This window comes from Maylandia zebra, linkage group LG23 (assembly GCF_041146795.1).
Source record: "Maylandia zebra isolate NMK-2024a linkage group LG23, Mzebra_GT3a, whole genome shotgun sequence".
Classification (NCBI taxonomy): domain Eukaryota; kingdom Metazoa; phylum Chordata; class Actinopteri; order Cichliformes; family Cichlidae; genus Maylandia; species Maylandia zebra.
Window position 1 is genome coordinate 1,157,345 of NC_135188.1, and position 66,074 is coordinate 1,223,418.

A 66,074-nucleotide genomic window follows, 5' to 3' on the forward strand; every position below is an offset into this window, starting at 1 on the left:
GCACAGCAATGAAATCAGCTTACAAGAAAAGGGCTAAAGCTGCGGGCCACAAAGTGTCAGCTCTTGACTCTGGCATGCTTTTGCTGAGCGCTGTCTGTTAAAGTCATGCCGTCACTTTGGATCAGGAAGCCAGTGACAACGGACAGCGACAGCGCCGTTCACCGGCGGTCTGTCAGTCATTCTGATGGCGACAACCTGCACTCACAAGACAGCCTGAAACACACAGATATCCGGCTCTGTCTCACTCTGTCAAAACCTGAAGCTCTCTCAAGACTCTAAAGGCAACCAATCTCCCTCTGCAGTTTTCAAAGTTTAACTTAAATGTATTTTTGCCAGGAGGGAGAAGAGAAATATGACAATTCGATGACAATATCTACGACACAGTGGCCACCACTCTCCTCTAAAGTAAGGGTGGAATAAGCAGGTGTTTGAGCTGGCCTCTGAAAGTCGGGAAACACCAGCAAATTGTCAGAAAAGCCTTCCAGCAGTAGCAAAGGTTTCCTGCACGTTAGCAACTGCAACTCCTCTGATCTGGTTAATGCAATATTTCTTTTATGTAGCAAACAATCATTAATGTTCAATCAATGGATCAATGAGTTCTGCAGTGTTTCTTTAGCACAGGTGTTTATGAGAAAGAGGCAGGATGACAGAAAGAGACGCTAACAGACACATCACTCCAAAAATACAGATCGCTATTACCCAGACCGCTGATTAATACACATTAATGCTCGCTCGCTCGCTCTCCTATTATTCCGTGGCGTCCTCATCACGTCTCATTTTCATTTCCCTTCTCACTTGTTCTCTCAATTAGTGCTTAATAAGGAGAAAATGAGGGGATCGCTCTGTTGCTTGCAAGGACTCGACTTTTCTAAACAGATCGAGACAAACACTGTGTGTGTGTGTGTGTGTGTGTGTGTGTGTGTGTGTGTGTGTGTGTGTGTGTGTGTGTGTGTGTGTGTGTGTCTCACACTCACAGTTTAATTAGTGCAGCAGGACACTGACACTGACACCGCGGACTTTTCTTTTACTTTATTACCTCGTCTCCTCGTCCGGTTCTCCGGTCCGGAGACGAGCGTGGTTGACAGGTGTGACACGCAGACGCACGCACCGTAGCTTTGCCTCATTAAACAAACGTAAGGCCAGAATTTTAGTGTTTGTAACGCACCAAAACTCGACAGGAGCAAAGCCTGCCACTCTTATTTAAAACAGGAAAGAAAGATTAACTCGATTTGAACTGTTGCATGAAGCACGCTGTGGAAACGCAGACGAGGTCCACAGATGGTGCTGAGAGGCTACAGAGAAGCTGTTGGAGTATAATAAAAACAGAGATAACATGAGCTCTGCTGTTACGACTGATTGGACAAAAAGGAGAAAAAATGAAGATTTTGCTTCTACAGCTTCTTTAAAACACTGCTCTCTGAGAAGGAAACAGACCGGCTGAGAAGGAAGCATTTTTTATAAAACTGATCGCATGGATCAGCATCATTATCATCATCATCACTCTTCATCAATCAGCCTTAAGAAGGCTGCTCTTAAATTACCTGAACTAACTGAATTCAAGCATTTTTCTTGTGATTTTTCTGTTTGTTCTCCTGTACTCGCTTCATTTGTTTAAAAGTGGAAACATACAGCATGAAGACTGGCAGGAAAAAAGGGGCAATTAAAATATGCTCCGATTAAAAGGAGAAAGATGAGCTCATAAAGAAAGAACAGAATTCATCTGGTTAGCCAGAGAGGAAATGATCGCACATTTAGTAACAACAGTCAGAGAAATAATAACTTACTGTCTTTGAGGTGATTAATACTAAAAACTCCTGAACGTGAGGAAATCGCACAGTTTGCTCAAAACCAACAAAAACCCTGCAGATGCTGTTTCAAAGAATCTGTTTTCATTCTGAAACGACTGCAGTCGTGCACGCCAGCGTTTGCCAAGAAAAAAGCCTGATCAGTCTGATCCACAGCTGTTACTGTGCCGTCTTTTTACACTGGATTGTTGCTTTAGCCAAGTCATTTTGACACAAACAAGCGCATACGCTGCCCAACTCGCTCCCACCTGTTTTCCCATCACACACCTGTCCCACATGCACTTTGTGCAGCGCAGGTGAGCAGTGGAAACCTCACCCATCAGGCAACAGCACTCTAGAGAGACTTAACTAGTAGCACACTTCAAACAAAGTCTGAATGGTTTGTTTTTTCCAGGCAATGTGTAGCCGGAAAAAAGGACCCCGCATCGGGCCTGAAAGCAGTGTGAGCGGACAGCATCCTACTTTGGCTTCGTCCGTGAGCATCGCTGCAGATAAGACCTATCGCTCTCATCTCTCTCCTCGAGATAAGATCTGATACTGTCAGAAACGCCGCGCGACTGCTGCTGGTACGAGAGCACCACGAGCACCTGGTGTGTGATACACCTGTGTTTGGGTTAGTCACACTTCCTGAGGATGTTATTGTGTCTGCCTGGAGGAGCAAACAATTACAGCAGATGACGATGGTTTTATCTTCAAATGCTGGAAAGATACAGATGATTGAGCAGCTTCTCTTCAGTGACCCGCAGACACAAAGGCGAGGTTTTTAAGCGCTGATCGTGATAACTCATCGTGTACAAAGCGCCAAATTCTAAAGAAATCCACGAGGACGACGTATTCTTCAAGGAAGGAAAGCACTTGCTGATGTTCGTCGTTCTTGTTTTAGCGTTCACGCTTTTATAGGTGAAAATAAAGTTTTACATTTCAGTCCATGTAGAAGTAAGAAAACAAGAGACAAATTACAACAGGACAAACAAGCAAAGTGAGAACAACTGCCTTAGAGGTGAGTCGTTGCATCAATCAGCCACTACAGTGCAAACAAAGGTGAGCCGTATATAATGCTGCTGTTTTCTTTTGTGGCAAAAGGGCGCAACAGCTCAGCTTGCAGTGTGAGGCACCCCGGCACAGACGGGCGCCTCTCCCGAATTAGATGCCTTGTTAGGAAAAAGATATAGTGAGCTTTAATACAAGGCTCTGAGCAGAGGGGACAAGCTGGAAAGGCTTTTGCTGTTTTTGTGTGCGACTGGTAAGAAATGTGTCTGCAAACACACATCTCAGTGTGTGTGTCATTTACACTCACTGCCGTGTAGCCGTGGTGAGCGCAGCGCCGTGTGAGCCCCCCGTCAGCAAACACAGGAGAACAAAGAGGCCGGTGGCAGCGCCAGCGGGTGTAGATCTTCTCCGCTGTGTTGTCACTCCGCGAGGTCACACAGGCGCCGCTCACAGTTCACTCTCCTCCACATGACTGATCAGGAGACTGGACTGAACCGGGCAACACGCACCAAGGTCGGCTCAGAAGCAGCTCTAACCCTCAGCTGATGTGATAATGATCCAACATCAGTCTGATTTATTTATTTAATGCAGCAGCAGCTGCCTCGAAGCACTTTATACGGAGCCCGGCGCTAACACGAGCAAACTTAGAAGAGCTGCTTAGTGTTCTTGTTTGATTCCATGGTGAGCATTCAGGGCAATCCTGAAAGGATCTCATAATGTTTCGAGTAAGCAAACACAGATTTCTGGCACTTTGAACTTCCTGTTTCCTTACACGACAATCTTTTTTTTTCTAATAACAATATAATTACGCCTTCTTTTGAAACCTGTTCAAATAAAACTCCTGGGGATTCACAGCTGGCACAATTGCACTGCACATCTGCGTGCGGATCTCATTTTTCAGATGTCGGCGGGATTATTACAGAAGCGCTTTGACAGCGTTATGTAAGATCAGCCTCTGTGAGTCTCAGGATGGCAGCATTTGCATTGAAACAATCCACAGCATGTATCCCATAATCATTCAGCGATTGATTTGTGATTGGGCTAATAGGGTCGTGACCGAGACAATAGGACGTATAAAGAGTCTCTGCTCTCACTCGGCTTCACAGACTCGCAGCCGGCCTGCCGAGCGCTGCCTGTGTGGTCTGCGGGGACAATTAGCACAATCTCCATACTAATGGCAGTTTGTAATGGACACTGCTGAGCCTGCCAGCCGCTGCGTGCACGCCGGTTTCCTTGCATATGCATGTGTGTGTAAGGGAATGTTTGAATATGCGCATATCCTTCCTCCCTGTGTGCAGCTTGGCATCTCCTCAAGACGAGGTACAGATGATGCACTGAGCTTCTGTGCTGATGTATTTTTATGTGCGTGAGTGTAAGTCGCCCGTGTTTTACTGAGGCGAACCTCGTCTCCTCCCCTTTTGCTTGCAGCTCTAACCCTGCTCCACGGCCACTCATTAGCACCATAATAAAGACCTGAGACGACACGTAAAAGGTTATATACTGCTGGACTGCTGCTTTCCTACCAATTATCAGAGCTGTGATTTATGGCTGAGACCCAATGCAGCTCTCTGTGGAGAACTGGGGGAGTGTTTACACCTCTACACAGCGGGGTGAGGGGTCAGTCCTGCTAAACTTTGACCTTTCAGGCAGAGGTGCATAGCAGAGAGTTGGGCAAACAGTTAAGCACCGCTGGAAGCGACTTGATCGATCAGAGGGTCTTTAGGATGCACGTGGAAGTAATCTGTGCCGTTTCCTGTGCAGGAACGTGGTTATATAATTATTTAACCCCCCCACCCTAACTTTCAGTGTGTAAAATCACTCCCTGTTTGCTGAGTTGTTTGAGTTTCCCAACTCGGAGTGTGAAATTTATGCACTACACAACGCCGTCAAGAAATTCCCACACTGGAAGGCAGAGACAGGAGCCCGTGGTGTATAAACCACTTTGCGCTAACAGTCCCACAGTGCATAACGCTGCATTTTATAGCAGGAGAATTTACCATCCTACTGGGCAAAATGACAATTATTCATAAAAGTTCAAACTCTCAATTTGTTGCTCACTGGAGTAAACTGCTGGTGTCTCTTATATGGATACGCTGACATTTTCCAGGCCCCTGAAGTCATTTTCCTTTTATTCATTTTTTATTTTGTGAATCACCCCAAAAAATGCGCACTTGTTAATCAACAAAAAGTGCCAATCCTGCTCCCTGAGCCACTGAGTGATGTCAGGAAGTCGTGTATCTGGGAGGTGAAACTACCACGCCTGGCGTGCCTTTCACTTATTGGCTTTTGTCGAGCTCCTCCACAGCTGGGAGACTTGCAACAAGCACAATTGACATGCTGTAATGAGGTCTGTGTGTGTCACTGGCAGACAAGCGCTTACACACACACACGTATAGTTTCCATCATATATATGTGTTGGTTGCTGGCTGTTATCCAAGCATGCAGGATTGGTGGGGTCTTGCTGTCTGTCTCCTCAGCGGCATGTGTTTAACCCCAGAATTTGGCCTTCATGCCCTCCCTATCTGCCTCGCTGATTTGTTAAGCTCCAGGGACAGGACGAAGGACGTGTGTGTGTGTGTGTGTGTGTGTGTGTGTGTGTGTGTGTGTGTGTGTGTGTGTGTGTGTGTGTGTGTGTGCTACTTCTTACCAACACGGATTCAATCTAGCGAAACAGCATCTTTACCCTGAGCGTTTCCTATGCGCACACACACGTACGAAGGCTTTGATGTGAGATCACAGGCAGCAGGTCGATCAGCTGCACGTATAGAAAAGCAGAAACGGAGCAAAGAAAAGATGGAAAGAAGGCGTTCGTTTCAACGAGGAGGCTGTGTTAACAACCTCTGAGCCCCGCGCTCGTTACAACTCGCGCTCTTTACCTCGATGTCTCACACTCGAGCCTTCCACTCTGCAGCCACACCAGCTCGTGTGGGACGATCACGGCAGGAGACGGAGGCAGAGGCATCAACTACAAGATGTGTTATGACTCATGTTCTGTTGACCGTCTAACAGGTGCTGATGGTCACTGCAAAAAAAGACCCCCTCCTCCCCCCTCCTCCGCCCCTGCTACTGTAAAATCTGCTTCCAGACCCACAGAAGTCTCGTCTGTCTGTGACGAGCAGTGTGGTCCACAGCCTCCTGAAGACGCTGGCATGTGTAGAGAACGCCTACACACACACACAAATGCTGCACACTCCATTCGCACATGCACAAACATATATGGGACCACACAGCGCACTTCTACACCAAGACAAGCTCCCTGCTTCCAGCCTTCATACGACGGAGAGAAGGAGGTAGAACAAAAAAAGCTGAGAAGACTTTCCCCTCCTGCCAGGATGAAAGCCTCCTTTAGTTGGGAGAACATTAGGAGGACAAACCACCATCACAACAGGAGGGGGAACAGCCAACCACGACGTGCTCTCACATCAAACGCAGCCACCATTAATATTGTAATGCTTCCTCCCCGAGCGCCGAAAACTAGGAACAAGACTGCAGTGTGGTCAGCGTACGAAGTGCTTACACCATGCAACTTTAAACAGACTCAGCATCGCCTCTCTGTGTGTGAAGCTGCCCGGTGACATTTCAGATCCTTTTTTATTTTCAGTCGGGAGAAAATGATGCTACACTTTTTTTCTACACCGTACTTTCCAATAAATGTGGTCTTATTTCCTTTAGTTCTTCATTTCCTGCCTCCTATTTTTACAAAACGTCACTTTTTGCAATGAACTTTTCTCACAGCACAGAAAAACAAAATCATAGCAAAGAACAAACCCTGCCCTGACGCATAAGGTTAGCGTGACTGTTGATGCATGCAGTCCATATGCTAGTCTGCCAGATAAGGAGTGTACACATAGGGAATTATAGCAGGTACTATATGTGTATGCATGAGCATTGAGTGGCTGCTATTGATCTCCTGTGGTCTGCTGGGGGATGTAAACACTGCGTCTTTCAACGAGAAGCTCAGCTCGATATGAACAGCCTTCAACGACAGCTGCACACAAAACACGGCAGGCGAGTCCTTCTTATCAAATCAGCAGAAACAACTGCAGTACGAGAGAGGCAGAGGTGTGAACGTGTAAGACAAGTTACAAGCACAATAAGTACATTTTTTAAAATGTGCGTTCGTGGTGGCTGCAGAAGCTGACAATATTCATATTTTCATGACCGAAGCAACACCAGCAGTCCTTAATTCACTTCCTAAGAAATGATAAATAAACTCATGTTCACCCAAACTCACAGCAGATAAGCTTAGTTTGGAATGAGCTCAAACCCATCATGTGCCACGCGCCACGTCTAAGGCGAATATCGATTCTGCTCGAGCCGCACGGCGTGCCAACAACCCGTGAGTAACCAACCGTGGAGGACACTTGCACACTGAGCGCATCTGGTGGAGACTCCTCCGAGTGTGTCATGCTTAAATGTTTCCCCGCTGATACCTTCCCGCGGGACGTCGTTTCACGCAGGTGAGACTCTCGGAGCCTTCTCTTCCGAGTGAGGGTAACGCCTCCAGCGGCTCATTCAAAGGCCGAGTGTGGCGCTTCTTGCGTGCAGGCTCGGCACTCGCTCAGGAGATCGTTTAGGCTTTCATTCATCATTTTTTCCAACCTGACACAAGTAAACATGTAGTATAAAGTACAGTCACGTTTTGGAGAGGCCGTTTGTGAAATACACCAAACAGTGCTAAAGATTTACAACTGACAAGGACGTTTTTTATTTACCAAAGAAAAGTTCAATTAAAAGTTTTGTTATCTGCTGTTTTTAATATTCCGTTTGCCTTCGCATGATTTCTGCAGGTGAAGGTGTTCTGGCAGCTGAATCCGCCGTTTAAGTGCTGCATCACAACACTAGTGCTCTCAAACATCTGGCTCCCATTATCACAGCTGTCACTTAGCTTTGCCACCACTGTGAGACGCACACACATGCACGTACGCACACACATGCACGTACGCACACACATGCACGTACGCACACACATGCACGTACGCACACGCAGCATCTGGCCCTGGCATGTTTTTTGCCACTCTACTCCTCCGGTTTCCCAAACTCGTGTTTCTGGTAAAGGAGCATTTTAGTTCCAGCTCAGTCCTGCAGTGGGAAGCGTCTCCCTGAGGAAAATAAGCATGACTCGCTCCAGTGAAGACATCTGCCCTTTGAAAGCGAGCGTGGCTGTTTGAACAGCTGTCAGTGCACACCGTGCATCTCAGACCTTCCCTGATAAAACGGCGGCGAGCCTGGGAGGGGAAATTGACACGAGGAAGACACTAAATGGACAGAAAAGGTGGCCGATGGCAATGACAGGCGACGCAGGTGGGGAGAGGTACGGTGTACCCGCTTGCTTGTCTGGACTGACAAAGAAACATGAGAGGAAACAAAACGCGTGGTCACCTGTGCGCACTGCTGGAGACAAAAACTCCTGCAGATCTTTCTGCTGATGGAAAACACCGAGGAGGAAGCTCACACAGGGAAAAGCCATTAGTTACTGTGTGTTCTGACAATGTAAATGTTTTGTATGTTTACAGGACCCGGTTTAAATATTCAGGTGTGCTGCGGAGCCACAGAGGGTCTCAGTACAAAGGGCCGAAAATGTTAAATGAAGATTTAAAAAGAAGCAAAACTCTGCACTGATGAAAAAACTAAAGGTAGGATTTTATGGTCAGCTTCGTACTTCCGCGAGAGCGCCTGCTGCCGCTGTGTGCGAGCAGCAGGCGCTCTCACACCCAAAGAAGATTTCAAGCTTAACACTTAAGACTTTTGGTCCTGAAGTGACTGTCTGTTACCCAGTCAAGAGGAACAAGTGTATGTCAGACTTAGGAAAGTGCTGGGAGCTCAATTGCATTAAGGCTCTTAGTTTGCCCGAGCTGCAATCTAATTGGATAAAGCTGGAAAAGCAGCTTCCAATGTGCATGAATCCATTTTTCCTTTGGCACAGAGATGCTCCCCATGTTCCAGTCGACCCCGTCTTTTGTCCTTGTCAACATTCCCCAAATGAGATTCCCAAAATCAGGAGGTAAGCGCGCACGCACGAGCGCGCCGAGCAAACACTGTCAGGCAGACACACCTCTCACACCAGCGCGCCGGCTGGCATCTCGTCTTTCCCTGTCCTTATTAAAATTCCATATTGAGATTCCTCGCTGCCACTCCGCCTCCCTGGCCCTGTCACTCAGCTACCAGCCGACGACAAAATCAGCAAGTTTGCACAAAGACGAGCACATATGCATAGAGACACACACACGGCGCACAATCCAAACTTTTCTTAAGACGACTCGTCCCTGCTGCCGCCCTTTATGTGTGGGATGAAAGTTTCCTTTAGGTGAAATGTACGAGAGCGCGTATCTCCCCCCCCCGCCTTTGCCCCCTCTCCATCTCACCCCCACCCCCAGCTCCCTCTCATTGTCATTATTTTCGATGGTGTCCCCCTCTGATCTGCTCTCTCCTCTCTCTCCTCCCTGGTCCCTTTCATCTGTCAGGCGCTCCCCTTTGGCGACCGCCACTGAGGGGGTTTGATTTCCCATCATGCCTAGCATCGCCTCCCCGACTCTGGCTCCTTCACTCCCTCCCCGCTGCCTCTGAGGCGAGTGTTGTGCCCCCGCGTCGTTGGGCAATTATCCCTGGGAGTAATGAGGAGCGTCTCTCCCTCTGCGGCACGCTGACTGACACCTCTCCCACTCATTTGTCAACAAATCAGACGGCTGGTGTGGGCGGCCATATTGAGCTGAGGGTTGTCGTAGGGAAGCTCAGGCTGAGGCGCATCGCCACGTCTCCCTCTCTCTTTTTCTGTATCCTCCTCCATCCCTTCCTCTCTATCTCTGCCACCTCGTTATCTCTGACAGGGTGTCATTCGTTCCAACTCTCACTCCTCCCGTGTTAACCCTCCACACGCTCCCATGTATTTGTGTTCCTCAGCCACCAAGAGAAATCTGACTTCCAACAGCCCTAATGGTCATATGTGGCTAATGATCACTGAGCTGAATAAGTGACAGCGTTCAATTTATTTGTGTGGAAGCCGCTCACAGCCTGCCTCTGTAAACACTTTGCCCGACTACATGCTGACGACTAAAGTGCAGAAGGGGGAAATGTTTGCAGATATGCCTTTACTCACAAAAGCTCCTTTCAATTTGTCACCTTTAGTGGATGCAGCTGCAGAGGATATGTTACCCTCATTGGCCCTGTCATGTCAGGGGCGAGCAAAGCCTTTGATGTGCTGGTTAAACGCTGCATACTTTAAAGAAGCCCGATGAGTGACTGCGCTTTCTCTTTAGATACGAGCTGGGAGAATTGTGCAAACATAACAGCGCGTCGTGTGCGTCTCACTCACTGTGCTCTTTGCGCTCCTCGGGGCTCGATGAAGCCTCTCCATCAGACAGCAGGCCGGACATGGAGAACAGCTTCCTCCCCGACTCCTCCCCAGCTTTGAGGGAGCCTCCGAGGGAGCCAAAGTCAAACTCCTTCCCCTCCACCTCTGGAAAGCAGCTTTTCAGCCTCTTGGCGGGGGTGAAAGCAGATTGGTAACCCCCGGACTCCCTCTCATCTTGAGGCGAGGAGAAAGGCCGGAAGGCGCCCACACCGCTGTGGTTGAGCATGCCCAGGGTGGAGCAGTCCAGGTTTGGTGGGGTGAACTGTGGGTGCAGGTGGAGCAGGGAGGCCGGGAAGTCTCGGGACGAAAAGGTGCCTGACATGGGGCCCTGGCGCTGATACATGGAGGTAAACGTGTAGGAGGCTGAAGGGAAGGGGAGGTGGAGGTCCTTCTCCACAGAGACGGGGACGCCGAAGGGCCTCGGCGCTTGGCAGGGGACAGAGGCGTCTCGGCCAGACTCTGCAGTGGAAGCTAGGACCATCAGGGCAGGGGACGCCAGTGGAGCCGGTAGGTAGGAGGGGCTGTCCATCTTGAAGGGGCGGTGGAGGTCCATTCACCTCCTTTATGCTGGTTCTGAGAAGACGAGGAGACAAACGAGAGGAGAGAGAAAAGTGTTTGGATGAGACACAAGAAGAAATGATTCTCAGTGACTGTTGTTAGGCAGACAGGAAATGATTTCATTTTGTCAAATTTACAGGAAATTGTTTGATGTCCTCTTTAACGACAAGATCTTGATTTCTTCATTTTGTGAAATACACCCAGCTGCTTTTGTGAGGCATTTTTACAATTACAGGTTTCGACTAATTTCAGCAGAAAAATGGGTTTGAGGAGGCCTACTGCGCCTGTAAATAATTACGACGGGAATAAATTGCCAATAAAACACACACGTAGCTGGAGCCTGCAAAGGATCGTTTTGATAGCGAAGTCTAAGCGATTAAATTGGGGAAATCATGCAAACGCATTTGGGAAAGACGACGATTCTTTTTTTCTCCTTCTTCTTTCAGACTTGAAAAGAGAATAAATCAAGACAAATGTGTCCGGTAAAATTAAATTCTAGGAATATTTTTGTTGTTGTTTTTATTCTTTTTTGTTCTAAGGCACAAAAGTAATCTGTGCTGACGCGCAAAAGACTGATCCGCTTTAGTTATTGAGAAGTTTGAAAAAGTGCGCTTCATATGAAATGATGAGAGGCCTCAAACAGGGAAAAAGGTTTGGGCCCACACAACCACTTTTTTTTTCTTACATCAGAAGCAAAACTATTCAGGAAATTTACCAAAAACAAAATAAAAGTTGGGACTCTTAAGAGGGACAAAAACGACTTAATTTTTTTAAAACAAAAAAAGCCCCTAAATGAACAAACTGGCAAAATACAGACGAAACGTTGCAAATTACTGACAGTTTTTCAGCGCCTCGTACTTTCTGCTCGCGTCCAAGAGCGCAAATGTGACCCCGGTTTATCCCAGGAATTAGCCTCCCACCGTTTTTCCAAGTCTTTCCACGAGTGTGTTATAAAAGTGGGGGCTTTTTTCTCAGTAAGCTCACAAGTTCCCTAACTTTAGGAAAACACACGCAACAAAACCTCACACCAGAACACATGGCAATCAAAAAGCCAATTAAACCAATTAAACCAAATGAAGGCGTAATCACTGGAATTATCGCGAAGCATCAGTCGGCACTTACCGTGATGAAGTCTCGAAGCGAGATTTATTTCGCCGCCAACTCTCTCTCTTTCTCACTTTGCCTTTCTTCCAAGTTACAGTTAATTTCAAGGACGCGGCACTTTCTCCCGGTTACGCAGGAATGAGAGAGGGGAAAAGACCTGCAGCTGCGGGCAGCGTCGGCTTTTTCGGTCCTCCTCCAGATGTTGTGAGTGTTTACGAGTTAAGGCTGAGATGAGGCGCGTAGCTGCTGTGTTCCTGCGCAGGATCGAGGCATCAGTGAGTGGACTGGCTGCGGGTCGGTCTGTCTCTGTTGGTCTGTGCGCTCTGTGTGACAATCCCCCCTCCACCCCTCTCTTTCCACTTTACCCTGCCCTCTTTCTCTGTAGCCTCGTCCCCCCCACCCCTCTCTCCTCCGCGCTCTCCCCCTGAGACACGCCGCGTGCGATGGACACATTCAATTTCTCGTCCTCGTTTAAGGTGAGTTACAGTGAAATTGAGTCAAAAGAAAAATGCACTTATCAGCTGCCCACAGAGTAGGGGTGGGTGTGGATAAGAAGAGAACTTGAGGGATTAAAAGTGTCAGATTATATCTGCGAATATAGAATCAAACGTGGTAACTTTCACTGAAAACTCGTGAATATCCGGTTATTGTCACCTGCGCTTCTTAACTCGCAGAGTCGAATCCACCACATCAGTCTGAGTTTATGAAGGACATGCATGCACCAAAATTAAACCTTTCAGCTGCTTTCAGTGCATTAGTGCTATATACTAAGTTCACCAACTCATCGCTTTCTGTGCGCACGCGCACGCGCGAGCGAGCGCGTGTGGCGCCGCTGCTTTGAATGGCAGGTAAATGAGTTATCTGCTCCTCCGTGGCTCACTGAGCATGTACAGTCGCCAGCCTGTGTGATTGACACTTGGGAATATTCCCTTTTGATGAGACACAGTGCAAACCAATGGTATTATTTGTCACAGATAATCTGCTTTCAAGTCCAACACATTACGCGCGGCGTAATATCTACATTATTCATATCTGATTTCCAGCACATTGTCAGAAAGAACAGCTCAGAGCGCCACAAATCAGCCCAAATCACTCTTAATTTGTTTTTATCGGTATTGGTATTGCTTAAAGACTTTTTGAAATAATGTAATTGAAATAATTCCTTATTCCCTCGAGCCAATCCAGAGGCTTTACACTGCTAATCTAATGTGACACGCAATTTCCGTCTCTCAGACGATTGCTTCCCCTCAGGTCCCTGTCTTTAATGAACAGCCATTTGGCTGTGAGCCTGTGTGCCTGCATTTGTACGTGTGTGTGTAATCAGAGAGCGAGACACAGTCCTGAGATAGGAAATGAGTGAAATGGGAATATCCCGGCCAAGAAGACACAAGGAAGAGGGTTGTGGGGAAACATAGCTTGAGATCAGTGGCTTCGCTGTACTAAATCAGCCTGAAAACACACCACATAATTGAGATGTAAAAATAAACACTGACTCTCTCGATGGCATTAGCCAAGAGTGAAGAGGGCCACCGTTTAGCCTGGACAGTTCAGCTGTCTCCCGCATCCTTAAAATGCTCCCAGAGATGAAGCTTGCCATGTGCACCACTTCCTTTCACACCCAGCCGCTGGTGGAGAGGTGGAGGGCCAGACAGCAGATGCAGACCTTTAAAGGGACACATAAACCAGACCGACTCTGTCGCCGTGTTGCCCTCGGACCAGTACGGGAGCGTGCAACACATGTGTCCCTCGTGACAAAGCAAGGTCACTGCTCCGCTTAGAGAGCTCCCTCTCATTCAGTCCTTGTTGTTTTGAGGTCACACATACCGTCACACACCCGCACACGCCAGGGGTAAAGGCGAGGATTAAACGCAGAGGATTCCCAAACTGAATGACCTCCATTTAATTGCAAATGTGTAATCAAAAGTCATCTTTTTTGGAAACCCCTCCTCTGTTGTTTGGCTAAGAAACACCAAAAATATCCTAATTTGCCAACTGATCAGTGAACACCCGCTCCCCACGAGTGGCTGCATTGACATTACGATTATTATATCTTCCCCGTTCCTCCAATTTGCCCCGTGTGCTAGTGGCCGTGGGGGGTGCGCAGTGGATGATGGGTGTGTGTCCTGCAGGCCCAGTGAAGTGTTAATGATGTCCCCGCTGCCTCAGCCAGGTTACGGCACAGGGACCGTTAGCCGCCCAGGGTAACTGCACGGCTCCCAGAATAAATTGCCACCCGAAGCCACGCAGGCTGGTCAGCCAGCCAATTACAGGCCTGCCCGCTCAGCTGAGGATGATGGGATGCGATGTTAATTGTAAGCTTTCATTTTCTGGCAGGAGGTGAGTCACTTGGCTGTCTTCTTGACTGCCGTACACACGCAGAGCATAACATCTTAATGCACGCAGTTTATGCTTAGAGTGTGTGTGTGTGTGTGTGTGTGTGTGTGTGTCTTTTTGGTTCTGGTTTATGTGGTCATATTCATCTGCCCCATCTCGCTCCGTTTTTTTCTTCCTTTAAAAGAAAATTGAGTTTTGAATCATTTACAAGCAGTTTTAATGGTATTTAAATGTTACAGCTTAGTTTCTGTGGTCTTCAGTGTAATTCCCAGCAAGTAAGAGATGAGATGAGGGGAATTAAATCAACATGATGAGAGTTCTTCACTTCTTTTATTAGGATGCCAGAGGTCATCTGTAGAGTCTTTTAACTTTCTCAATTGGAGTAGTGAACAGTAAATCGTCAAGTTTTATTTTTTTTACTCTGCCTTTCATATCAGTTGTTGTTGCTTTTTTTCTGGGGCACTGGATAAACTAAGTTACTGCTGTAATCATTCCCACAGACCAATTAGAGATAATTACTTTTTGCTGTGAGACTCACAATGTCCAATTACAGCAAAATGGCTTCAAAATTCATACAATGTTGCCAAATTAAAAGCAAAATGATATAAAAACGGGCCGAATGATTATTGTTTTGTTTTGGTGGGTGTACCTGCTGGTGAAGTTAAAGGAGAGCCGGGCACAATTCAAAGTCTCACCGACGGTGACGGGAAGAGCCCCGGCAGCATCAGCAGTGAAGATGAAGAGCGCTCAGTTCTCTGGAGTCAGTCGGGTAGTAGTTGTGCAGCCGAGTGCCACACTCTTCTCAGTATATCAACATAGAGACTGTCTGGTAGCAGTGCTATGGAGAGAGAGGTTAGCTACTATATTAACATACAGAGAGACAGCGCCAGAGCAGAGCAGTCTGCCAAAGACTCAGCAGTGGAAGTGAGACACAGAGAGGCCATCGACCAGACAGCTGCAAGATGGAGTGGAAGAGAACGTGTGAGAGATGAGCTGTCGAACATGTGACAGGTCCCCAAAGCAGCGTGTGAGCGTGAATGTGAGCAAGAATACAGAGAGGTGCATTATGGTCTCAATCATTGATCGCTTCCTCCCGAGGGGGCGGGCGTCTGCCCTCCGCCACACGTGTAAACACACTCGGCTGTGTGTGTTCACATTCACAGCACACTGTTGTGTTTCCTCAACTTTTGTCGCTACTCTGCCGCCAAATGTGTGACGGTTTAAGAATCCCACAACTTCTTCAGCACTTTCAGGAATGTGTCTCAGACACATGACGGCTTTTACTCGAGCCTAGTTTTAGGAAACGTGACGGTGATAAACTGAAGGAACGTGTTACCTGTGCGATGCATCGCTGATAGGTGTGGTGGGATACCAGGTGATGTAGGACTCATGAGTGACAGGAAGGACGAAAGGATTAGAAAAGAAAGACAAAGTGACGCGGTGGTTAAAGGTCACGGTCCAGTAGAGGCTGCAGATGCAAACAGCAATAAGAAATCATACTGTACACCAACACGGTTATTTACATCGTGCTTTCAAAGACACGGGGACATTTGTTTTTGTTACCTCCTGCAAAAAAATAACCATTATCACCATTATAACCATTATAACCACATACAATGCTGATCATTGTTTGTTGTTTGCAGTGCCAGAGGGAAATATATGTAACGCATTATTCAGAATAATGTATTTGACTAAATGCATTTAGGTCTTAATAAGCAGAATTAAAACAGCTGATTTTCCATCTTCTGTCTCATAATTCTGAAACAAGTCGTCTAAGTTCCCACATCTAAAAAAAGAAATATTAATAAACCCAGCAGAGTTAAACAGGCTGTTGTTTCATCGAGAGAAATATTTAAATATCGCAGAAAGAATAAAATACAGATCGTCTGTTGGAGGTAAACAGGCCTGAAAACAGTCCAACTAAATTTGCCAAAACAATTACAGCAGCTAAATTCAGAGTTTATTAAATACAATAAAAAATTTATTTTATATATTTATTATTATTATTCTTACTATTAATTAATGATGATTTTACCCTAATTATTATCAACATATAGCCAGCACAATATTTGTGTCGAACAACACCAAACATCTTATTTCTAATGTCTTATTTGTCAATATACCAAAATCTGCTGACCTGTTGTTCGTCCAGAGACTCGGCCTGTGCGTCTGCACACAGCTGACAGGCGAGCAGAAAGTTACACGTGCAGCACGTTCAGTGTTTCAGAAATAAACAACACAGATTTGAGCCAATAATGACGAATTTATTCTTCAGGTTTTCACCACGTTACAGGAATGACACGTCACTAAAGTGAAGTACAACAGCCAGTGAATCCAAATGACTCAAACTGGGCTCTGAAAATATCATTTTTATAACGACCGCCGGCTCCAGCGCTCCGCTCACCCAGCTGATGGTTTAAAATAGGCAGCCTTGTAATCGCGCACTTACACTCTTTACATCTGGAGGTTAAATAAATGGATTACTCATCGTGTGTGCATTATTCATGACCTGCTGCCCAGCTGTCAACACTGTAGTTAAGTTGCTGAGCAGGTCTCTTTAACAAACGAACTAAGCTGAGACGGGCAAATTTACCAGTAACAAGATGTGTTATTCTCAACGATAAATATCAGGGAATGTTTTCAGTCCCACCCGGGAATCATAATCCGTTGATGTGGAAGCTGCTTGCCTGCTGTGTGCGTTTCCTATCTTCTGGTCATCTTTACCTAAACGCTTGTTTATCCTCCTGACTTTGGAAAAACAGAGGTCAAGAAAAAAAATGGGCGTTTGTCACAGTCAGAGGGATTTCTGGGGTCTACTTTGGGTGGCACTAATTTAACAAACATGGACGACGAAGACTCTGAAAGGCAGCTGGTCCTGCTTTCTGCTTTTCATGTCTTTAGCCGGCTGGACAACAGAACACCTTTGAACACTTGTTCAAACCCGTCTCGAGTGGCTGCGCCTGGATTTTCTGCCCATTTTTTGGTCGTAATCTTTCCACCTTTTTAATGTTTGGATTTTAAAGCCATGTTACCTGTAATCCAGGTGAGACTCGAAGGGGAAAAGATGGAAACGTGTAAAAGCTTTTGCAAACAGCGCTGTCAGCCGGTGTCCTCAGCCCACCATGCAGTCTGCACACATAAATACAACACTGCCCACCACCAAACATCACACCCTTTCCCCTCCCCTCACTCTGCGCCGAGGCCCCGTCCTCGCTCCTCTCTCACCGCCATGAGGCTGACACTAATGTGACACTCTAGAAAATAATTACCAACAAACGCACTGCTGACTGCAAACAGCTCGCTCCCCTCAGTGGACTGTCACTAGTCATTAGTCTGAACCCTGGGTGAGGACAGGACCACAGAAATGGGGGTTGGGGGGTGGGTGGGGGGTTAGGCGATGAGGAGGAACATCCACGTGAAGAAGAAGAAGGAAATAAAGAGGAAGAAGGGAGATCCGACAGGTAAGATGGAAACAATCTGCTTTGCAGGTGTAAAACCTGATAAACAGAGTTGTGAGATAAGATAAGATAGAACTTTATTAATCCCTCGGGTGGGTTCCTCTGGGAAATTCGACTTCCAAAAAGCACAGCAACGACCAAAGTTACAGTTACAGAATATTATATATATATATACACACACACACACACACACACACACACACACACACACACACACACATATAAATACAGAGACAATATAAATAAAATATACGAAGGGGATAAATAGAATAAATAGGAATAAAAATAAAAATACAAGTGAATTGCACATTTCAAGTATTGAGTCTATTGCACTGTTGACTATTTACAAAAAGTATTGCACAAGGTATTGTACAGTGAGGTGCAGAGGCACTACAGCTTAGTTGTTCCCCCCTCCTTTGTCCTCCTGTTTCCCCTCCCTCTCCCCTCCAGAGAGGAGTTAAACAGTCTGATGGCGTGTGGGACAAAGGAGTTTTTAAGTCTGTTAGTTCTTGTCTTGGGGAGAAGCAACCTGTCACTGAACAGACTCTTCTGATTGTTTATGGCCGTGTGCAGAGGATGCCCAGCATTGTCCATAATGTCCATCAGTTTCTTTAATGTCCTTTTCTCTGCCACTGTCACCAGAGTGTCCAGCTTCATGCCGACCACAGAGCTAGCCCTCCTGATCAGTTTCTCCAGCCTGGATGAGTCCTTCTTTGTTGTGCTGCTCCCCCAGCACACCACAGCATAGAAAAGTACTCCAGCAACCACCGACTGGTAAAACATCCTCAGGAGCTTCCTGCAGATGTTAAAAGACCTCAGCCTCCTGAGGAAGTACAGTCGGCTTTGGCCTTTTTTATACAGGTGCTCTGTGTTGCATGAGTTTGAGCGTCCTGTTGTTTCGGCCCAGTCTTCATCATTTGCCCCCTCTGCTGGTTTATATTATATTAACTGGGGCCCAGTAAAAACACCTGCCCCAGTTTGCCCTTTAAACTGAGTGCTCAGTATGCTGGCTCTATAGTGCTGAACCCTGATTTTCTGTGGTTTCAAACAAAGCAGGTTGTTGTCGTTGTTGCTTCACGCGTCCCCGTGACAGGAGCTGGTTACACGGTGCAAAGGAAGAGTGCGGCAGCACTGGAGAGGCTCGTTTCTAACAGGGAAGGAGCCGACACAGTCAGAGGCACCACAGCGCCCGTGAGAGGTGGGCGGATCGACAGTGTCGATGCTGGTATTGGTATCGGATCGACGCTAACGTGACAGGATCGATTCTTTGTCTTTAAGTTCAGTGGATAATAATAAGTCAACGTGCAGACGGCACGTTTAAACTCCAGTGTCCAGAAAACGTTGTTGAAAGAAGCTGAAAGGTTGTTGTGTTATTTAATTATTTAATTACTGTGGAACGAATTGCAGAAGTGATGACACGCTGCTCGCTGTAAGGCCAAAGTGTCAGTGCTGGAAACTGCGGCCCAACGTGCAGTATCACAGAGCACTAATGACTATCGTGCTTTCATAGAACAATTATTTTCATACAGTGATTCTAATTTGGATTCATGTCGATGAAAATGCACAGAACCGTGAAATATTCAATATAATAATTATTGTATTTCTATATGAATCATTTAATATGTTGTTTTGCTCTCATTGTGACGGTTTGACTTTGTTGCTCAGATTTGGATATAAAGTGATGCATTTTCACTGAGCTGTCCACGTTTATTTATCCTGCATGAAAGAGCGCAGCAGAGACACCTTTGCATTATTATGTGTAAGCGTACCTGGATGATCTCAGCGGCTCGACATCTTTTCTGGAGAAAGTGAAGATTTCAACACTTGCAGTTAGAAAACAGAGAAATCTGTGGTCCAGGTAAGCAAATAGTTTAAAGAAAGAAAAGCTGCTCAGCCTGAAAACTGTTCAAGGTGGCAGCAATTCCAACACAATTATCCAAATGCCACAGGGTACATCAATTCTTTGAACACCGACCCCCCTCCTGAAGACTGTTATTTGAGTTGCCTTAGGGGGCAACCGTGCCAGAGAGAGATTAAAATTTTTTACAGCTTCCACAATGGCCAATATTAAAATGTCTCGATACATCTGCCTGGCTATTTTGATTGGTAACTTAACCCCTGACTCCTGAGCAAAAAAAGAGCCATTCTCCGTGCTACTGTCGCCAGGCTGCAGTCTAATTCTTGTATGATTCAGGCTAATGAGGCAGTAATAGGTCCTGTGTGTGTGTGTGTGTGTGTGTGTGTGTGTGTGTGTGTGTGTGGATGAGAAGGTTATTACAGTGTATTGGAGACGTGAGCAGGAGGAGGGCCTCTCTGAAGTAGGGATGAAGGGTTCTTATTGTACAATAATTGGAGGGTGGGTTTAATCTGTGAGCAAGAAATGGTTTGCCCTCTTTAAAATATAGCGAAGCTGCTCGTTGTTAGTCTTCTTCTATAAAAACAGGCACACTGGACTGAAGCAAGCGCCCCTGTTTCAGTTCGGTTTCAGTCGCAGAAAGCAGGAGACGAGGAGTTGAAGGAAAGTGAAAGTGTGTCTGTCTCTGTGTCATCAAGCCAATGGCTTCATCCAGCCTTATCCTGAACCATGAAACCATAGTGCATGACACCCTTCTATGCTCTGCACAGATATGGCTATTCACTGTTAGCACAGAGATTTGACAAGCCAGACTGATCTCACTCAACAGCCTGGGTCAAATGGATGACTGTCACAGTCTTTTTGTATCCGTCTCTCTTTCTCCTCCCCCCATCCTCTGTTCCACTTTGCACACCCTCATCTTTACTCCTCACTTGCTGCCAATCTCCCAACTTTGCCTGTTCAAATTGACAAATTCAACCAGCTACAAGAGAATAAATGGAATAGAGAGAAGAGACCCCTGAAGGGGATAATCTTTCCAGAGGAAAAGATGTGGTTGGCTGGGAGGCAGGTGAGCGTGTTCATCTGTTATTCGCAGTGTAAACAGTCAGATGTAAATGTTTCTCACAACAGTACAAACACTGTGAAACATAAATCTCCCCAATGTAACAGGATATGTTCGTGTTTTTAAAGAAAGGTGGTCCGAACTCTTCTGTCCTCTCAGAGCAGCTGTTTGTTTCAGTCTTCAGCAGAGATGGGCAGTAATAAAGTAATCTGATTACTTTTTCAAGTAACGAGTAATGTAAGGGATTACTATTGCAAAAAGTAATTAGATTACCGTTACTTTCCCATTAGCACGCTGCGTTACTGCGTTACTAAACCGTCGTGATGAGTCTCATGACAGTGACGTGCGAGCGTGCGGCGTCCGTGGTAACAGACGTGTGCAGATCAACAATGGATAACATGGAGCGATGGAGAGAGTACGACCGTGCAGCGTTTACAGCGTGGAAGTAATCACATTACTTTGAGTTTAATTCTGTAAAAAGTGACACAAACATCAGCGTCAGCTGCTCACTCTGCGTGGGAGGGAAACTTGTTTCTACAGTGAAAAATTAAACTTAAATCTGAGCGCGCAGCGAGCGCGCTGCCACGGGAACGTGACGCTCACAGAGAAACCCCCGCATCCTCCCACTGACATGACCGCTGTGGGCAAACCTCCACCCGCCCCACTCCTGCGAAACAGCTGACAATAGATTTAAGAGCTGCTGAGTCTTTGATTTTATTTATTTTTACTGTGTTTTACTTGCATCTATTTGAAAGAGTGAACACAAAACGTGATTTGATTTTATCTGCTGGAACATGCAGACAATAGGTTTCAATGTTAAACACATCTCTTCAAGTCAAAGACTTGCATATAATTACATCTTTGCTTAATGCAAGGTGCAGAAAATTAAAAAATTAAAACTAATAAAACAATTTTTAAAAAAGAGATTTTCCATTGGATTCAATTTTATATGATGGATTATGCAGAAAAATTGAATTGGGCTGTGTGACAACAGAGCAGTTGCAGTGCTCTGCATGTGTCCCATATGTGTTGACCTTTTTTTTGCACATTATTCTGTTTCTGTGTATTTGCTATGATTTGCTATTTGTCACATTGCTGCACTCACTATCTCGGGTTTGTTTGTGGAAGCGTTCTGTTGCCTTCAAATCAAACATTCTGCAAATTACACTGAATACTCAGTTACACGTTTCTTTATATTTTATTATGTTACAGATTAAGTCATTTGTTCATACTTTGTTCTGTCTTTTCAGTCTTCATGAGGTCAGCTGTGGGGAAACGCCCGCCTAGCATTTCCTCATTTTAAAGTGCTGCTGATGTCACACATGACATCAGCAGGTCGAACCAAGTGGAGGGGTTTCTTTTTCCATAGAGACGCTTCCTTTTGTTTGAGTCAAGGTTTAAAGGGATTTGTTGAATCTTTTTCCTTTCGTTAATACTGCCATTTAGTTGTGTAAATGTGCTAATTAGAAGTGTGCAGAGGTTTTGTGTCTTTTTAATCATCTGTGTAGAGTTTTAGATCCCTCAGTGTGAGTGAGTGGCACTGGCTGGGCTAATTGAAGGGAAACGCTGGCCCTATTTAAAGCCAGTCTGCACCAGATTCAGGGGAGAGAGGAGAATTGTGTTGTGTTGTGAGATCCATGTTCTGTTGAGTTTTGTTAATTGAGTTACTTTGGGGGGAAGTTTTGTTAAGTTACAGATTAAATTGAGTTCACTGTAAATAAATTGCTCGCCTCTGGAAGCCTGAGGTGCGTAGTCTGCTTCCCTACCTCCTTCCCTACCTCCTTCCCTACCTCCTTCCTTGACATTTGAGTGTGACTACCTCACAGGCTGAAAGATCTGTTACTTTATTACCTACTCAGGTTGTGTATCATGCTTTTAAAAAGCAACTAAGTAACTAATTACTTTTGCAAATGAGTAATCAGTGAAGTAACAGGATTACTTTTTTGGAGAAGTAATCAGTAAGTAGCTACTAATTACTTTTTCAAGTAACCATAATACTGTATATATATCAGTATCATAATACTGTATCAGTATTATGATACTGTATCAGTATTATGATACTGTATCAGTATCATAATACTGCGGTATTACCATAATACTGTATATATATCAGTGTCATAATACTGATACAGTATCATAATACTGTATCAGTATCATAATACTGATACAGTATCATAATACTGTATCAGTATCATAATACTGCGGAGGGTGAAAGGTGCAGAGAGAGAACGCAGAATCCCTTTTCACTGTATTTTTCTCTTCTTACAAGCTTTCAGGGATGGATCGCGTCATCAAAGCGATTGTCGAAACCTTTAATTTCCTGTGAGCCAGCGGAGGTCCAGACACGGACAATAAACGATTGAGCCGCAGAGCTGCGCTGACGTTTGTCTTGAGTTACGGCAGCAGATTGACTGAATGTGAAAACATCGGAAACACAATTTAAATTGCACTTACTTTACATAGGACATCACTGGCTGTTCATGCGTCCTGCAGATGGTTCACGAAATGTGTTTCCACAGTGCGTTTGTGCTTCTTTACACTAGAAGAAAAAAATGTTATGAGCTACACGTGGTCCCAGAAGTTTGACACAAAAAAGTTTACGTTTTTCCTGAAAATGCCTTCGAGCCAAACCTAATAAGATCCAGCTTACAGGTGAATGCAGACTGCAGTATTTCACGTCTGTAAATGTCAGAAGTGTTTGTCTCATTTTAGTTTCTCTTTTCCTTTGAAGGTTGGGGTTTTCCTGTTCCTGTTCTTCCTGCCCCGCCCTGTTTCACCTGTGCCTGCTTCTTATCTGTCTCACCCTTTCTCCAATAATCTGTACTATTTGTTTTTTTCCTAGTGTCCCCGAGATTTTCTTTGTTTGCTTTACTTTCATGAAACCGAGTGTAGAGAAGAAGTTGACATAAAAATGCAAACTTTGGGGAGAAGGAGAGTCTTCAACCTTGGGCCGATTAAAAACCACAAGTCATGACAGTTAAAAGGCTTTTTGTGTTTTGAGTCCTGTGTTAAATTAAAATTGCAGTAAATAACTGCTTTTTAATATAATGTAAGAATGAGAAAGCACAGCATTCACCTCTGTGGAGCAGAAGTAGATCAAATAAAGGTGAAACAAAATCATTAGCAGCACTAAAACGTGAACACGGTTAAGAACGATATGATGACCTGCCATGGATGTTTCTCTCTCCCTCATTTCATACCCTCAAAAACAGCTTTGATCCTGTAATGTTCAGTAATGTAAGGAGCTTCTTCTGGACCCGTGGGACAGATGTTCATACATGTTCTCCTGGTCTGTTCCACCTCCCTGTGTAGCTCTAAGGCCCTGGAGGCACTTTCACGCAGCCTGTGGTTTTGTGCACCGTCCTCAGCCCCAACCGCTCACACACACACACACACACACACACACACACACACACACACACACACACACACACACACACACACACACACACACACACACACACACACACACACACACACACAGTGTATTGTGCGTTCAGTCAGGAAAAGGTCTCTGAGCCGTGCTCTGTGAGTGGCCTCTGCTCAAACAGATCAATAGACACTGGCACGTCCCTCCACCAACCAAGAGAAAACAATTAAAAGCCATCGATCCTGTGCCAGGCTCTCCATGAATATTCATGTGTCCTTGACCTTCCCTTGGAAAGGAGAAGAGAGAGCGAGATAGACAGACAGGTGTAGGAAATCTCACTCATAACCCTCCCACGGCTGGGGGGGGGTATTATCTGTGGCCCCGTGCTTTTCTTTTCCACTTTTCTTGGGCTTACTTCAAGCAAACCGTCTCATTAAAGCTTGTTGCTCTTTTAGGAGCCAGTTTTAGGCACAGATTGCTCTTTTCTGAGCTGTGTTGACACCAGAGATCAAGTGGTCCCACAACAACTGTCCCCTCCAGCTCTCCCGCTGCCTCTTTTCTAATTACAGATGTGTGACATGCACATGGGGACGTCTCCGTGTTAGCACATCATCGTGCCTGTCCTGACACATCCTGTGGTCACAACAGCAGAGGCTGCAGGGGACAGCCCTGCCCTGTCCCCCGTCACTGGGGATTAGCATTAGCATGCTAACAGGACCCCCAGGGGACCATCGTGCAAAGGGTCATGTTGACAACTGTCAACAGCCTGCTTTAATTAGCTGAGCTGTTGGTAAGGCTAATCCTGCATTCTAATTTCTGCTCCCTGAGAACGTATCGTGCACGGTTTCATAGCAAAATAACGTTTTGTGTTTTCATTGGTTGTAACTGGGAAGATGTGGGCGACACCACTGCTGCAATTCAGCATAAAAATACAACTGTTTCCCCCGCATCTCCTCTAATCCATCATTCATCATCAGTTCCCACTCTCTCCTGACCCAGCCACCTTTGCGTTTGCTCTAATATTGAACGTCGGGAGCCAGCAGTGCGAGCGCTGACATATCACACCGGCTGGTTCCAGACCTGACAGCATCAAGTCGGCATTGTCATAGGCCTGGAGACGAGGTGAGAGTGAGTGTGTGAGAGGTAGAGTGTGTCGTCAGTCAGACAGTGCATTATCCAGCTGTTCTGTGGCTGTCTACCTTTTTCTGTGGTGGGGTAATGGGAGTGTCACACAATAGCAGACAGCTGGAGTCTCACTATTCAGCTGAGAGGCCACATCCATATACACCGCTTCCTAACTTACTGCAGGCGCTGCCGAGGCTGTCCTGTCTGCCCCACAATGACTGTCAGCGGCAGCCCGGGCGGCTGGCTGGCGTGACTGTCAGCGATTGGTCACAAAGCATTTACCTTCTGACAGAATTGCAATTAGTCCAGGGAATGCTGTTACTGGGAGAAAGAAAAAGAGAGACAGAGGGGAACCAGAGGGGGGAGGCTTGAGGGACAGGTATAGGAAAAGTGGGAGGGAAAGGACCCGTGGATGGAGAGTGAGAGGCGGGTAGATAAAGAGAAGGTGTATTTGGGGGCGGCGGGGAAGGTTAGAAGAGATGTAGAGACAGCAGCAATAGAGAGTGAGAGGTGAGTAGATAGAGGAAGGGAAAAGAGGAACGTGGATCTGTGGAGCCCCCCACCCCACCCCCCGGTTGTGTACGTGCAGGAGATTGGCTCGCAGCATGAGGGGAGTACGTCTGTCTGTCAGCGGCCCGGTTCAGCACACATTTGCTTAGTGGCACAATCCTAACGAATCTGCCCGGTCACGTCACCTCGTCACCAGCTCAGAGCCAGTGCTGATGACCTTCTGAAATAAACAGCCTGTGCTTTGCATGGAAGAGTGAAGTGGAGATTTCCCCCCCTGTTTCTGTGAATCTTAACACAAGCACAACCACAGAGTCATGTGACTACGTAACACGCTGCAGCCTCACACAAAGCCAGAGCGGAGCTGCCTTCTCTCAAACTCTTCACCATCCACTAATGACCTCCCTCTTTCTCTACAAGCAACGCTCGCCTCACACTCCGCATCCCTCTCCATCCCCTGCAGTCTTTGTGTGTGTGCTTTCTGTCTGATAAGAGAGTGGCAGGGGCTCCTCCCTGCCCCTAAGGGAGAGACGGAGCGTGACCGAAACTGTAGTCCCAAACCAAACACGAGTGGAAATTGCTCTATGGGCCAGGATCAATAGTGAATTAGCCAGTAGGCTGGTTCTATGGAGGGCTGCTCAGATCTGATCTGATGATCCATAGTAAAAGGCCGTGTGGGGAGGTGTGAGGCAAACTGCAGAGGCAAAGAAGCCTTTGAGTCTAGTGGTGACCAACTCGTGCTGAAGTTTCTCCAGAAGAAATGTATGGGGAGCTGCATGACTGCGATAATTTCAGAGCTTTAGAAATTATGACTTGTTTCCTGTGGGAGCACCGGAGGGGCGGGCCGATGTGACTCTAGAACCACTGGGCTCATCTAAGGAGGAGGCTGGGGTAGATGGTTGGGTCAATAAAAGGTTGAACGGCTCAGGAAATGCTTGTTTTGTCCTGGTAGGAAGAAGATCTGAGAAAGCCTAACGTCAGACTGTGGCATGACCAAATTCTGCGAACACTGTCTGGAGTTTATGTGTGAAAATAGTTCTTGAGTAAAGACAAAACAATCAAAACAAAAGGTGCAGACGCTGAGCCTGACACCCCGTGTTTGTGTCAAGCACCAATAATGTGAGAGCTAAACTCCTTCCATCCAGCTCAGGGTCACCGGGCGAGTGGCTCAGCCTGGACGGACTGTCGCAGGAAAACCATTCATCCTCACGGTCACACCTCAGGCCAATTTAGAATCAGCAGAGATGGTAATCCACACATGTCTGTGCACTGTGGGTGCAGACTCCACACACAAAGCCCCCAGACCCATACAATGCTAACAACCCAAGCAGGGCACGGGTGTGTGATACAACACACTAAACTAAGTTATGCTTTAGATGTCTTTTTAAAACTGTATATAGTATATTGTACTCAATGTGATGTAAGAACATGTAAATGCAATGAAATAAAAATCAAATCAATAAATGAATAAAAAGAAGAAAAGTTTCCATTAAAACAGGAACAAAGATCCTCCAGGTGCAGATGTGTCTCTGCAGGGTCTCTGAGGTCATTTCATGTTGTGCTTACTTGCTCTCTGTGGTGCAGGTGTTAGTGCTCCAAGCCTGCTGCTCTTCACTGCCTGCCCTGATCCCAGAGGTGTGTGTGTGTGTGTGTGTGTGTGTGTGTGTGTGTGTGTGTGTGTGTGTGTGTGTGTGTGTGTGTGTGTGGTGATTAATGAGCAGCAAGGCCTGATGGATTGTCCTGATCACAGAAGGGACACTGCATTGAGGAGACACAAAGGAGTGACACGAGGTGCGTAAAGACTGCTGTGCAACACGCACACAAACACGGAAATGTATGCATGCAAGCACTCATGCATGCACACACTTATCACTTTCTCCAGATAGATGTGACAAGGAGGGAGTTCTCCTAAAGGTTGCACCCAAACATATATTCTTTAAATTCACAAAACAAGCAGGACATGAGTGTGTGACAGGCGGCTTTTATAGTCTGGAAGGCCTCGGCTGAACTGTGCACAGCAGCTAGTGTCCCTTTCATGAAGACACCTTCCTGGCCTAATCTCTGCAGTTATAAGATGAGCGATGCACGCATGCAAAAAACAGGAGCAAAGCCCCATGCAAACAAAATTGAGTCGGCTTCTTCCCTCAGGCCTCAGCGACGAACACATGTAACGATGCACCTTACTTGCCTCTCTGCATTGCAGGTTCCTGCCTTTAGTGAACTGGGTTATTGTGATCTGAATCCACTTTGCAATGCTTACCGTTTGACTGAGTCCTTAAGGTGATGGGCTTCTTGAATCCAATGAATCGCATTTGGAATATCCCATTTTGCAGCACAAACACATGCAAAGGTGTGGATGCATACACACATACACACAAGTACGCGGTCTCCCCCAGAGCAGTCTGATAAGGCTGCCTTATCAGAAAAGAAAGGGGCGCGAGGAGAAGGTGGGGGCTGCTGTGTGATAATGGCTTTCACCAAATCCCTCCTCTGTCACAGATTAAAATGCCTGCTTGGAGAGCATTAGCAATCTTTCTTTTCATCTGTCTCCTCATTTTTTTCTCTTTCGCCGAGTGCCATCGGATTTCTGGGCCAATCTATTGTCACAGGCCTGCCGAACATACAAGGAGAAGTCAACCTCAATCTGATAGGCCATTGTCTTATTCTCCCCATCGCTGATTCCTGCTCATGGTATTGATCGCAAAGCTGTCCCCCTCACATCTCATCACATCCCTCGGAGCGAGGGAGTGTGTTTGTGCCCGTGTCACTCAGCCTGATGGAAGATGTGGTCAGTGTGTCTTCGTGGAACAACCTTTCCACAGGGGGAAAATGCCCAATTTAGGACCCCCTTTTTTTGCGCGCGTGTGTGTAATTACACAGATCCATCTAAGGGTCAGATACTGGAACTATGCAGAATTAAACCCAGTGGACTCCTCCACCTAATCTGGTCACTCAAAGTATCAGGAGATCACAGGAGTGCAGAGAAGAAGCCACTCACAAACTGTGACACTTGCTTAGCCACCTCGCCGGCAAACCCCTCCCTCCGCCTCCTCCTCTACCTTGCCTCACAGGCCCGTCTGTCACCCCTCTATAATTATGAGGAGTGAGAGTAATGTGTTGCAGTATGAATAGGATTGTCGGTCTGATTGTGATGTATAGGCTTTCATTACCATGTCCAGGCCTGTGCCCTTCGCCATGTAGGAAATCCTATTTAGGCCCTAATTTGGGAGCCTCCCCGACCGTCCCGCCTGATAGCAATCACACACAGTAATTGTGTGCTGGGGCAACTGACAAGAGCGGAGGCAGACATGGAGAGAGGGAAAGAAAGAAGGAATGGAGGAGCAGGAGGAGGAGGCAGAAGTCCTGACAGTGATATATCTGCATAGTTTGGCACATTATTCAAGTCATCCTCTGCAGAATATGTATGTTTATCGTGTATACTTGTTATAAGGTGGTTTGTTAGCATGAGAACCGGGCACTTAGGCTAAACCTGGACATATTAATTTGCAGGATTTGATGGGATTTTAGAGTGGACTTGCCCCTTTCCTCTCTCTCACCCTGCTTCAACAATGCTACATGGCTAATTGGGAGGAGAGATCATGCTAACTCAATAATTATGATTTATGAGACAATCTCCAATAGATATCGCGCATTCTCCTCTGATTTGATGACAACATGTAACCAGCCCTCTAGCAATCAATATTTGTACATTTTCCACGTCTAACTTGTTAACTTTTTTAATATTTCATTAGTTCCTTTTTAGAGAGGAATGATTCTGTGCACCAACATTTATGCAGATCTGACTCCACTTATAGGCTTGTAGATAATGAATGTCTAATTGACTCATTTAAATACTGTTTGCCTGCAGGAGGGCCTTTGCATTAAATGTTTGATTGCCCTCATATTAACTGTCATTAATCCCCTCTGCTCTTAATAAGGACTTTATGAGGCTTTCTTAAAACTTCTCATCTACCTCCCCGATCCCTTTGCATAATTAAGTAGAATATTCAAAAATATGGAAATGAAGGAGCTCTCTGGATTTGACTAATGGTCTTTGTGCCACAGAATTTTAATTATAGGCAAACCGCAGCATTTCCTTTCCTGCACACGGCAACGGTTCATTAGCTCGGGTCAACGCGGGTCGATGCAGTTAGCGCCGCTGTTTAATGTCAGGCTTGAGCCGCTTTTGTTCTCTTCCTGTACCTGTTGTGTTTGCCCACGCTAGGTGCGGGACACTCGGGCGCTGCAGTGTCCCTTAAAGGAAGATGTACGGCACAGAGCGAACTTTTGACAGCCATTACAAACTGTCACTGTGCCAGAGTGGGTGAGAGACACAAACTTGTCTGTGTTTATAGCTTAACTGATCCTCTTATTCCTGCTACTCCTCCAGTCTCTCTGCTCTGCCCTAATCTCTCCGGGGGTCTTACTGGCACAGGATGACAAATGGGAAGGAGAGCCTAGCCAAGCGTGGGCTGTGTGGAGAGGCTCAGGCCGGGGGTCTCACTAAGCCCCCTCAGGCTCATCTCTGACATGGCCTGCACTAACCCCGAGGATGGAAAGGCCACACACATCACACACAAACGGAGGTATCTGCGCAGGATGCGCCACCACACATACGCATTGTGTATCCATACGCACAGAGCAACACGAGAAGAGATAAACTTCTGATCAGTACGCTGCACCGGATTGATTTGTCTCATAGACACATTGAGCTGCTGCTGATACCCTGCATCACATGCGCGCGCGCACACACCTGCAGGCTCGCACGCTTCTCGGTTGCTCCAACAATCCACGGCAGGTTTACGGATGTCAGCTCAGAGCTGGTGTCACCCGCCAGCTCTATTTCAGTATACACGGTCCATCTCAATAAGAGCATGTACTAAATGACTGCAATGTAATGAGTGGCTGTGTGGCTGTACTCAAAGCTGTGACACTGACAGCGCATGAGAATATAAGGCATTGAAGCCTCCTTTTCCCCTCCGCCTCTCTCACTCGCTCCGTGCTCCTCTGCGCCCCGCTGCCTCTCAGCCACGGGATCAGCTGCAGGCGCTAATGAAACGTCAGTCAGGTAATTGAGGCGCTGGTGGTGGCGGGCCAGCCAGGCAAGGAGGCTAGGAATCCGGCGTGGGTGATGACACTGGGACATTAGCACCTACAGTATCCCTGCAACCCCCTATGGAGCATCACAGGAGCCAGCGGGGTGAAAAAAAATGGTTGTGTTTATGCCGACATTTGCGCACGTCTTCCTGTTTGTGTTGCAGAGAATTTTGTGCAGCGAAGGCCAAGGTGTGTGTTGAGTCAATCCCACCAGAGATTAACCAGCAAAGCAAAAGCTCTTGTTGTTCATGAGGATGTTCTACTAGCAGCCATAGCAAAGGAGTCAGAGGTTAAAATCCTTTGTTATTGCACCCCAGAGTGATGTTACAATCCCCGCCATCCGCTGACCTGCTCAGCACCCCAGTGAGTTATGGGTAATGTTTAATTCCCCCACCGTGACAGCTGTGGATCCGCATGGCAAATTGGATTTTTTCCTTCTTTGTTAGAGCTGCGCTTGTGCAGGTAAAGAGAGGGAGAAAAGCATTCGCTGCGCTGCTTTGTCAAGGTAACTCTGTCACATGTTGTTCAGAGTCTTCTCGATCTCTCACTGACAAATCAAATCAAACCGATTTGTTTCTGGAGGCTGATGGAAGAACAGAGTGGAGCTGATCTGTCCGGCCGGGCCTTGTTTATAGTCGGCATGCAATCACGGCACACTGTGCTGAACAGCCTCTCCCAGCCTGCCACGTGTCCTTCTCTTTATTATGTGCGCCATGATAGACTATAACAAACAGCAAAGCAACCACATGGAAGCTGAAGCCCAAAGTTATTTCCACACCAGACATCTTTGTGTTTTATAAACAGTGTTGTGCAATTATGCACCCGTCCCCCCTCGTCCATCTTTTCAAGTGTTGAAAAGGTAAATTGGAAACATTTCACTTCATATTTGAGGTCACGTGACAACTACAAAGAAAAGGAGTCAGAGCTTTTGTGATGGTGGCATTTCTAACGTGGCCCACATGGTTGCTATCACTACACACACAGAGGTGATGTTCCTTATGGGGCCTTTCTAACCTTGCTGTTCATTGTTCATTTGAACAAAAAGGATCAAACTCTTGTGATTAGTCCCTGTGACAAAGCTTCAGGGAGAAGAAAACTGGGTTCCAGCCTCAGCTCGGCACCAACCTATGACTGAATCGAATCGAGTACTTTGTCTTTGCAGATTGAAGATTGTGATGTTACATTTCTCACATTTGGGGAGCAGCACAACTTCTGATTTTACTGCTGAAGCACAACCTCTTTCACATTTGTCTTTATATCATGACAAGAAATGACATTTCCAAGCCCATCAGTACACAGCCCCGTTCTTTTATTTCAAGGTAGGACACCTTGACAGACGGCACCACCTGACTCGAGATGTTCCCAGAAGGATCACGGTGCCGGGGAGCAGTCCCACTCCATGCTCTGCTCCACTCCACTCTTCTTTATTCTGCCTCCCCGGGGCTTTAATGTGGAGAGTGGACAGTGGGGTTAATGCCTAGCTGTAAGCACTGCTTAGCACAAGTGATTGGGTTTGTGTTGCAGCGGGCCTTCCCCCCACTAGCAAAAAAATCCAGTGGAAATGACTTCTACTGTCCAGCCCTGTGGGCACTTTATTTCCCAACTAGCAGTTTCAACGTCCCCCCTCTGTTGCGGCTCAGTGTCCCAGAGGGCACAGGTGAATTTGATGTGGAACAATGATTAAAAGTTTTCTCCCTCAAGGTGACCTAAATAGTGGAGAAGGTGAAAGTGAGAAACATGAGTGAGGGGCACGGAGGTGAAAGTCTGCTGTGGACGTGTTAATGATGTAGATGAGCCAAAATCCAGAGTTTAGGGAATAATTCAGAGCTTGTCCTCACACTACTGATGCACACATGTAGTAATCAGTGATTGCATGTGACATGATGGGTATAAAGCACTGTGCCACAGACAGGAAGCATCCACAATCTAATCTTTGTCACATCAACGGTTACCTCCAGGCGTGATGCATTTGAGCAGCGTTCTATCACTTGTGCTATTACCTGCCTCTTCCTGCCACACGTCCCTCAGTACACATCTTCTCTCTTAACTGTGCGTTCAATCACCTCCACCTTCGCCTGCCGCTGGAGCCGAGCTCCCCTTCGACAGTGACGTATGTCGGCGATTAGCCCGGATGCAGTTCAATTATGATAAAAAGCCGACACACCTCTTAGGCCGTGATTAAAGCCTCAGCCGGGCCTTGATAAAGAGATCCCATCTCAGCGCCATCACGACCACATTATAAGACGCTCTCCAGCGCAGGTCTGCCTCATGCTTTTCACATCAGCGTTGCAGAACGTATACTGTTTCGCACGGATGGAGTCCACGCTGGTCAGAGTTGGATGGGGGGGCCGCACACGTGGTTGCCGACGCCTCAGTGCTCGCCTATTTTCAATTTAGAATAGCATTTATTTCTAACCTTCGCGTTCTCCGCGCCAGTCTTACACGATGCCTGCCGTATAACTGAAGGTGGCCTCAGACATCGAGAGGTAGCGAGAGGCTCGAGTTTTGATAAATGCAAGAGCAGCGATGAAAAGAAGATATCAGAGGAGCATGAAAGGAGAGGGAAGGGAGCAGAGCATTAATCCAACAGCAGGCTGGGAGAGAGGGGGTGAGAATGAAAGACAGAAGAAGGGGAGAGAGGGAGAGAGGGGAGGAGGAGGCGAAAGAAAGATAGCCTTTCGGCTGTGTTCTGTCAAGGGAGAAATTACACATTTACGGAGGTTTTTTCAAGCAACAACGGGCTCCATAGATCAAACCGCTGGATTTATGAGCCAATTTTCAACATGAAATATAGACACACAGAATCCATTTTAGCCATGTTTACTTGGCTTCTCTCGCTCTTTCCTCTCAATCAAACGCGCTGCAGTTTGTGAATGGTTCGACTCTGGAAACTGCAGCAATGCTAATTAGAGCTGGAAGTAAAGATTCGATCAATTGCAGCATTTTGATCATTTCATGTGATATCGAATGTTTCCACATCTGACTGTTGGGAAATTGTGGGAAGCTGCAGCAGATCAAGACTTTAAAAAGATCAAACGCTTTCTTTGCTTCGGGGTCAGTTTCTCCTGCAGATAAATTCACATTTGAATACTTTAATAATAACTCAAAAACTATACATGCATGATGTGCTTTGTTTTGCAGGTTGGAACCCAAAAGGCAGACAAACATCTGACATGTAAGTTTTGTGTGCAGGCTGCAGAGATTCAATTTAAAGAATATAAAGGCTATAAAAGTGATGTGCACCCATGTACACCCATATCAAAGCCCCCCCCCCCCTATTCTTGGCAAACGTATTCAAAATTTGCATAGAAATTAATGTCTAAGTGGGCTAAACGACATAATTGACATGCAATTAGCAATATTATGAGGAGGAAACCTAATGAAGTTTTAGTGGCTATGCCAACCTAAGAATGATCACTGCTTAATTATCATATTAATGAAGTCATTAGTTGTCACTTAACTTGGATGACAGGTAAGGTAAGAATGTCGTGATCCTACGATTTCCCCAACAAATGTGTATTCAACACTAATTACCCCCAAGTGCAGATCTCTGAAATCTGTAGAGTGACGTCCCTTTGAAATGTGAACGGCAAACTTCTGAGGTATAGACACGCACACCTCCATGTAAGAAAGAAACAGACATTTATTGAAACGTTGACTAAAGCATCTCCAAGGTCACCTGAGAACACAAATCAGTCCCGCTAGTCCGACATGAAAAAAACTGGGCAGCAGATGGAAGCGAGGTCGGGCCGGCGCCACAGGTTAACACAAAACACGTTTCCAGTAAACACTACGGCACGAAACAACAACCCTCACACGGGTCAAACGGGCACTGCGGCTCGCCATCCTCCCATTCCCCGACCCCGTTCTTTCATTCCAATTCATTTCAATTACGCAGTCGTTCCCACCTTCTTCCCCGTGTCCCGATTAGCTCAGCCGGGCAATTTACAGTTGATCTTGCCTCATCTAAGGCCGAGCAGCGGTGGAGGCAGGGAGACGAGCAGTAATGGAATGAAATGTCACTCAGTCGCTGCCTTTGTCACAGCGATGCTGAGCAGGCCTGATGGGAGGGGTTCGAAAGGCCTCGTTAGTAGGTGAAAAGGTGTGTGTGTGTTGTGAGCAATGAGTGTACGTAAATAGACAACAACATGGTGTCCAGCTCTGCTGTGTCTCTCTGGTTCACTCGTGGCCGTCGCCACTGTGATCTGAATGAGTAACACTGCCGCTTCGCTTCCACGTGTAAAAGCTGCCGCTCCCATCAAGGCTTCTTCACCTTTTTCACCGAAGACGAGCTGGACGCCGATTCTCTCCGCTTGCGCTGCAATGCACAAATACACGACAGTCACGCTGGGGTTTGCTACGACCACTTAATGAATAACATCCAAAATGCCTACAACGGAAAAAAGTCTGACCCACTCATGCTGCGCTCTCCCCTGCTAACACCTGCTGTTTGCCTCAGGAGGGTGAAGACAGTCATTAGTCTCTACTGTTCTTTTCTACTGCTGCAGAGCTTTATTATGAGGCTATGAGCAGGTTCGACCCTTTTCAACACAGATACAAAAAAGCAACCACGACGAGTGACTGCTGCAATAACGAGCGCTGGATTCTTCATTGGTTTCTCGCCCATTAATACTACTAATAATAGTATAAAACAAAAATTATTACACAATGATAACGGTTTGGAAAAGTTCGTTTCCGAGTTTCACAAACATACCGAGTTGGGGGTAAGCGGTGCTCCTACAACGTCGATGATCTGCTCCTTGGCTTCCACCTTAATGTCATCTGCATTGAGCCAGGACTGAGATTCAGCCCCTGGGGTGGATGCTGTAGTGCTGTTGGTGGCGTTGATGTCCCCACCCTGTGATGCAATGACTGGACCGGCTCCTACAGTTCCCACGCACCCGCCGGCCTTCAGCAGGGCCTCGTAGCGATGACGCAGCATCTGCTGCTCGTATTCACAGTTGCTGTGGGCCTGCTTCAATTCATACAGCAGCACCAAGTCACTACGAAGCTCATTGAACATCTGCACAATCTCCTCAGTGGGCATGGGGTTAAGATCTACAGAAGGGCACAAAGAGGAAAGACTAAAGTGTGATTTAAGCACTTTAACACATTTATTTAGTTGATGGTGTGTACAGTCTACGCATGCACAGTGTGTTTAGCTAAAGTGGTTACATGTTACAAAGTGTTGTTGCATTACTGTCAACTGTAACGTGAAGTGAGCGCCTGAGATGCTGCAAACAAATATAAAGACAAGTGAAAAACGTCCTGTGTGTTCAACTAAACTCTAACTTATTTGTAGCATCCCTGCAATGCTTTAAAGGTTACATAATCCTTTTATTTCCTTCTGTACTGAAACTAAACTCTGTCGCAAAGAAGAGTTAAGACTGTGAAACTGGGGAATGTTAACAAATTGCTAAAGTTTAGTCATCCTCACCCACTCCTTGCTCTATCAGGATCTGCTCAATGGCCTTGATCTTCTTCTGGCCTACGGAGCTTGGCAGTTTCATCTTAATAACACACAAACACGCAGAGAAAAATGCGCGCGCACACACACACACACACACACACACGAGCGTGATTTAAGGTACCGGGACATTAGGATAAACAGCTCCACCTCGGGGCTTTTAATTCGTATGAAATGCACTTCAGCGGGCCAGATCAAAATGTCTTTATCCACTGAACTCTATCTGACTGATTAGCTGTGGGGCCACTCCACTCCTTTAGCTGTGCAAATGTATTTTCCATAGAGAGCGGCAGCTCCTCATCAGTCTTGAAGATGAATAAGAGTCCCCGTGCTAGGCTAGGTTTTACAGATATTAGCTAGTCAGTAATAGAATTAATTATCACAGTGATAAGAGGAATAGCTACTAAAGTCAGAAACTCTAGTTTCTCACAAATCAGTATCTTGAAATTAAGAGTTGGACAAACAAAAACTTGCTATTTTAAAGAATTTCACATTTTTACTTTTACATCAATTCCCTAAGAGTGATTTTATAGGACTATTTAATAATATTGAACAGGACGGAGCTATACTCACCCTCTGACTGCGCAGTGTGACGCCCGCTGATTTGAAGTCAGGGAATTTGATGCCTGCCGTCTCTGGAACAGCCTAAACAAGAAAAACTATAAATGCGAGACACAAACTGTTTGGATATGTCTGAAACGTCACCATAGAGGCATTATTATGGATCAAACTGGGTTTAAATGTTACTTAGAACACTGAGAGAAGATCGGTGCGGTTTATTAGAGACACTTGTCCCATCAAAATAAAGAAATGACCAAAACACCACTTAAAGCAAGTAACAATTAATTTAGTGCAAAATGAGGACAAAGCTGCACCGTGACCATTATTATTATTAAAATTCTCCCCATTGTTGCTTTTCTTTGACTTCCTCTGTTACCAGCAGTCATGTGCTTTACTTTGCTCTTCTTGAGTGAAATCCTATCATACCGGTTTTTCTGTTTCTCTTTTTTGTGGAAGCTTCTTCTTGGAAACTCTCTTTTCAGCTCGTCTCAACTCTGTCGTTGTGTCAGCTGCCTTAATGAGTTTTTGCAGATCCTGGGCTTTCTTCTCACGCTCTTTCTTCCTAGTCTCAATTTTCCTTAGCTCCTGAACAAGATACTCCTCTTCTGCCACCTGCAGGGAAAAACGGAGAAATGCGGTCTTTCACATTTAAAATGCTGTGAAAAATCTTTTTCTTTTTTTTTTTTCCCCCACAAAAAGAACGTGTCTATACACCTGCACATAGATACAGGTCAAAATGCAAAATCACAAACCTGTTCAGGTGTGCGATTGAACAGCTTTTCCAGTTGCTCTTTGCGGCGCCTTTCATGGCCAGCGTCAAAGATGTAGATTTTGGGTTCTGTCCCTGATGCTGCGCGCACTTTGGTCAGCTTACCACAAATGCTATAATATCGTTCTTTCAGGTCCTCCACAGAGCGTTTCTGACAAAAAACAAACAAAACAGTTTTTAAAATTAAAACGTGTGTTCTTTAAATTCCCCTTACTGTAATTTTCAAATCCATTATAGATGAGGCACTAAACACTTACTCTGTATTGCTGGTGATCATATCGGTCATGGACAACGATGAAGCGTAAGTCAAACCGCTTGCAAAGGTCAAACAGGTGGTCTGTCTCTGCTTTAGTCCAGCCATCATCGTGGAGATGCATTTGGTACTCTTGCTCCGAGTACACTGGCACCTGCACTGTCTATAGAGGTAAAACAGAGAAACAGTGAAAAAGGATGAATAATGCGAAAGGACGGGTAGCTGCAACCACATGTCCTTCTTGCCTGTACTACATAAGCAGAAGAGGGTTTTCCCTACCTTGTTAAAGCGAGCAAAAGGGTAGTCCTTGCCCTCTTCTGCAACACGTCTCCAGTGGTGGAATATGGCCCCGTCTCTGCGTGCTGGATTTGTGAAGGGCATCCACTTCCAGGGACGAACCTTTTTACAGCCTAACTTGGCTTTGACTGTCCTATAACCTTGAGTGGTGTCACTAGGCAGCAGGGGGGGTGCATCCCTATGGACAAACAGAAAAAACAATTCTTTATTATCAATATTCTAATTGTTATCATAAAATCAAGAAACACAGAAATGCAAAGTTATTTACAAAACACTTTAGATTCCTTCCAAATGCAAATAAATCCTTTTGAAATTCCCAAACAGGAAACATTAAAAAGGCCTTTATGCATTTCAGATTAACTGACTAATATTGAAAAAGAAAAGCATACTTCTTATCAGAATAAAGCAGAGCGTAGACCTCTCTGTGCATTCCCTCTGGTCTCTTGAAGGTCAGCGTCTCTGTTGCTTTCTTGGTTTTTTTCTGAGGTGGAAGATGCAGACATTCGTTATTCAACTGCAAAAATATTTGTGCTCAAACAATTGTAATACACATCTCTTCAGTTTCTCTCCCTGGCAAAAGCTTTGAGCTGTAAGTACATAAGTACATTATTATACCTGCATGTTACGAACCCAACAGCTAGGGAAATTCATTGAAAGTATAATTTAAACCAGTGTTACTTAAATCCAGGGACAGACATCGTTAGAATTATCGTATACAACACAAAACACAAACGTCCATCTTACTATAAGACAAACATGAATAACACAGTCTCACCTTGTCTGAGTTGATGAGGTCTTTCTTGGTGATGGGACCATCATTATCCCCTCCGGTCAACTCAAGAATATCTCTGACATCAGCACCGGTAGCCATGGCTGTATGAGATTAACTGTTTAGCTATTTAACGTTTTGAAAAATCTATCAAAGCTAAATAACACGAATTAATTCACGCGCACTCATTCATTCTGTGCATGTGGTAACGAAAGACTCGTCGTACACACTCCTAGCTAAGCGCTAATGCTAATGTTAGCATTTCGGTAGCAACGCTTAGGTCTCAGAACCGCAAACAGCAATATAAAGAGTTCGTAAGAGTTTATATTCCTAATATTACTGCGTACTTGACTACAATATGTGAACATTACAGGGCCATTTATAATGAACATTCACGAGATAGCTGTTAAGGCAAAGAGAGCAATTAGCACAAAACCGACACTCCTTCCGTCCCCGCTCATATCGTTGTGACTAGACGGATTGCCTATTAATTATCGCCCCCGTGAGGTCTGGCGGGCATAACAACTCGAATTCAGCTTTATTATGTTTACATTGTTAAATAATGTAAACGACAGTAGAGGTTAAAAATACCAACAAAATCATTGCAATAGAATACAAATTCTTCAAACCATGCCCGGCACATTTGTAAAATAATTGCAGAGCATAAAACTGTGATGCCATTATAAAAATAGTAACGCTTCAAACATGAAGGACCTGTTTGTCACGTTTCTTTGAAAACATATAAACCTTTGCTACTTATTTTACCGTTCATCAAACTTTATGTACGCTTGCACATTATTCTGAAAATCAATGTACGTGCCGCGATGTCCTTAGTTTTAAAAGAAAATACCGGAAGCAGACCCTTTCATTGAATGAAGACAGCTTGGTGAAACTGAAACTGGACTTGGTTGATTTATTTCGTAAGAACTCGATAAGTGAAAGTTATCAGGCCATATATATATATATTTTTTTTAATGTAGACTAATTTGTCTGGGACAAATTTTATTTTATTACATTTCAGTCCACACTCCTCACCGGATGGTGGCGGTAATGTACCATTTTGCTGTTTGCCAAACGCCGATAAATAATATAAAGAAGAAGAAGAACCTCTCGTTTAAACTCATGCTTCCTCCTTCTTTCCGCCATTTTCCTCCGTTGGCGTACCAGTGAGAGGTGTTGTACGAATTCAGTATATGTGCTTTTGAGTTTCTCTTTAGAAGCGCAAGAATCACTAATATCAAATTTTCTAGTACAGTTTCCTTTCATAAGCACTAATTTGCGTAAGAAAATGTCCAACGAGCAGGTAGAAACTACCACAGAGCAAGCAGGCCAGCAGCAGCTGTCGACGCCGCCGCAGCAGCAGCCGACTTCGCAGCAGGGGTAAGGCCATTCATCGAGGTTCCTTTGTTGCGGCTTATTAGCTAGTTAGCTTAATTTGTTTTCTTACACAGCGATAAATTTGTATACAGCGGCATCTGTTTAATTATATTTTTTAAAAATGCAATTAATGGTAGACTAGCAGCCCCGGTGTGCTTTAAATACGTTCTGTACGTGTTTTTCTAGCTTAAGCGGCATTTGGGGCCCGTCTATTTACCGAATGCAACCCTGCGTTATATATTACTGGATGTATGATAGGATTAAAAGTACATGTAGCTATTGCTTTGTTGCAACAGAAAGTGGACATATTTAACTTTATGTCCGGTCGCTGTTGCTGCTTTTTGGCATTACTTAAACAGTTTAATATAGCACAGGCCCGCTTTATCCAAGGAGAGGCCTAGCCATGCGGCTGGATTGCAGATAGCAGGCTGCTAGTTAACCATTGTGTGTCTGTGTAAATGATGCCTGTGTCTGCAGTTAGTATTAGCATTTAGCATTGAAATTCACTTTTCCCGAGGCAGCGGTTTCCAAACTTTATTTGCTAGGCCCTCCTTTGTTTTACAAGGAAACCTTCTGTAAACAAATAAACAAACAAAAGTAAACTGCAATAAAATAAACTACCACCTACCAAATAAATAAACAACAGACCCCCCCCTCCCACCCCACCTTGGGAACCACTGACATGAGGTATCTTTCTGTTCCCCCAGATTTTGGAAAATGTTTTGTTACAGTAGTTATAAGGAGTTAAACACAACTATAGCTAATTAAAGTACAAAAAAACACAATATAACGAAACATTTTAAAGTAAGATGGATGGATTGTAATGAAGCAAAAATGGGAGATGTGATGGATATGAGTTTGGCAAGTCTTTTAAAAGCTTTTTAAAGTATATTTAGAAAGTTTTGTGAACTTTACATTTTGCAGGGAAATGAATGGAAAAGGCAAGAATGAGGCCAATGCCAGCAGGAAGGAAAGGCCTCAGAAGAGAGGTGGAGGTGGTCGCTATGAGCCCTATGGAAACGCAAACAAGAGATACCGCGTTTTCGTCAGCAACATCCCATATGATGTGAAGTGGCAAGCCCTGAAAGATCTGATGAAAGAGAAAGGTAAGGTATCAGGATTAGGGGTTGACTCGTGTCACATTTTTGACATGATAAAAGATCAAATCAGGATGCAGGGTCATTTTGTTTGACCACTGCAGTTTTGAAGAGCTCTGGGGAGTTGTACAGTGTTGTCTGAGACCATGCTGGAGTCACTTGGAACAATGGTTGTGGACAAGGTCCCCTTTTTTAAAAAATCTGTCTGTCAGCTAAGGAGTCGCTGCAGACGTGTACAAGCGTGGTGAACCTGGATGTTTGAATTTTCAGTCTCCCTTAAGATTACTAAAATCTTGAGTTTTTGTGAAGTGGCGGTCGTAAATGTGCAAAGGAAGTCCACTAACTCGAAAGTCCAATGGCTTGTGATCATGAATGGGATAATGATGTGGTTCCTCCCCCAAGAAATGCATTAAAAATACAGTTCTTTGTTACAGTATAGTGATTTTTTTTTGGTCCAGAAACATGGAAAAGGTTGCTTTCAGTTGAAATTTGTAATTAACAGTAAAACTTACACACTTAAGATTTATTAACTTGTGGTCAAACCTTCGGAGAAATGTAATATTTAATTTGTGATGCAGTAAATGTGGATGTGAGTAAGGATTATTTAAAAGTCAATTAAAGTGTTAAACATGTTGTGTAGCTATGGAGTAATGCATTTAACTGGCACCTATTTGAGCATGTGTTAAGAAGGGTACAATGCTTTTTCAGAAGGTCCAAGTAGTATTTGTTTCATGACAACTGACTGTGGAGTTAAATTGCATTTTCTTTTTTAGGTGTGACCTTGACAAGCAAATGTTTTTCTCGGCAGATCTTCATGTTGTACCAAGCACAGCTTTGTGCTGCGGATTTATTTGGGGTACAGGTCTACAAAACGAAGCAGCTTCTTATGCACCGTCCTTGTCTCTAGAGGTTTGGTCATCAATGTCCATCTGTTGAGCAGACATGACCTGGAACAAAGGCGTGGCTGTGGTCGACGCTGAATCCAAATTACGATCGTGCATTTCAGGACCAGGTCCAGTCCATGATCAGGTTGGCAGTTAGAGAAGCTTCTCATCCAAAAGTTTTTCTTCATTACGATTATGGGTAGGTTTCTAGCTCAGCTAGGCTCAGCTGATGGACTGAGGGTTAAAACCGTTGACAAAGTTTGCTGAGGTTTGACAGGAAAGCGGCTGAGGTATTAAGGAGGCTTTGCCAACTTGAAATTATTTGGTCAATTATCTTCAGGTAGAAGAGGTGGTGTTTGCGGCATCATATCCAACTTGAAAGGCTGTTGGCCAGTCCAAAAGTTGTTGTCCTCAGTCTACTGCGTTTGGTGTTTCGGGAGAATTCTAACAAGGACGGGCTAAGAAGTCTCAATTAATTAAAGAAAGAGGGGAAAAGTCCAAGCTTGCTTTTTGTAGACCTGTACCAGATTGTGCTGAATGAGGTGCTGGGGGAAGGCTCAGGACTGGCTGTCTGAGCTCACTGTCACCGGCCACCCTACTTGTTTCTGCTCTAAACCCCCATTGTTCTCTCGGCTTCTCTCCCCTTGGTGTGTGTCGTCTCTGGAATCTGATTTGTAGTGGGTGAGGTAACGTACGTGGAACACTTAATGGACGCAGAAGGCAAATCCAGGGTAAGTGCAAATACATACAAATAAAACACACGAATAAGCCTAGACAAACCTGTGTTTGTCAGCTTTGGTTTCCTTATTTACTATGTTGGAATTGTTCAGATACAAACCTGGTGGAGTGTGTGTGACACGGTGACGTGCCGGAGGCATGTTTCATTTGAAGTTGTCTGTGGCATTGACTCGAGGCCATCGAAGGGTTGATGATCTTATAACAGGACTTCAGCTCCTTTGTAGCCAATCCTGTGGGATTGCAGTAGCTGATAATGTCCCTGTGGTTGTGGGATTTGCTCCTTATGATCTAATGGGCCGTAGTCTGCAAGAGGTCGTAGCAAGGCTGCTAGATGGTTGATAAATAAAACTCATTCCATAGAACTGCTGGAAAACTCTAATATCTCAGTAGTTGGGAATCCTCTGTCACTGTCTGCCTTTAGGATGCTGGGGGAAAACTCTATTGAATACATTTGCCTGTATTGTGTTACTGGCTTGGCTTAAAAAGATCTTAACAATGTAGTGTTATTTTGGAAGCACAGATGTGACCAAGGCTGTAGGCTTGTGTATGGTGATGAACTTTTAATTGCATGAGATTGTTTATTGTGACCTGTCAAAATATGTCCAGTGTTACAATCACTTTAACTAATTTGAAATATTTTCTCTTCCCTTTGATTTGACCTGTTCCAATGACTTCAATCAACAAAGGGTTGTGCGTAAGTAGACTTTAACTTATCGTCAAAAGCAAATAGTGCAAACTGCACGTGAGACATGCACCAGTGTTTTACACACATTTCTCACTGGAAATGTGTTTTTGTCAGTGTTGTTGAGTTCAGGACGGAAGAGTTGATGAAGAAAGCAGTGGAGAAGGTCAACAAGCACAACCTCAATGGTCGGCCCCTCAAAGTGAAAGAGGTAGGTCCCAGAGGGGGAAGCTGTCCGACGCACAGACAAAAGCTGTACTTGTGGATTTGGCCGACTCATTATTTTGTTCTTCTTTGTAAGGACCCTGATGGTGTGATTTGCCAGCGGGAGATCAACAAGGCCCAAGGTGGAGGCCCTCCAGGAGGTCACGGCGGAATGGGGGGAATGGGAGGCATGGGAGGAATGGGCGGAATGGATCGTATGGGTCCTGGACCAAATGGTCCCATGGTCAACATTCCTCCGAGCCTCCTGAATAACCCGAACATCCCCAATGAGATCATCCATGGTCTCCAGGCTGGCAGGATTGGCAGCACTGTCTTTGTGGCTAATGTAAGCCTTAGTGATTTATCCGTTTTTCAGTCTGTATACAAATACTGAATATATGGAACTGTGTCTTATTGTAACTTTAGTCTTGTCTAATTAACTGTCTGAAACTACCTACAGCTTGACTACAAAGTGGGCTGGAAGAAGCTGAAGGAGGTGTTCAGCATGGCGGGCATGGTGGTGAGGGCGGACATTCTGGAGGACAAGGACGGGAAAAGTCGAGGCATGGGCACCGTCACATTTGATATGTCCATCGAAGCAGTGCAGGCTGTCTGTATCCTTTGGAAAAATTCAGCATTTCTATGGTAGCCATTGAATCTTTTTGAATCTCTCGTGTGTGTGTGTGTGTTTTCCTTAACGGTTTCAAAGCAATGTTCAATGGACAGCTCCTGTTTAACAGGACGATGCACGTCAAACTGGTATGTTGCCTTTGCTGTACATTAGAGCTCTATGGCCTGACGATGAGTATGGTTACAATGCCTTTGCCTTTTTTACAGGATGAGAAATCTCTTCCTAAAGATTTTGGACCACCGGACAGAGCAGCTGCCCTTCCCCGTGAGTATACATCGAGCCTTGTTCTAGTATAACAGAAGGTTTTGAGAGTTTAAAATATTCACGTCGATTAAAGTCCCGATTTTTATGATTAATTTTGTTAAATTAGATGAAATATTTAGTTTTGTCTCACTCGAGTTGCTGCATTGAAGACCACTTTGATCCATGCTACCATAGTTTTTTGTTAAACTGGGGAGAGAGAAACCCAGTAACTATTTAAATGATATTCCAAAACTACTTGACGTCGCCCATCTCCTCTACTGTCTGCTCATGCTTCATGTCTGTTGTTTCCCAGCAGCCCCTGGGGTCATGTGATCTTTGTTTCATGGAGGTCGACATTGGTTTACTGCTTCCCCTGAAAGTGTCAGCTGTATTTATGCTACTGTGTGTGTGTGTGTGTGTGTGTGTGTGTGTGTGTGTGTGTGTGTGTGTGTGTGTGTGTGTGTGTGTGTGTGTGTGTGTGTGTGTGTGTGTGTGTGTGTGCGCGCGTGCGTGCGTGCGCACACACACAATCTTCAAACTTAACCTGTTGTCTCTGAACCAGGTGGCCTGAGTGGTATTGGTTTGGGACTGGGACCTGGGGGCCAACCTATTGATGCTACTCAGCTCAACAGAGGTGGTGGTGCAGGGATGGGCAACATGGGTCCTGGAGGTACACAACTGCAGCTTCTTAAAACACATTAATTTATTTTTAATCCACTGACTAAAAGACAGCAGTGAAGTGAGAGCTCAGTGTCACTCTGTCCCTGTAGGTATGGAAGGAATGGGCTTCGCCAACATGGGAGGCCGGATGGGAGGAGGAGGTATGTAGTAAAACTTTGAGTCTACCTACATTTGGTCTTTCCAAAAAAAAGTGCCTTCTGTAATATTAATGTCTTTGTTTATAGGGATGGACAACTTTGGAGGAATGAACATGGACCGCTTTGGCTCTTCAGGGATGGGCAGGATGAACGGTAAGCAAGTGTTGAAAACCCACTCAGCACTCCAGAGCAAGCGTGGAACAGTTTCACGTTTTGCTGGATGTCTAATGGTTTCATCTCTTGCATTGTCAGAGATGGACCGTGGGATTGGTGGTGCTTTTGACAGGGAATTTGGGCGAAATGAAATGGGAATGTCTCGCAATAATTTTGGAGACTCCTTTGAAAGAGGAATGGGTTAGTATTTACAGGATTCTGTTTGAAAGCCACACTGGTGCTTACTTCCACTCATGCATTTTTCTCTCTCTTCTGTTTGCTCACTTTTATAGGAAGCTCGCTGGGAATGGACCGCATGGGCTCTGGAATGGACCGCATGGGAACCAACATGGACCGCATGGGAGGAATGGATCGGATGGGAATGGACAGGATGGACCGCGTGTCTGATCTAGATAGGATGGGTTCCGGGTTTGACCGAATGGGCTCTGGGATGGATCGGCTGGGACCCAGTATGGACAGGGTCGGACCTGGTCTGGATCGTATGAGTTCAGGTATGGATCGCCTCGGCCCATCTGGATTTGACCGCTTGGGCCCATCTAGCTTGGACCGCATGGGGGGTGGTGGCGGTGGCGGCGGCGGCGGCATGGACTTTGGCTCTCCGATGGGAATGGATCGCATGGGCAACACCGGGATTGACAGAATGGCGAGCAACTTCGACCGCATGGGCTCTGCCGGAGGACTTGACCGTTTTCCATCTGGCGGCCTTGACCGCATGAGCTCTGGAATTGACCGGATGGGATCTGGAGGTGTTGGTGGTCAGTTTGACCGTTCTGGTGACTTGGAGCGTGGATTTGGCGGCAATTCCTTTGGAGGAGCTGGGGCTGGAGGTCCTGGAGCCGGGGGAAGCAATGTCAGGAAGGGATGTCAGATCTTTGTCAGGAATGTAAGTTAATCCACACTTTAGCTTGGCGTATTCACTGGAGAAGTATGTCTATACTTTAAATTAATTTGGGGATATTTTTGTCTTTCAGCTGCCTTTTGACTTCACCTGGAAGATGCTGAAGGATACCTTCAACGCATGCGGTAAGACTCAAATCAAATCAAATGAAATCAGCACTGTTAATCAGCATTTTCAGTCATTTTGGACATCTGTGTTCATCCTCCTTTAGGAATGGTCCAGTATGCTGATATTAAGATGGAGAACGGGAAGTCCAAGGGCTGCGGTGTGGTTCGCTTTGACAATCCCGAAACTGCCGAGCGCGCCTGCCGGACCATGAACGGCTATCGCCTGAATGGAAGAGAAATTGATGTTAGGATTGACAGGAATGCATAACCTGTGTGTCCGTGTTGCATCTGACATTATTTTAGTTTGTGATCTCACTCTGTACTCCTGAACTGCCCCTTCACCCAGTATACCATGTTAGATAAATGTAACAGTGAAACTCTTTATTTTTGCCCTTTTCAGACATTGGATGTGTCACATGTTAAAATCACTCAGACATGGGTAAGCTTGACTTTGAATGAAGCTATGAGGACTATTAGACTGATCACCATGTGTCAGAGTACCACTCAGTCTGAGAGATCTTACTGCAGCTCAAAAATGAATTTGAGATGTGAGGCTGTTAATGTTCACGTTATTCTCCTTTGGGGTTCTACAGTGAGCTCAGGAGACATAACTCAAACATTAGCTCGTGCTGTTATTGCTTTCTTGAGTTTTAAGAAGTGATTCAGGCATGAAGCCAGCACGTTCAGATGCTGTTACAAAAGTAAAACTAAATGCATGTCTGAAATGGGCTTTAGTGACACGTCATAGTCAAAGTGTTTGTTTTTCCTTCTGTTTAAATTTTTTAGAGACCAACTTTTAATTTTTTATTTTTGTCCTATCATGCTTCCTGTCAGTGCTTTTGTTCTGTAAGGTGTTTTGATAAAATAAACCTCAATATTTGAAACGCGTTCACTGTTTGTGGTGCTCGTGCGCTGATCGTACGTTTCATAACATGTGAGCTAAATGAGCCAAATAGTGAGCAGCGACTGCAGGTCAAAGTTGATCTCGTAAATATGAGGCACAAACACTGGGGCGGTGGAACGGTCCTGTTGAGCTCTGGTTGGCTATTACAATGAGCTGTAGTCCAGCCCCCTCGTGGACGAGGAAGGTCACCACCGGAAGAAGGTCACAAGCACGACGTTCAAGATGGCGACCCCCTTATGTCGGTGTTATCAGGTGAGTGTTTGGGCCATGTGTGTAAAATATCCACGTAAAAACACCACAAAACGATAAGGGAACGAACTGAAACGACATTTATTCCACGGCCTCTTTTAGCCGAAACGGCGAAAATCTCAATTTCGTTTAACTTCTCTGCTAAACGTGCTGTAAGCTAGCCGAGCTAGCCGTCTGAATAGAGGGGTAAGCAGCCGGTGTCTCAGCTCTTGGAGTTGGGAGCATATAAAATGTTGGAATTTCAGTGAAAAGTCCAAAAGCTCCAAACATTGTTTCTGGAAAACTTTTTCTATCGTTAGCTTGTTTGCTGCTGCTTCACTTGAAGCGTTCCGATAAAGAAGTTTCCTGTAAAAACACCAAAGCTTCGTGATTTATCGTCACGTTCAGTTCAAGAGTTTATTTCAGCCTCGAGTGTCTGCTGAAGTTTGTTTCTTTGTCCAGATATGTGTAAGAAGGGGTTTGGTGGCTTTCCCTTCCTCCTACCTGCTGCTTTCCAACAGACCCAATGTCTACACGATACGTGGGCTCCTCACACACTCTCCACAGGTAACAACACCTGGAATAAGAAGTCCTACTTGACCCTGATTATGTCTGCCTTTGCCATATAGTCTATATACTGTTGGTTTATATTGGCATATATAATCATTAGTATTAACACAGAAAGATACTTGGGGTGCTTTAAAATGCTAAAATGTCACAGTTTATTCAGGGAAGTCGTACTGCAGCTTGTAGTTTAGAGTTAACCTGCGTTTGTATAGTTTCTGAAAGGCTTTGCTGAAACTTTAATACAAATGCTTGGTAATTTTCCTCTTTTAGCCCAAGTCTAGCACACTGTATCTAGATAGATATAGATGGTGGGATTTCTTTTCTCTCTAAAAATCAACTGTTGGTCAGGTTTACATTTTTAGAACTCCGGCACAAGAAATACATTTGAGAAATACAAACTCTATATTTGCATTCATCCTAACCTGGTGGGGTTTTTGTGTGTCTTCAAGGTGCCTCAGTCAGCCCTTCTTCAAGTAAGGTATTTGTCAGGAGAGCGGGGTGGTGGACGAAGAGGTTTCCTGGGAGAGTTTTTGGATAACCTCAAACAGGAGCTAAACAAGAGCAAGGAAATGAAAGAAAACATCAAAAAGTTTCGAGAAGAGGCCAAAAAACTCGAGGAGTCAGAGGCATTGAAGCAAGCTCGGAGGAAATATGTAAGTATCTGGCCGCACGCTGAACTTCTGTCACTTAAACTAGTAGCAGGTCTGGAAATGCTCTTCTTGTCTTTTCCCAGAAAAATATAGAGTCTGAAACAGTGAAGACGTCCGAGGTTCTCAGGAAGAAGTTGGGAAACATTTCAGAGACGGTCAAAGAGGTAAATATGACAGGTACACGTATAAACTCTGATTGTTGTAGTCATGCTGCTGAAGCTGGTACGATTCTGTATGTTTGTAAGGGACTGGAAGAGGTCAGCCGGACAGAATTTGGGAAGAAAATCAAAGAAGGAATGGAAGAAGCTGCCAAAACAGCAAAGACATCTGCTGAGACTGTCTCCAAGAGTGGAGAGATGCTGGGGAAGACGGGCGCATTTAAAGCAATATCGCAGGTATGCAGTCACAGTGCAAGTTAAATATGATTCACCTTTTATTTCTCCTGTACAGCATGTATGACGCATAAACGTGTTACCATTATTCTCAGAGCTATCATTAAAGACGAGGTCATTATTTACTAACTATTAGAAATAATTTGTGTCACTGACAGATTTTCTGTTTTTAGGGAATGGAGAGTGTGAAGAAAGAGATCGGTGACTTGGGTCACACTGGCCCTTATCGGCCTCCCACCAGACTCAGAAAGAGGACGGAATTCTCCTCCAAGGGGGCAGCGGATGAAAGCAGGGTCTTTGAGGCCAACGAGTACGTGAGGGCCCTCTGTTTGCCTGATGCTAAGAGGGGACATGCCCCTCAGCTTCACGATCAATATTTGGATCGATCGGGCCAATATTACTAAAGATATAAGAATTGAAACTCACCCAAAGCTAAAAGCAGCGAGAGCTGGGACTCACGTCCGATTAGATACCAAGAAACTGACATTAATATTATTTCTTCAGCAGGTTTTGGTATCATCAGCTTAACACCATCAAATGACAGTTTTCACACAAACTGTTGCCTGATGTTTGGAGGAGGACTGTAACAGCTGTGTGCCATTTCCTCTACCTCATTGTCATTTCAAGTGTTTCATTTCTATTTGCCTTGTTGATCTGGCTGTAAAGTGCTTATTTATCACATTTTATATCACTGTATATGTTTATATCATCACTTTAGGGAAGCTATGGGCGTGGTGCTCCACAAAGACTCAAAATGGTACCAGCAGTGGAAGGACTTCAAAGACAACAACGTGGTCTTTAACAGTAAGGAATACCCCCCCCCCCCCCCCCCCCCCCCCCCCCCCCCGTTACACATACTGACTCTTTGTTTTAGTCGCTCAGGCGTTACCTGGTTAATTGTCCCAGTGTAATTATAGGAGAGGACCAATGATATGTCTGTTGTCTTAAATGTGATGCTGCTGCATCTTCACTGTTGACCCCGAGTAATAAAGCTGGCGTTAGGGCTGCTCGATTATGGCAAAAATGATAATCACGATTATTTTCACTGAAATTGAGATCTCGATTATTTGACGATATTTATTTAACCCTTTAAGACCTACCATAGAACCAAGTCCGCCAGAGCTTATATTATTTTTTTACATGTTGTAGTGCCATTTGTGGGAGCATTTCAAGTTGCTATACATCAATACAACTGTTATAGCCCATATATATTTTGTTTTTTTTACATATATTTCTACTTGGAGAAATTTAAGAGGTTTACCCCTCAAAACTTTAAATACAAAAAAGTTGCAAAAAATAGTTTACAACAACAGGAAACTTATTGTGAGTGTGTTCATAGTTTTATTTTGGAGATACAGCAATTTTTATATACTGCAGGAAAAACAAAAAAAACAATCCTATGATGCAAATTTGCAAAGAAAACAGCAGGTGCATCAAAATAAACTATTTCCAGCAGTGCAATTCGAGTTCTAAGCATCACAGAAACTATTCAGAAAAGTCAAACATGACTTATAAAACACCAGTATAGGCTTTTAAGGCCTACAAGTAAAAAACTACATTTCCGCGAAAATGCTTCCGGTTTTGGCCAGGAAATGGCGGACATGCGATAGTTAGCGGTGACGTCTGTTTCACTGTGGGAAGTGTTACGAACAGCTGATAGGAACGGCAAAGTGTGTTTCTGGAATATTATGTTTTTGTTCCTGCAAGCGCTTTTTATGCAATTTTTGCAAAGCTATATGTGGAAGGAAACCGTGACCGAGGACAAGCTGATGGCATCAGATGTAAGTACAACTCCTCCGGTTTCATATGCAAAACAAATTATTGTGCTAGCTTACAGGGCTCAGGGTTCTTCAGGGATTTAAAAATAGTTACACAAAACGGAGCGTGCAGCTCTGACCGGCTTTAAAGGGTTAACAATGACTTTAAAAAATAATATAAAATAGTGTGCAACACCACTGAAGTTTTTTTTACCTGTCTTTTCAACCAACAGCAGTCACTCTCCAAATAACTTCTGCTTAGCTTTCCGAGCTTCCCTCGGGTCCTCTTAATCAGCGGTCTCCAACCTTTTTTGCGCCACGGACGGTTTATGCCCGACAATATTTTCACGGACCGGCCTTTAAGGTGTCGCGGATAAATGAGGGAGGGGCTAATAATCGGCTCAGTCATTTTTAATGATCGTTGAAAGTCCAGATCGTAATCGTGATTAAAATTCGATTAATTGAGCAGCCCTAGCTGGCGTACTTTTGTGTTTGGCCGGTGATGTCGTTACTGACCCTCCAGTTTATTAGCATCTATTAATAAGCATTTTCTGAAAGAGCAGGGTGATGGAAGATGTAGCTACACTCGGTTAATTTTATGTGCATTAGTTATGGAAACGCTGTTAATGATTAATAATGTTTGGACGTGTGAAAGATGGCCTTTCAGGTGGGACGTTACACAAAGTAATCATGTAGTTTTTTTCACAGCCATTTGGGCCCCATCAGCGTTTCTAAGCTGAAAATGCTGATCACTCACTTCTGTGTTTGATAAAATAACATTGCTGGCAAACTGCTGCCATGAAAGTCTTTCATTCCAGTTTGGGATGCAGGATGAGTCTTTGATTGGTTTCACGCTTTTCTTGCCCTGCTTTCTGTGAGGTGAAGCTCTCCGCCGCCCACATGTTCTGACACATTTGTGAATGTTTTGACTCAAAATGCTATAAACAAACATGCTGCTTGTATAATGTGCTTATTGTTAGAAAGACAAATATTCGTACTGCTTTCCTGAACTTATCCAGGCCTGGAAATCAGATTACCTTTGTATCCAAACCTCTGACAAACTGATTTTTTTAATAATCACAGGGTTCTTTGAGATGAAGATGAAATATGATGAGAGTGACAACGCGTTTATCAGAGCGTCCCGTGCCGTCACTGACAAGATGACTGACATCATAGGTGAGCATCTGTGGGAACTGTCGGTGCTTTGAAACACACAATTGTTACATGTATCTCTTTTTATGCTTGAAAGACTTAATTTGTATTCGTGGACCTTGATATGATGTCTAGTCAAGATGTTTTTAGTAACATATGCGGTACTGATCCACCAATAGAGGATCAGTACCTGGTCCTCAGCCAGGACAGGGTGGAGTGCCCACTCCTCGGGGGGGAAGTGGAGTCGTTCATAAGGAGCACAGCTCCTCCACACAGGGCTGTGCGATATGACTATAATCTGATATCGCGATATAAGACATCCGCCGTCCAACAGCGATATATTTCACAAACATTTTGCATTTTCTGTCCATTCTGTGAATCTCGGGCAGCTCGACTTGTGTGAAGTGTTTCCAGCTGTGCGTCGTGTAGCTGGAGTCGAGTGTTTTGACCGATGCTGAAACGATACATTTTTAGACATAAGTTGAAAGGCCGCCGTTTTCTTTGAGTATTTATTACACGGCGTGTTCTAAGGTTTATTTGTTTTATTTCTTTTTAGCTTCTCGTCTCTAAACACTCTGCATCTTTCACGTGATTCAATTTATTTTGAAAAATCTCAACAGGATCTTCAGCTTTATTGTGAAAGGTTTATGTGGAAAATAAACAAGCGGACGGTGGTTTTACCGTCGTTGTTGCTAACGACAACGCATAAAAACAGTCGCTTGTCCGTCCGCAGTGTGGTGATATTAAATGTAAGAGAGAACTTTAAGAAGCTAATTCTGCAGTGACCATCAAAACGGTGAAAAAATATTGGCGTGAACAGTTTATTTTGCGACAGCAGGAAGTAAACGATATGAAACGACAGACATTTTCATATCGTTGTATCAAACAGCCCGACCTCCACATCCAAAGGACCCGGTTGGGGTGATTCAGACATCTGATCGGATAAGCAGAAGAGGATTGACTTACGTAAAGATGAAAGTCTTTATATTATTGGAGGTTATATCGCTGTTTATCATATACTTGATGAATCTTTTACAAATCTTTGTCCTGCTCGTCCGTGTGCATAAAGGTGGACTGTTTTCAAAGACTGAGATGTCTGAAGTGCTGACAGAGATTTTGAAGGTGGACCCGTCCTTTGACAAAGACTCCTTTCTCAAGCAGTGTGAGCGAGACATCATCCCCAACATACTGGAGGTAACACCAATCTCAGCAGATATCACTCAAGTTTTTCTAAATCTTTAAACTGTCATTTAGAGTGTACCTCTGCAAAAGGAGAATACTCGGTACGACTGTGCACTGCCTTCATAAAACAAGTCAGGACGACCATTTAAGCCTTTTTTCCACACAGGCCATGATTCGAGGGGAGCTGGAGGTTCTGAAGGACTGGTGCTATGAAGCGGTACGTCCTTTTGCACACGCTGGCTCTGCGTGTTTAAATAAGTGGACTGACAGCTCCATGGCTCTGCTGTGCCTCGATTCTCTGCAGGTGGCCAGTTTTTCATGAAGTGTCTTTGTCATTATGTGATCTCCATTTTCTCCTTCACTGGGTTTGCAGACGTACAGCCAGCTGGCTCATCCAATCCAGCAAGCCAAGGCCATGGGGCTTCAGTTCCACTCCAAGATTCTGGACATCGACAGTATTGATGTAAGTTGCGTAAGACGAGACTCTGCGGGCTGATACTCAGACTACTGGCTCTTCTTTGCAATCTCAGGTTTAAAAATAGCAACACTTCATCAGTTTGCAGTTCATACGTGTGCTGACGGGAGCTGTAACGACTCTGATCACTGATTCGACTTTTATATTTGTAAATGTTTCACCTGATGAAGGGAAATCCTTGAATTCTGGTCAGTAAATATTCATGCATGTTGTTCTCCAGCTGGCCATGGGTAAGATGATGGACCAGGGTCCAGTGCTGATTATCACTTTCCAGGCTCAGTTAGTCATGGTGATCCGAAACACCAAAGGAGAAGTGGTGGAAGGAGATCCTGTAAGTCTCTCACACACACACACACACACACACACACACACACACACAGAGTTGTTGGTTGATCGTGAACTATTACAGAGCTTTAGCTGGCATGTTGTCACACTCACACGTGTGTGAGATCTTTTAAATTGATCATTAAGTGAATGCAACGAGACGGTGGAGTCATATTCAGCCGTTTGGCCTTTGTTTATTCAGACCCAGAAAGCTTTATGGGCTGTGAATCAGCCGCCGAGGACAGCTCGGGGACGCGTTTGGTTGGAAGCGAGGTCAAAGTATCCATTCAGCACCGTGCAGCTGGCAGATGCCCAGTGCTCAGGATACAAGGCTTCTGCCAAAGGATAAATGGTGGATGTACTGTTCCTCTGGAGTTTATAAGCTGAGCTCTAATGTCTGAGCATTAAATGACACACTCGACCATTTATGGCTCCTGGACTCAGCGTCTCTGTTTCCATGTCTTTCATCTTTCAAACTTTTTAATGCGACGTCTGGATGTTGACTGAAACTGAAAATGCCAAGAAGCTTTCTGCACAGGCTGAGCCCCTCCCTTTGAACCACAGGAGACTGTGTGGTCGATCAAGCCAGCAGCAAAACAGATGTTTGTGTCGTGGTTCAATCAGTCGCTTACAGATGTATCATCATGTTATTTGTTTTGTTTGAATTTAAAGTGAAGTGATCTCATCTGTCATCTTTCCTCCAGGAAAAAGTCCTCCGGATGATGTACGTGTGGGCTCTCTGCCGAGACCAGGAAGAGCTCAACCCGTACGCTGCCTGGAGACTATTGGATATCTCCGCCTCGAGCACGGAGCAGATCCTCTAAGACTCTTTGATGTGCACTAAACACTCACAGTCAGGGAGGAGGGGACACACACAGGTGGACGTGTGGGGGCCGGACTTTGCTACGAAAACACTGTGGAGTAGTGTTGCTGAAAGCTCGAGCTGCTTCTCCATCTATTGGCTTTGCTCCGTCAGTTATTCCTGACCGTTCCTCAGGCTCACACTTGGGGGCAGTAGACCACCAACAACATTCATCCAAAGTCCTTCTTGCAGCCTGTAGGCTGAGCTTTGCTGTTTGATGCAGCTCTGCCATTGTTGGCTTTAAATGATGCCATTTTATCAATATGGGAAACAATCATGTGGGAATCAGCCGATAGATTTGTAACTAAAACTTATGTCGTCAAACAGACTCCTTCATATCCTGTCACCGTGATGTCACCATGACGTCACCGTGATGTCACCGTGATGTCACCATGACGTCACCGTGATGTCACCGTATACCTTTATTCCACCGTCTTTCTCCATCAAAAAGAGACGCACACCATCAACTTACTGGGCCCAGAGTTGGAACCATTGATCCCAGTGGCTGTGGGAGGTGCTACTGCAAAAAACAAAACCACTGCCGTGATTTTATTTCCAAAAATTAACTTTGTTGCACAACACTATGGAATATCTGGTTTTCAAGCATGTGGGATGGTCGTTTCAGGACTAAGGCAAACGCTGGTCCTGAAGTCGCAGCACGCCAGCACCTGATTGGTGGAAGAGGTGACAGTGGCTGCTTTCGCCAGTGCCAATCAGTGCGCTCCCATCTTTACTGAGGATTGTCGTCCTTGTATGTATGATAAAGCTTCAGTGTGATTGTTGACCTGTAAGAGTCTATATTTATTATAAGAAATAAAATGAACAGTCACCTTTGGAAACAACTTTCAATCCACCTTTTTGGTTTTTTAACGGTTCGTTTTGGGACGAGATCATGTGATTCCTTCGAGGGCAGTTGCTAATTATTTTTTTAATTAAATCCTCGTGTGGGATTTCACTTTTTATGTCATCTTTCCTTTGGGAGCATCTCCGGGGCTGAGCGGAGGCTGAGCACTCATTGGTTTGTCAGTGTGATGATGTCACGATGTAGGGTGACCTGGATTGTTTCATCGGCGATTCGTGCCGTTCGTGTTTCTCCTCGGTGACTTCTGGTGCGACTGCTCGGCCTTCAGTGCTGTGATGTGCCAGCCTCACTGTGCCTTGTTGTGCGGTCAGCATCCCAGGAGCTCGTCTCAGAAACGTGGAGGTTAGAAAGGCCACGTGGGACCTGAAGCATCTCCAGTCTGGGGACAGAAAGAGTTCATCTCTACGGTTTTATTTCTGTTGTGTCTGCTCAATAACTTTTGTAACACCTTCAGACAGTTTCATGGAAGAACAACAAAATCTTTATCAGTGTGCTTTTCTGATGTACACTGACTGGACATATTTTTAGGTACACTTTGCTGGGACTGTAGTGGACCCTCTTTATGTCACAGCACAGACTGGAGGTGTTGGAAACGTTCCTCAGAGGTTTTGCTCCATACATGACAGCGTTACACAGTCAGTCAGTGTGTCAGCTGCACACGCCAAAGGTGCTCTGTTGGACTGAGGTCTGCAGTGAGCTCCATCTGAAGATGGTAACTGTTTTCATAAAATGATGGACATGGTCAGCAACAATACTCAGGTCGGCCATGACATTTAAACGATGCTCAGTTGGTGCTAAGGGGCCCACAGTGTCAGATCCACAGGATTACACCTGAACTGCTGATACAAGCAGGATGGATCCATACTTTCATGTTTCATCACCAAATGTGATCCGACCTGGAATGGGAGTTGGATTCTGATTCTATTACTGGCATCAATTATTGATTCGATCCTTTATTGATTCTGTTATTGAGTCTGTTGGGTTCTCACTGGCTCGCTGTGACCGTCACCGCCATTGCTAAGCAGCGTATGTTACTTAATTACTCCCAGGAGAAAGTATTTCATTACATTACTTTGCTGCTTCAGCTGAATCACAGCTGAGGCTACGGTCCCGCACACCAACGCAAGTTCCTGTCGCAATGAAGGCGCAAGCGAGCTTTCTCTCAGTATTCAGGTATGAACTCACAGCTGACAGGAGCAAAGAGGAAACCAGCACAAAGACACTTGTGATCGCCACAGTGATCCTACTTCAGAAAACAGGTAGAAACCGAGGCTGCAGCTGGACTCATCAGTTTGAAGTTCAGGGTCAGTTTGGGCTGGGGCTAGCTCAGTGTGTTCAGCGTATTCAATCATGTTTCTATTTATGTATTTATTAGTAGTAGTACTAGTAATGATTTAGTTAGTTTCTTGCTCTCTGTAAACTGTAGAGATGTTTATGTGGGGAAATCCCAGTAGATCATCAGTTTCATTCAGATCAGCCGGTCTGGAGCCAACAAGCCGCCATGTTCAGAGTCGCTGAACATTGTGACACTCGGTGTGACCTTCACGGTCACCGTGACCATGTCTGCCTGCATAAATGCACTGAATTAGCTGATTACATATTTGCATTAATGTGCAGTTGAACCCAGTAAAGTTGAGTAAATGTTTTCAGTCCAGATGAAATGCTGATGGCAGCAGATGTTCGTTGTGTGCAGCAGTAACGAGGCAGCTCGGGACAGATGCTGAGCAGAATGCAGTGTTGCATTCATTTGGTCCTGCGTCGCTCACGGAAGCTGACAGCGGCTGGTGGTTGCTCATACACAGGCTTGCATGTCTGCACATGCAGACCAGCACCTCCACTGTTCAAGCGCTGTCCTGGATGATGAATCCTGACTATTGCTAAGCTGTGCTGAGGCTGCAGCTCCCTGTTGCTGTGCTCATCGCTCACAGTGCACCTCCGTGGTCTCGCACACACCACTCCCCACTCAGGGTCCAGAGGAGCATCCTCGGAGAATCCACAACTGGTCAGACGGATCCTGCTGACCGAGAGAAGACCCGACTCATTTGTGTTTGTTCCATATGCTATCACGTTGATGATGAGCTCACACACAGTGTGCAGCATCAAATAGTCATCAGTTGTGTTTACAGCACTATACTTTGATGCTACTACTTCAGGTGGAAGTGAGTGACACACATGAACACCTGAGTGAATAAACTATATTATATAACAGCTCCACTGTGCATATAATAAGAACAAGAATTCTTATTCCCAGCCTTAAACGAGCCAACAGTATTTGAATGGGTGGAAAGAGCGTCGTAGGGTAATTTCCAATAAAGCAAGTTCACAAAGGGAGTCTATGGCTGACGCGTGTTCCTGGGTTCCCAAAGAAATGCTTCCAGTTGCATTATAAGATAAGATCAGATGACCTTTATTAGTCCCACAGGTGGGAAATTTGTTATGACTTGAAGACTGTTTATTTATTACAAACTGAGGATGTAACAATGAACTCCTTCCTAAATAAGCATGGACGTTCCAAAACAAAGCAGTTATCCAGAAGTACCTGTGCACACGGTCGGAAAACCGTGAGACTCTAACCTCTCCATGCTCCGCCCCTTCCCCCTCACGCAGGGTTTCGTGCTGCTATTGCACTTACATACTTAAACTGAGAGGTACCCCCTTTTTAGGTTCCAGTCCCAAACAGTGACGTAACATCACTTTATGTAAATACATCCATTTTCATATTTATTAATCCTGAAAAGATGACTTATGTAATGAATCTGTGAATTATAAAATTATAAAAAGGGGCTACTCATGCATACGTCTGTCCACGCACGGAGAGAAGTGGTGCCAGGTGAAGAAAGTCAACAAAGTAGGACGCAAGTGTCACATAGACTCGCTTGCTTGATGGGTGAGTGCTGACATCCTGCCTGGGCTCCAGGCTGGCAGCTGCAGCAGGACTAACAAGCCGAGTGACAACAACAGGAAGAAAAGGGACTTTCAAAAGACAACACGATGAGTCATAATTCAGCCAATATCTTTAGTGTGTAAAGACATCCTTTCAACGACACTGTCCTCTGTAATTTAAAGATAGCAGTAAATCCAAATCTTACATTATGAAGCCTGAAGTCTCGACTGTGAAGCTTGATGTCATTTAGATAACAGGCTGGCTTTAATTTCCCGAACACGTCTTGCTGTTTTCTTGTTCTGCGGTGTTACACTTCCTGTTCATCTTTATATCACACAAGCTAAGTGCTCCGAGCCTGCCAGCCATCCCTTCATTCAACACCCACCCTGTTTCCTTTCTTCTGTGTCATCTGCGTGATGCCCCATTAACTATGCCGTCCTTGAGCTCCCCTGACAGCCCCGTTTCCTTTAGCATCTGCACTTCTCTACTTTCATCTAATTATCCATTTTAACAGATTTGCCACAAAAGCTAAACTAGGTTAACCCCATCGAGCGTTTTTCTGTAGCTGATTGTACAGCTTGAAAGAAAAACAGCATTTTTATCCACCAGGTGTTTTCAGCTGGGCTCAGCAGTGTGCTGGAAAGAGGAGGCTTCTGTCTGTGCAGGCGTGTGCTGTTCAGGTGCTCACTTTGACCCAGATTCTCCAGTGCAGTGGGACACTGAGCCAACGTGTTGACTCATAATCACACACACACACACACGCACACATGCTCATTCACACAGGTGGTCGCACAGCAGTCCAGGGGGAAAGGCCAGAAAGGTGCACCGGTGTGAGGGAATATGCAGGGGCGGCGACGTGTGTCAGGAAGCTGCTGCACCACCGTGTTTGGACGCCAGGTCAGAGCCTTTCTTCTCTGGTAAAGAGACTAAAACTGAGGATATGTAGGTTTAATAACTGTAAAACATAAGAAAAGATAAAAGAAAGAAAGATTTAAAAAAGGTTTAGTCGGCTTCGTGAGCCACGTTCATCGTTTTTGCGCCTGGCTTTGGGGGTAAACCCAAAATCAGACGGGAACATGCGACCCGCTGGAGGATTTCAGCAGAGACATATTCTTGTCTGTGCATGTAGGTCCTTCACACTCACATGTTTGTTGCCTTCTAATTAGCTGGCTGGCAAAAAGAAATCTCAGGTTACAACAAGGTTAAATCATTTTAACAATAGAAACTCACAATTATCTTCTTTATTTTCTTTTATGAGGTAATTTCCCCCCTAAGATACGTTCAGCTGATCTTTAAATCCATGAAATTCAGGTAGGTTTGGAAAATGTAATTATTTTATTTGTAATAGTTATTTAAAAACTGCATCTTGTTTTCACTCAGGTTGTCTAATATTAAAATGTGTTTGAGGATCAGAAACACGCATGTCTGAAAAAAAGAAATCAGAAATGGGGAAAAAGCTCTGTCAGCAGTTTTTTTACGTCTTATATGAACTGATGACTTCCTCGTCTATGGATACATCTGAACATTAGCCCAGTGAAACACATCTACGCTGAGCCGTTTAACTGGTTTTCCTTCATTTCCGCAAACATGGAATTAAATCCCAATTTGCTGCAGTAATGAGACGGAGGCAGAAATGTCTGAATGAAAAATAAAACCAAAACATAGCGCTGCCATTACAGTCAAGGGAAAAATATGTAAATTTTCTCATTAATGGATTTTCTCATTTATTATCTGATGAATCACGTGTGATGTGATGACTTCCCCAAAAACCAACAATTTTAATAGAAATGTTTCTGTCACGGTAACGATTTGTTTCAGTGGTGATGCAACTACGGGTGAGGACAGTTCAATAATAGATTGTTGAGACTTTTGTTTGAGGATATTGGCACACATTAAAATTACATTTTTCTTTCAAAGGTTATCTGCTTCATCTTTTCATAAAGCTGGCCTCGTTATTGCTGCTGTGTTTGCGATCTAATATCGAGAAGCTGTCCTTCTCATGAAAGTCAGCGGTCAATATATCCTTATCTCATATTCATATAACGCTCCACACCCCTGAGATCGAACAGAGATATCACACAGAGAAAGAGAACCACATGTGGACACGTGTTATGAGAATCGCTTTACCTTTAATAACAAGGAGAGGGGAGAAGATCGAGACATGGAGGAGCACTGCAGAGACTGGTAAATATAATCATCGCTGCCATGGTTTAGCACAACATTCAGCTGCTGTGAGAAGCTTCTTTGTTCTGGCTACATTTCTTCAAGCAACCATAAAATAGCTCTCGGCTGTCAAATAGCATGTTTGACCTCTTAAGCTAACATTTCACACCAATCATTGTATATGTATTGTGCTTTGAAGTAAACTTATTGTCTCCATATGAGGACAGACTTGTTGTTTTAAATAGAAAAATAAGATGCATCCAAGCAAACCCTCAGGTCCCAGGAGACCATCAGTGTCTTCACTGAGTCGTTAAACGCTTCCTACCTACAGTCCTGTGAAGAAAACAACATCAGGGCTCTGTGCCTGTCTGTGAAAAACTAAGTGCATCCTTACCGTTTCTATAGGAATTAAGAGGTTAAGTAGCAGCCATCAGCGGCTACATAAATGCATTTTGTTTTGGCCGGTCTGGAGCATTCGGGTGTGCGTTAACGCGCTGGCACAGCCTTCCCACTAATGCACAGCCCAGCAAATCATCCCAAACCACGCAGTGCTCAGAGAAATGCAAAAAAAACCCCAAGAACTACATGTGAGACTCACAGGTCTGAGTTAACACGATTCAGTTTGATTTATACAGCAACAAATCTCAACAACAGTCGCCTCAAGGCGCTTTGCTCTGTAAGGTACAATAATACAGAGAAAAACCCAACAATCATATGACCAGAGATGGGCAGTAACGCGTTACTGTAATCCAATTACTTTTTTCAAGTAATGAGTACAGTAAGGGATTACTATTGGACTTCCTCACTGGCAGAACTCAGGTGGTGAGGGTGGGCAGGTGCTTCTCCAACAGCATCACCATCAACACAGGAGCACCTCAGGGATGTGTCCTCTCGCCACTGCTCTACGCCCTCTACACTTCAGACTGTGTGGCCACCCATGGCTCCAACACCATTGTGAAGTTTGCTGACGACACAGTGGTGTTGGGTGCCATCTCCAACAACAATGAGGTGGGCTACATAGACGAAGTGAAGAATCTGGCATCGTGGTGCCAGGACAACCACCTCCAGCTGAACGTCAGCAAGACCAAGGAGCTGGTGGTGGACTTCAGAAGGGGTCAGCACAGAGACTACAAGCCCATCATCATCAATGGAGCTCCAGTGGAGAGGGTGCAGTCCTTCAAATATCTTGGTGTCCACATCTCCTCAGACCTGACATGGGCTGCCCACATTCAGGTCCAGACCAAAAAGGCTAGGCAGCGCCTGTATCACCTACGACAACTGAGGAAGTTCAGGGTCTCTCCAAAGATCCTCAGGATTTTCTATACAGGCGCTGTGGAGAGCATCCTCACACAGAACATGACATCGTGGTTCGGGAACAGCTGTGTGAAGGACCAAAAAGCTCTCCAGAGAGTGATCCGTACAGCAGAACGCTGCTGCAGGATTGCTCTCCCCCCGCTTCAGGACACCTACACCAGGAGATGCCGGACTAGAGCAGATACTGAAGGACCCGTCCCATCCTGGCAACAAACTGTTCCAACTTCTGCAATCTGGTAGAAGGTTCCGCATCTTCCGGGCAAGGACAGAGAGACTCAAGAGGAGCTTCTATCCCCAAGCCATCCGTGCTCTAAACACACACACCCGCCCGCTCACATCATCTATAATTGACTGAGTCAGGACTCTTCCAGACACTAAACCAAGGCACAATGTACATTTCAATTCCTTTAATTTTAAATATGTTTATATTGTCTATCCTGTAAAATAGTCAGATGTCTATTCATATTAATGTACAGAATTCACCTGCTTGCTGCTACTACTGCACATTCACCCAGTGTATATACTATATGTATGTATGTATATATATATATATATATATTAGGGGTGCAACGATATTCGTATCAATATTGAACCGTTCGATACAGTGCTTTCGGTTCGGTACGCATATGTATCGAACAATACAATTTTTTTCAATTTTTTTCAATTTTTTTTTTTTTTTTTTTTTTTTTTGTGTCCCGTTTGGATCTATAGCCATCAGAATTGTTGTCTTGAGGCCAAGAAAGATGCCAAGAGGATTTATTTTAAGTGGATCATCATATTGGTCCATTTGATTGACCTTTATTATAATTATGAATTTATTTTATTTTCAGTTGCAAACGGGACAGACATGACTGTGGGATAGGACAGGGGGAAAGAATGAAAGAAAGAGGGGGAGAGAAAGAAAGAAAACCAAAGGGGAGAAAAAAAAAAGAACAATACAAAATTTGTAATTTATTTTATCAACTTTCCTTCTGACGATGCTGTCTGTGTTGAGCGCTCAGTGAATCTGCATTTGACTACTCCGCCTAGGCTCGAGAGTGCAGCCTAGGCGGAGTAGTCGAACGCAGATTCACTGAGCGCTCAACACAGACAGCATGGTCAGAAGGAAGAGCGCAGGGCAAGCTAGCGAGACAGAAGTGGACCTCCCCACCCTCATTCAGATCTGGCGTTTGGAATTATTTTGGTTTTCATGTGACGTATGACCCTGAAGGTAAGCGAGTCATGGACTAAAGTAAAACAGTATGTTGGATGTGCCATGCAATGCTCAATTACATTGGTGTGAACTAGTGTGTTAGCGCAGTTAGCTCGTTAACGTGTTGGCCGTCTAGCCCCTCTGTATAGGGTAGCTCGTTAACGGAGATTTGCCGTGTTGTGACGTTAAGGTCATTTCAACGAGATTAACCTGAAAGCACTAGTGGGAACACAACGAATATGACTGCACATTTACACCGACATCATCCTAGTGCAAAGACAAAAACAACAAGCATGCATGCTACAAACTTTAGCCGAGTCATTTAGACAGCTGTTAGCACAGGATTCTCCTTATGGGGACCTGATATGTTTAATATGCTGCTGAGAATATAGCCCAGAAGAAGCGGATAGTATAGCTTTTATTTTGGAAAGAGACATTTCTCTGTAATAAACTCTCTTTTCCAAAGATGAGTGATTCCTCAATCAGATACAGGGCTCGCAATATCGCTAGCCCGATGTCCCGGGGCTATCTCTGCCCTGCCTGTCGGGCTATTGTAGGAAGGAAAAATATATGTCAATGCTTTTGCATTCTTTCAGAAATGTAGCTGGGTAATTATGTCATTGGGTGAGCCACTGTCAATATGTGACATATTGAAATCGTGTTTGAATTTGCGCTTGTTTTTTTGCTTTCACTTTGCAATCGCGCAAACTGTGTATAGAGAGCGACAGCACTGATCTGTGAGTGATGATAATTTGTGCACCAATTCCTCTGACATCGTCTTATTAATCGTTAGCTTACTATGCAAACATGACAAGTGAAATCTCCCGCAGCTTAAACATGTGAGAGGTTGATCGCGCAGAGAATCGCTGAGCTTATGTGAGTCCGTGTGTAAAAGCAGCAGGATATATATTTTAGTTCTGCTGAGCCAAATAAGACAGGTCAGGGTGAAGAAGTGACAGCCAAAGAAAAGCTTACCACAAAACGGAGAAGTTATGACAAATCAGACTATAAGGCAAAAAGAAAGTGCAGCTTTATGGTTTCATGGACAAAAGAATTTCTGTGGCTGCAATATGACGAGCTAAAAAACAACACGCACAAGGGTTAGGGTTAAATTTAAAAACTGTACTTTTGTGTTAAAATATATATTTATAATTTTAATAAATGACAAATTAAAAAGGCATGAACATTTTTTTGTATCGAAAAAATATCGAACCGTGACACCAAAGTATCGAACCGAACCGTGAATTTTGTGTATCGTTGCACCCCTAATATATATATATATAATGTTCTTCCTCTACACCCCCCCCCCAATTTTTGCACATGTCGAGGAGCGTGTCAGGCTACATTTCACTGTGTGTTATACTTGTATAACTATGCATGTGACAAATAAAGAACCTTGAACCTTGCAAAAACGGTAATTAGATTACCGTTACTTTCCCGTAGGAACGCTGCGTTACTGCGTTACTAAAACCGTGATTTTTTGCGAGAGTGTCTCATGACAGTGACGTAAGCGAGTGCGCCGTTAGTGACAACAGCTGTGTGCAGATCAACAATGGATCATATATCGAGTGCAGAGAGAGTATGAGCGTGCAGCGTTTAAAGCGTGGAAGTACTGACCTTACTTTGAGTTTGACTCCATAAAAAGGGACAAAAACATTAGTGTCCGCTGTGCGTGGGAAGAAAACTTCTTTTTACAGCGAAAAAACCCCTAAACTTCCAAACAAGCACCGAGTAGCTACGACGTAATGGAAAACTCACAGAGAAACTCGCGGATTCTTCCACTGACCGCGGCACACCTGCACCAGGGTAACCCTCCGCCTACCCCACTCCTGCTTTACAGGTGAAAATAGAGCAACAGGACCGCTGAGTCTTTGACTTTATTTATGTTCTGCTGTGTTTTACTTGCATCTATTTGAAAGACTGAGTGTAAACACAAAAAATATTTTATTTTATGAGCTGGAATGTGCAGAAAATAGGTTTCAATGTTAAACTAATTTCTTCCAGTCAGAGAATGTTGCAGATAATTAAATTTTTGCTTGATGCATAAAGTTAAAAGATTAAAACTAATAAAACAAGTTTTAAAAAGAGACTTTTCCATTTGATTACATTTTGTATGATGGATTATGCAGAAAAAGTAGAATTGGGCTGAAAGATCTATCACTTTATCACCTCTTCAGGTTGTAAATCGTGTTTTTAAAAAGTAACTAAGTAATTAATTACTTTTGAAAATAAGTAATCAGTAAAGTAACAGGATTACTTTTTGGGGGAAGTAATCAGTAATTAGTTACTGATTACTTTTTCAAGTAACTTGACCAACACTGCATATGACCCCCTATGAGCAGCACTTTGGTGACAGTGGGAAGGAAAAACTCCCTTTGAACAGGAAGAAACCTCCAGCAGAACCAGGCTCAGGGTCACATTAGAGTTCATGAAAGTACAATCAGAAAAAGACTGGATAAGTTTACATTTCTTTGAAGGAGTTGCCAGGGAAACGCCTCTTTGTTCCAGAAAGACCCTGGTCGCCATCTTTTTCTAACAAATTACTGACCAAACTGTATATGTTTAAAAAATATCACCGTG

At 44.8% G+C, this 66,074-nt stretch overlaps 4 protein-coding genes across 6 annotated transcripts in view; 2 read left to right on the plus strand and 2 right to left on the minus strand.

Annotated features, from left to right (window-relative positions):
• rnf220b (ring finger protein 220b) overlaps positions 1 to 12,155 on the minus strand; it is a 28,144-nt gene extending 15,989 nt beyond the window's left edge. For all 3 annotated transcript variants that reach the window (XM_012924391.2, XM_014411473.2, XM_012924390.2), the window contains exons 1-2: positions 11,827 to 12,155; positions 10,108 to 10,719 (exon numbers count right to left, since the gene is read on the minus strand). In XM_012924391.2, the coding sequence (XP_012779845.1) occupies positions 10,108 to 10,699 (592 nt within the window). In that variant the 5' untranslated portion in view covers positions 10,700 to 10,719; positions 11,827 to 12,155. The remainder of the gene's footprint in view (positions 1 to 10,107; positions 10,720 to 11,826) is intronic.
• A 22,087-nt stretch (positions 12,156 to 34,242) lies between these two features.
• Positions 34,243 to 39,211, minus strand: dmap1 (DNA methyltransferase 1 associated protein 1). The gene is made up of 10 exons (XM_004570199.5): positions 38,740 to 39,211; positions 38,354 to 38,445; positions 37,947 to 38,142; positions 37,672 to 37,830; positions 37,398 to 37,565; positions 37,072 to 37,257; positions 36,658 to 36,729; positions 36,055 to 36,127; positions 35,332 to 35,675; positions 34,243 to 34,935 (listed from the first exon to the last, which is right to left on the minus strand). Exons 1-10 carry the CDS (start codon positions 38,833 to 38,835, stop codon positions 34,876 to 34,878), a joined length of 1,446 nt encoding a protein of 481 aa, XP_004570256.1. The 5' UTR covers positions 38,836 to 39,211; the 3' UTR covers positions 34,243 to 34,875.
• A 649-nt stretch (positions 39,212 to 39,860) lies between these two features.
• On the plus strand, positions 39,861 to 47,474 carry hnrnpm (heterogeneous nuclear ribonucleoprotein M). The gene is made up of 16 exons (XM_004570198.4): positions 39,861 to 40,113; positions 41,035 to 41,216; positions 42,770 to 42,822; positions 43,516 to 43,523; positions 43,629 to 43,722; positions 43,813 to 44,061; positions 44,176 to 44,329; positions 44,425 to 44,474; positions 44,553 to 44,610; positions 45,152 to 45,259; positions 45,360 to 45,410; positions 45,495 to 45,560; positions 45,660 to 45,761; positions 45,854 to 46,464; positions 46,553 to 46,604; positions 46,691 to 47,474. The coding sequence occupies exons 1-16, from the start codon at positions 40,022 to 40,024 to the stop codon at positions 46,852 to 46,854; spliced, it is 2,094 nt and encodes a 697-aa protein (XP_004570255.1). The 5' UTR covers positions 39,861 to 40,021; the 3' UTR covers positions 46,855 to 47,474.
• Positions 47,475 to 47,613: 139 nt separating this feature from the next.
• On the plus strand, positions 47,614 to 60,703 carry timm44 (translocase of inner mitochondrial membrane 44 homolog (yeast)). The gene is made up of 13 exons (XM_004570197.4): positions 47,614 to 47,742; positions 48,181 to 48,285; positions 48,735 to 48,938; positions 49,019 to 49,099; positions 49,181 to 49,330; positions 49,501 to 49,637; positions 50,046 to 50,131; positions 52,168 to 52,260; positions 53,306 to 53,430; positions 53,585 to 53,635; positions 53,792 to 53,881; positions 54,114 to 54,224; positions 54,922 to 60,703. Exons 1-13 carry the CDS (start codon positions 47,713 to 47,715, stop codon positions 55,039 to 55,041), a joined length of 1,383 nt encoding a protein of 460 aa, XP_004570254.1. The 5' UTR covers positions 47,614 to 47,712; the 3' UTR covers positions 55,042 to 60,703.
• The last annotated feature ends 5,371 nt before the right edge of the window (positions 60,704 to 66,074 follow it).

Coding starts and splice junctions, on each gene's coding strand:
- hnrnpm (XM_004570198.4), top strand. CDS start 40,022: ATGTCCAACGAGCAGGTAGAAACTACCACAGAGCAAGCAGGCCAGCAG. Junction 44,062..44,175: donor GCACTGTCTTTGTGGCTAAT/GTAAGCCTTAGT, acceptor AACTACCTACAG/CTTGACTACAAAGTGGGCTG. Junction 44,330..44,424: donor CGAAGCAGTGCAGGCTGTCT/GTATCCTTTGGA, acceptor ACGGTTTCAAAG/CAATGTTCAATGGACAGCTC.
- timm44 (XM_004570197.4), top strand. CDS start 47,713: ATGGCGACCCCCTTATGTCGGTGTTATCAG. Junction 49,100..49,180: donor TTTCAGAGACGGTCAAAGAG/GTAAATATGACA, acceptor TATGTTTGTAAG/GGACTGGAAGAGGTCAGCCG. Junction 54,225..54,921: donor AAGTGGTGGAAGGAGATCCT/GTAAGTCTCTCA, acceptor TCTTTCCTCCAG/GAAAAAGTCCTCCGGATGAT.
- dmap1 (XM_004570199.5), bottom strand. CDS start 38,835: ATGGCTACCGGTGCTGATGTCAGAGATATTCTTGAGTTGACCGGAGGG. Junction 37,831..37,946: donor CTTTTGCTCGCTTTAACAAG/GTAGGGAAAACC, acceptor TTACCTCTATAG/ACAGTGCAGGTGCCAGTGTA. Junction 37,258..37,397: donor TCAATCGCACACCTGAACAG/GTTTGTGATTTT, acceptor TTTTCCCTGCAG/GTGGCAGAAGAGGAGTATCT.